The 62629-nt window shown below is 36.5% G+C and overlaps 3 protein-coding genes across 4 annotated transcripts; 2 read left to right on the top strand and 1 right to left on the bottom strand.

Annotated features, from left to right (window-relative positions):
- Window positions 1-5589: 5589 nt before the first annotated feature.
- LOC115966081 (tRNA uridine 5-carboxymethylaminomethyl modification enzyme MnmG-like) lies at window positions 5590-18382 on the bottom strand. 2 transcript variants are annotated; one of them, XM_031085414.1, is made up of 13 exons: window positions 18003-18382; window positions 17732-17895; window positions 17046-17137; window positions 15927-16040; window positions 14565-14895; window positions 13843-14022; window positions 12930-13010; window positions 11883-12101; window positions 11530-11672; window positions 9430-9596; window positions 8102-8319; window positions 7848-7940; window positions 5590-6593 (listed from the first exon to the last, which is right to left on the bottom strand). In XM_031085414.1, the coding sequence occupies exons 1-13, from the start codon at window positions 18196-18198 to the stop codon at window positions 6396-6398; spliced, it is 2196 nt and encodes a 731-aa protein (XP_030941274.1). In that variant the 5' UTR covers window positions 18199-18382; the 3' UTR covers window positions 5590-6395. The 2 variants fall into 2 exon arrangements, with proteins under 2 accessions (XP_030941274.1, XP_030941275.1); XM_031085415.1 differs by having other exon boundaries at window positions 17732-17883; window positions 18003-18381.
- An 11683-nt stretch (window positions 18383-30065) lies between these two features.
- Window positions 30066-32087, top strand: LOC115966084 (putative methyltransferase DDB_G0268948). The gene is made up of 2 exons (XM_031085417.1): window positions 30066-30232; window positions 30734-32087. Exons 1-2 carry the CDS (start codon window positions 30083-30085, stop codon window positions 31364-31366), a joined length of 783 nt encoding a protein of 260 aa, XP_030941277.1. The 5' UTR covers window positions 30066-30082; the 3' UTR covers window positions 31367-32087.
- A 15882-nt stretch (window positions 32088-47969) lies between these two features.
- LOC115966085 (putative methyltransferase DDB_G0268948) lies at window positions 47970-49210 on the top strand. Its single transcript, XM_031085418.1, has 2 exons — window positions 47970-48119; window positions 48578-49210. Exons 1-2 carry the CDS (start codon window positions 47970-47972, stop codon window positions 49208-49210), a joined length of 783 nt encoding a protein of 260 aa, XP_030941278.1.
- Window positions 49211-62629: the final 13419 nt, after the last annotated feature.

A 62629-nucleotide genomic window follows, 5' to 3' on the forward strand; every position in this document is an offset into this window, starting at 1 on the left:
GCATCATTCTCCAAACCATAGCGCCACAACTATTTGGCTAATAAGGCAGAATTAAACCTTCTCAAACACCTAATGCCTATCCCTCCAAACTTCACTGGCCTACATATCTTAGACCAATTTACTAAGTGAATCTTATGCTCGTCCCCCATACCAGTCCAAAGGAAGTCCCTTTGTAATTTCTCCATCCTCTTAGCCACCTTGCTTAGGATAGGGAAAAGAGAAAGGAAATACGTAGATAGGCTAGAGAGAGTACTCCTAATAAGGGTAACCTTACCCCCCTTAGATAAATACAACCTCTTCCAACTAGCTAGCTTTTGCTCCATCTTCTCCAAAATAGGATTCCAAATCGTCTTATCTTTAAAAGAAGCCCTAATGGAAGACCTAAATATTTCAGCGAAAGAGCCGACTTCCTACAACCCAAAATCTCCACTAGCTCATGAAGATTAGGCACATCCCTAACTTGAACCAATTCATACTTTCCTAAATTAATTTTTAGCCCTGACATCTCCTCAAATCTAGAGAGAATCCCACGCAAAGCTGTTATATGATCGCTATCAGCATCACAGAAAACAAGTGTGTCATCCGTGAACAAAAGGTGAGACACCGTCATCAAGGAACCAATCACATTCCCCACTGTGAAGCCTGAAAATTGCCCTGTTGCAGTAGCTACAACCAACATACAGCTCAAGGCCTCCATGACAATATCAAAGAGAAAAGGGGATAAAGGGTCACTTTGCCGAAGTCCTCTGGAACTCCCAAAAAAGTCAAAAGGGCTACCATTGATCAAAATGGAGAATTTAACAGTTGATATACAACACCTGATCCACCTTCTCCACTTCTCAAAAAAGCCACATTGCTGTAACAGAAACATGAGAAACTCCCAATTCACATTATCATATGCTTTCTCAATATCCAGTTTGCACAGCACCCTCGAAACCCTTGCCTTCAATCGACTGTCTAAACACTCAGAAGCAATAAGGATAGAATCTAAAATTTGTCTACCTTTCACAAAGGCATTCTAAGATTTAGAAATAAGGCCGTGTACCACCCTACGCATTCGATTGGCTAACACCTTAGCAATAATCTTGTACAACCCTCCCACCAAACTAATAGGCTGAAAGTTTTTGACATCCACAACATCAATTTTCTTAGGAATGAGAGCAAAAAAAGTAGCATTAAAGCTCTTTTCAAACATAGCATGGGCATGAAAACTATGAAACACCTTCATAATATCTTATTTCACCAAGCACCAACAAGACTAGAAAAATGCCATTGTAAAACCATCTGGACCTGGCGCTTTATCACTATTGAAATCTTGGACCACTCCAAATACTTCTTCCTCATCAAAAGGTCTGTCCAACCAAGTGGCATCTTCCTCAGAAATTCTAGAAAAAATAACCTCATCCAAAAGAGGTCTGTGGACCTCATTCTTTGTGTACAACTGCCTATAGAAATGAGTAATGCACCCCTCAATGATCCCCTTATCCGTAGCCAACTCTCCATCCACCATAAGCCTATCAATAGTATTGCATCTTCTATGCGAATTTGCAATACGATGAAAAATTTTGTGTTCCTATCTCCCTTTCTAAGAAAAAGAGCCCTAGATTTCTACCTCCAGCAAATTTCTTCCAACAAAGTTGTTTTTTCTAGCTCTCCACGAATTTGATCCTTATCCCTATTTTCCTTTGTTGAAAGAACCCTGTCATTTTCAATAACTTCCAACGCATTAAACTCCCATAAATTCTGCACCCTCAAACTTATATTGCTAAACTCCTCCACATTCCATCTTTTCAAATCCAATTTCAACAACTTCAGTTTGTTAGCCAAAGCAAAACTAGGAGATCTTTGGAAATAATAGGACTCCCACCATGAACTCACCCTTTCCAAGAATCCCTCATCCTTTAACCACATGTTCTCAAACCTAAAAGGTTTTTTTCCTCCATGTAAATTCTCACCCTCAAGAAGGATAGGAAAATGATCCGAAAGCAACCTAGATAGATGGCGTTGACAAACAGATGGAAATTTCTCCTCCCAATCTGCTGACACTAGAAACCTATCCAATCTAGATCTTGAAGCAACCTCTCTAGAATTAGATCAAGTGAAGCTCCCCCTAACCAAAGGCAAGTCAATAAGGCTTTGCTTGGAGATAAAAGCTGAAAACCGATGCATAGCTGAAGTGAAATTTGCAGAACCCGAACGTTCAGAAGGAAACCGCATTACATTAAAATCACCTCCCACACACCAAGGCACATCCCACCAACTACGAAGGCCAACTAACTCTTCCCATAAGAAACTTCTATCTCTATCACTATTGGGACCATAAACACCAGTGAAAGCCCAAACAAAATGATCCACCACATTTTTGAATTTACAAGAGACAGAGAAATGGCCCACCGCTTCCTCTACCTTATCCACTACCCTATTGTCCTACATCAATAAAACCCCACCTGAAGCACCCACAAAGCCTAAGTAAGCCAATTTACATGTTAACCTCCCCATAAACTACAAACGACACCTCTATTAATAAACTCCATCTTAGTTTCTTGCAGACAAACAAAATCTGCTTTCCACTTACAGATCAAATTTCTGACTTGAAGCCGCTTATCCAGCTCATTCAACCCTCTCACCTTTCATGAAACAATTCTCAAATTCATTGATGCACTACAACAGCTCGATCCCTACTAGCACTCCTATTCCTTTTTGACTCATTCACATCACCCCACGAACTCATTAAACTCTTTAATTCATGACGCCCTTTGTGCCTAGCCTTACCTATCTTCCTCTTAGAAGCTACATCAAGCATTCGCTTATTTGTTCGAGCTTCTAAATCTAAGAGCAAACCTGTAACTTGTTCTTCGAAACCCTCAAGCGAAGTCCCAACAGATTTCTAGAAAGCTTTAATTCTATTAGTTACCATTGTGACAACTTGGTGTTATCTACATCCCTCTTACACCCTATCTCCTCAACTTTAGTAATCTCTGTAACCACAAAATTATCCATTGCCAGAGGTGCCACTTCTAATGGTTTGCCTAAATGTTCCCAATCCAACAGCCTCTCATCAGAGTCCCAAGCCTCACCCTCTGACCCAAAATCAAAGACAACTGAGCTCCCAACACCATCACACTCAGGAGCCCAACTAATAATTTGTCCCTCGTTAAAAAGAGAAGCCAAACTTGGATTAACTACACCCTCTGAAGCAGTCCGATCCGACACGGATTCAAAAGAACAGTATGCGGAAAGCGAAATAACTAATTTCCTCCCGTCCTGAAGTTTGAGCATCCAATCCTTAGAATTATCCCATGTTTTCAAATCACCAACAAAATCACTGATTGTAGGACCAAAATCGTGTGGTGAAGTCTCACTACTCCCCTCTTCTGACCCCATTCCTACTGCGTCACTCGTCGAAATGTTAATACCCACCTTTTATGTGAAGAGAGGTGGCTAATCTGGTAGCTTACTAGAGAGCAACGGAGGAGGCCCAAAATCTGTGTCGCATGTAGTGAAAGGATGAGGCGCCGAAGACCCAGACCCAGGAAACAAACCTGAGACACTCGGCTGGTAGCTTGCAAGCGAGAAAGGAAATACTTGGCACTGTATTAGTAAGGACTGAAAAATGTGGCTCAGTTTCACCCGATGTAATGGGGCTATGTTTAGGACTGAGATTCTGAAGATTAGACTTAAGAAGTAATGCTTTGGGCTTTGGGCTTGGGCTTCCAAGCAACCTGGGGCCTAGGCCCACTTCCTTTAATCAACATAGATTTAAAAGTGTGTGTATTATTCTCTCTAGTGGGCTTAACAGTAACCGGGCCCACCTCTTTAATATCAGAAGGCAACGGAGATTCTAGCCTTTTGCCCTTAATTTTTAAAAAATTTAGCAATATGCCCCTATTTCGAAACTATATAGGGATATGCCCTAGTTTTGATACTCGATTACCTTAAAATCGAGTTTCAATGAAATACTCGATTCGTAAAAAATCGAGTTATATCGAATAAAACTTAAAAAAAAAAAAAAAAAAAAAAAAAAAAAAGCATGGAACTCGATTTTAGGGAAGTCGAGTTCCAAAATGCCGCTATAGGGCTTTAAAACGTCACTATAGGGCCCCTTGAAGCTGGTATGGGACTTAAAAAAAAATTTTGCAGGAAAACGCCGCTATAGGGCTCTAAAACGTCACTATAGGGCCTAAAAGCGCCACTATAGGGCACCCAGAACAGGGCGATTACACTTAATAAAAAAATTTTTGCATGAAAACGCTGCTATAGGGTTTAAAACGTCACTATAGGTCTTAAAAACGCCACTATAGGGCACCATGAATATGGGCCAATTATACATATAAAAAATTTGCAGGAAAACGCCGTTATAAGGCCTTAAAACGTCACTATAGGGCTTAGAAACGCCACTATATAGCTCCCTCAATATGGGGCAATCGCACTTATAAATTTTTTTTTTTGCATGGAACTCGATTTCCTAAAACTCGAGTTCCATGAAATTTTTTTTTTTTTTAAGTTTGATCGTGCATAACTCGATTTTAGGATAATCGAGTATCAAAACATGGGCACGCTCCTATATAATTTGCAAACAGGGGCATATTGCCAAATTTTTTTTTTTAAAATTAAGGGTAAAATGCCAGAATCTCCAGAAGACAACACAATCCGCTTCCCTTCAACCCCTCGTTCCACACGCAAGGTAATATCCAGGGACAGGGTTGTATTCACACCTTTATACGCAGCTCCATTGATGACCGACATGACATCCGCCACCTTGTCAGTCCCAGAATTTCCTCCCTTAGAAATCTGCGGTTTCAAATTTTGAAAACCCAAAGAAATCTCTTTTCCTTTGTCTCCAAAACCTCCAGGATTCTGTTGGAAATTCTCCATCACCCTCACCGGTTTAAAGGTGGCTCTCGCTTGCCTAATACCGATAGGTTGAATAATGGGAAGGATTGTCTTCCTCAAATGCATTCCAAAACCTTTCTAGCCACTCCCTGATTTCCCTTCCAGTATGACAATGGAACCCCATTGGCGGCCATTATCTAACTCAGAAAACAACAAAAAGGTGCCATGGGCATTGGACCCCAACTGTAGAATAAGAACTCTATCTCCCTCCCTGACCGTTCTCGCAAACTGACCATGCTTTTGCTTGGATATCAACTCTTCAACGTGAAACAGAATTCTCTTAGCACTCTCCTTACCCATACAGATAGACCGTAAGGAATTCCTACCTCTTTCATAAATACGTAATAATAAAAACGAACCCCCTTCCTCAATAGCAAACTCAAAAGTTTTAGATTCAATGAAAACAAATGTAGAACCACCCATTGTAAAACTCTGTTTTATTGAAACAAAACAGAGTACAACAGGGATATCTGAAACACTACTTCACCGCTAAGAGGTTTTACTAAAATTTTTTGATAGTTGTATCAAAGTCTAAGGGGCTAAAGAGTATGTTGGGTCAATAATAATACATAACATTAGTTGATATTTTTGATATTCAAATTATGGAAGTAGTAGTGAAACAACTATTCATAAGTGCACCACACATTTGCAACCTGACTTTACATGGAGTGGAATCAAATGAAACACGTCCAAAACTAAATGATAAAACAAATGAAAGAACATACACCAGTTTCTCATTTGCCGCAAGTACAAAGAATTTGAACCTAGAAATCTTCTTGATGAGTATTAATTATTATTAAGCAAAGTTTGTGGCCACTATGAAGAGTTTCACTTAAATCAAGACCTGTACACATACACTAATTACAAAGAACAATACTAAACAAAGAGTTCTCCCTAGAGTATAATTGACGTAGTACTCCAAACCAATAAATACAAGTTACCAAACACAAAAATATGATATAAACTCAAAAAGTCATGAAAAAAGTTAATATTTATATTAGATGGCTTGCTTTTATTGGTTTGGAATACCACGACACCTGTATTTTGGAAAAACCAAATAATTCTCCCTAAAACAATACCTATTGATCCAGTGAGACTACAAAACTATGACACAGCAGAAGCTTTAAGACAAATTCATTGTTGAAAATATAGATTAAGTGCCGAGAAAATTTTACTCAACTATTGCACTTGCGTCTGAGAGTGGCCCCAAGCTGACCTTCACATCTGTTGCTGTGGTAGTGTGATGAAGATGATCAAAATTCTTGAATTGCATGGGGGCAGGAGTGCATTTGGTGGTTAGTTTTGTAGATTCTGCTGAACAACCCGTCTTTACATAATTACCACGTAGCTTTCTGATAGGTCTCATGATTTTCAGAAGTTGAATTTGACACCCATTTGCCTAGTTCTCTAATGCTTCTTTGAATTGAGTGGGGTGTAAGTCTGCATTCAACTCAATTTGGAAACTGATACGCAGATAATAATAGTAGCCAACCCAGGACATATCAAGAGATGATTGTCTCGGTCAATGGAACTTGGGACACATGTTGATCTGTATCTGTAATGACTTCTTTCAATCTCTGGTGCCTCCGCTGTTCTTGAGCTCTCCTACGATTCACTTCAAGAATAATGAGGAGAGCAGTAATGTCAGCAGGGCTTACCCCACCCACTCTGCTTGCTTGGCCAATAGTTTGTGGCCTGACCTGGAAGTAGGAGAAACCAAAAACAATGTAACAGAAAAATTTGTTATAAAATCCTTCAAAAATAAGTGGTTTGATATCAATGCAGACCACTAGTTCAAAGAAACGCTTTTTTTTTTTGGTTGGTTATGTAGTTCAAAAAAATGCATCTTCTAATAGGCACAGAAACAATCCAATACTTCCTCAGTATTGCCAGAGGATTTCCTGAAAAGTACAATACCTAACATATTCAGTACAAAAAAATATTCAGAATCCAAACATAAATGCCTCTCTTTCTCTCTCCCCACCAACCTCCAGTAGACTTCTATTATTTTTGGAATCAGACTTACATACATGTGCATGTGTACCCACTCATCGATAATTATCTACACATCCAATATATGAATCCTCTTGTGGACACTAGAACCATGTGGGACTCACGAGTTGTGAGATATAGGATGCATGAGATAACTTCTCGTCCACTCACGCATTTGTTGAAAACTCTCTACTAGGGGTGATTTTGATGTTCGTTCTTATTATAGGGCCTTACAACCCCAAATCCAGATTCTTTTCCATGGAAACCGTTGTGGAAACCAAAAGTGCCTCCAAAGGTTAGTTTTCTTATTTGGACAATGGCTTTGGGGAAAATTTTAACCATTGATAATTTAAGGAGGTGAAAAGTGGTGGTGGTGGATTGGTGTTGTATGTGCAAGAAGAATGGGGAGACTGCTGACCACTTACTCCTATGCTGCCCAGTATCTCAAGAGTTGTGGAATATGGTGTGTTCACTATTTGGGGTTCAATGGTCGTGCCGTGTAGTGTCGCAGAACTTTTGGCACGTTGGTCAAACAAGTTCAACAAACTCAGATCTAAGGAGTTTTGGAGAATGATCCCTCATTGTCTTATGTGGGTCATTTGGAGGGTAAGGAATACACGTACTTTTGACGGGAATGAAAGATTGATTCATGAGTTGAAGCTTCTCTTTTTTTAGACTTTTTTTGATTGGGCAAATACTATGAGTGTTTTTCCTTTTATTTCATTACTTGATATGCTTGATTTTTGTACTTTCATTGTTAGTTTTTTTTCCCGTTGCTTCCAGAACACAGTCTGTGTGTTTTTTTTCCCTCTATTTTTTCTCTTCTTTTTTCAATGAATTTATTACTTATCCCAAAAAAAAAGAAAAGGTCTCTCACAATTTCTGAAAAATCATTTACCCAGCAAATCCCAAAATGCTACTAAATCCATAGAAGAAAGAAAGAAAAATTATCCTACACACACCTTGGAGAGTTTCTCACGTGCTTCGAGAGATAAAGTTGTCATTGCATAGTAATCCAAGTCCTCTGGAAGTGGTCTATGTTGTTGATGGACCATCTACAAAAAAAAAAAATTGGACAATGTGACATGATATAGTAAGTGAACTGGTGAAATTCTCAGCATTCAATGCCTAAACATGCAGAAAAAAATATCCAATAAGGAAATAAAATGCCATGAGCTAAGGTGATCCTGAACAAACCACTGTATTTATTATTCACCTGTTGGAGTTGGTTTTGCTGGCGTGTAATGAAGCCTTCATACTTGATATCAATTTCAACACATTCTTTCTCCACTCTAGATAAAAGTTCATTCCCAAGACCATGCTTATCAAGAACTCTATATGGTATGTGTGGCTTCTTGAGAAGACTCTCCAGTGTTGAAGAGTCCTTTACAGGCTGACTAGACAGGCGAGTAACATCAGCAGCCAAATCTCCTCCTGAAATTGGGTTTCCATAATAAATCCCCACAGTCAACATATGGCCTAATTTCTTTCACTCCTAAGCCTAACAAGTTACCTTGCCTAATGATGATTATGTATGTTAATGTTTTAAATAAAAGTTGAAGAATTAAAGCTCAATGGCTGAAACTTGACGCAAAGTAGAACAATGGTAAATACTCAGACATGTTTGAATGCGCAAGTCTTTTGATAAGTGCAAAAAAAGCTAGCAGCCACATTTTTAGTATTCCTATTTAAGATCGTCTTGGATCCGAAGTTCAATACCCCTAGATTCCATAGGATGTGAAGTTTATCCCTGTTGTATCAAGTAAGTTTTATTCAAGGGTGGAGTAGGTATTCCTATTTAAGATCATATTGGATCAGAAGTTCATACCCCCAGCTTCCATAGAATGCTAAGTATCTCCCTGTTGTCTGAGTAAGATTCATTCGAGGGTGGAATACACTGGCAGTTCATCATTAACAAATGAAAGCTCAAAGTTTTGGCCCCCCTGCTTTGTGTTGGTTATTTGTTTGAAGAAAAAATAGCGAGGGAAGAAAGAGAACATTAACGTAGTTGATTCTCATTTAACAATTTTGTTGGTACCAGAGCTACTTGTACAACGAATGTAACAAATATTAGAAGAAGTATTTTTATTTTGTACATGAATCTTGTAAAGGGATTCTAAGTAGTTTCCTTGCTTTAAACTATGGGTTTTGTTCCCTTCTATCTTCTGCTGGAAGACATCCAAAATTATCCACCAACCCAAAGAAAAATAAGGCTTTGTTTGGTTATAATGTTAAAAAAATAAAAAAAATAAAAAAAATCAGAGAATTAATTTATCCTTCTTTCTATATGGTTATGTAGAGAAAATGGGAACCTAAAAAGAAGAAAAGATAATTTTGTTAGCTTTTTGGTTCCTATTACCAAATTTGGAGAGAATATTGGTGGGACCAAGTGGAAAATTTAGTTGTACTTTTCCTTCTTGCTTTTATTTTCTCTTTTCTATTATGAACCAAATAATAGAAATCAAGATTTTTAAACTTTCCCTTCTTTTCCTTTATCAATGGTGCACCAAACATACTAGAAGAAGAAAGAATAAAGATTCAAACCAGAAATCTTGACAGTTTTTAATCGCTTCTTTTCCTCTGAAATGCGAGCTTGCTTATCCTGGTATAGTTTCCAGCGTCTGTCATCAATCAACCCAATTTCATGTCCCAAAGGTGTGAGACGACTATCAGCATTATCAGATCGAAGTACTAATCGGTGTTCTGAGCGGCTAAGAGGATTAAAAAAAAAAAAGTTAATATAATAAAATTTTCATGAATATAACAATGCACATACAGTCTCATGTACTAGTTGCTGTTCATAAATAAAAAATCATGTCAGGCACATGCAAGGTCAACATGTTCTGAGTAAGCATTTCTACACTATTTTTTCTGTAATGTGACATTGTTGTATATTATTTCTGAAGTCTCAAGATGCATCACAACATTCTGTTTTAGGTGACTTCTAGTCCCCTTATCCATAAGAAATGTTACAGATTCTAAAATGGCATGTGACATGACAGCACATTTTAGAGTTGTATTTGGCATTGCTCTAGGAAGTCAAGCTTTAGCTTTAGAGCTTTAATTGTAGAAATTTTGCAATAAATAGCTTTAACTGAAAAGTGTTGCATTTAGAGTGTTTGACAAACTATGATGATAAAGTGTTCTGAAGTTGTTACTCCCGTTTGGTAATAAAATTGATTAAAAAAAAAAAAAAAAACTTTCATATGTGAGAAATTACAAAAGAGCTTTGTATTTTCATACTTGAGCCCAAATAATTCAATTAATGATCAATTTTTTATAATTATTATTAGCTCTCTCTAAAAATGGGTGAGCATTGAGTGTCACTTTAAAAAATAAATATGGGCAATTATATCAATTCATCATTTCTAACAAAAACTGGAGTAGTGCCCTAAAGAGCTTTAACACTAAACCTCACAGTTTGGGCTTTAAGTTAGAAGTTTTTTTTCAGCCTTAGGGGAGCTCCTTAAAGACCTTTAGCAAAATTGCCAAACGTGTGGCATGTTTTGCTACAGAACATTAAGGATCCCTTATAAACACACTACCAGACGTGCCTCATTCTGGGCACGCAAGGACCTGCATTTACATGGTAATACTTTAACTAACTCCACACACCCCCCCCCCCCTCTTTGATAGGTGAATACACAACCATGTAAATCATTGGCCTGTAACTTGATAGTTAATACCACCTTAAAAACATAAAAAGCACCAGTTTTTCGTTTAAGTTTGATGTTGGGAACATTTCATTAGATAAATGGTCTGTTAAACAGAATCAGGACTATCGCATTCCAAATTGCTTAAAAGGTTACTGGCCTTGAGCACGCTCTACCTGTGTGATCAAGGGTCTCTCCCTCTCTTTTCTTCCAAGAATAAAATGACACTAAAAAAAAAGAAGAATAATTAAGTTTGCAATACAAAGAGAGGACAACTGAAGAATATGATAACCACCCAAGAATAAGTAGGAGAAATTAAACCATGCATAAAAAAACCACTTGCAAACGCAATCAATCACACTCCTAACAGAGATAGGGTGCTGATTTTAAGGAAAATGAGGTGTGGCTTCATTCTAAGTAATTTCAATTGTCTTTTTTTTTTTTTTTTAATAACTTTATTAATCTTACTTGGTTTTACTGATTTCTTTCTCATTTTTAATTTTTTGGTAGGACTAATGTTAAATAAATGTTAGGTTTTTTTTTTATTTTTTTTTTTTTTTTTTAATCTTAATTTTTATAAATTCACTTATTATAACAATCCAATGTGGGGATTTGAACCCTAGTTCTCCTTGTAAAGGAAATCAAGCAATGTCATTGAGCTATAAGACTCTTGGCAAATGTTAAGGGTATTTTGGAGAGTACAGAAAAGTGGATACCAAAAAATCTTATTCTAATCATATAACAGCCAACAATCTTGATGCAAATAAACAGAGAAATGTAAGAGCTTATGAGGAACACAGTTCAAGGAAATGAATATTTTTTTTCTTGTTATTTGATAATTCCAAATAACTAACCCCAATTAATAATTATTAAGTTTTCTACTCATCAGCAATTACTATCTTATAAATAGATGTCCAAAGATAAAACCAATAAATAAGCATAGAAAATAGTCATACCTATAATTTGATACAGGAAATTTTGAGCTAATTACCTTGTCAACATTCGATAAGGCTCCCGAAGATCTTTCGTAACCAGATCATCAATCAGTGTCCCTATGTAGCTGCTCTCCCTTTCAAGAACAATGAGGGGCTTACCATCTGAGTGTCTAGCAGCATTGATACCAGAAATGATGCCCTACAGAAAGGAGAAAATAAGAAAGGTGGCTTGTTAGATAATGTAAATTATCAATATGGCCACATAGCATAAAATTCTTTCTCCACCAAGGCAAAACCAATTAGAAGCTGTCTTTTCATGTGCCTAAGAGTACAGAATAATCGAAAAGTTCACCAGATAATGTTTCTTGCAATACTTCAGAAGTACAAAGGTTACTCCAAAAGATATTACCTGTGCTGCAGCCTCTTCATAGCCAGTGGTTCCATTTATCTGACCAGAGAAGAAAAGTCCATCAATTTTCTTTGTCATAAGAGACCTAGAACATTGATGAGCAGGCAAAAAATCATATTCTACAGCATAAGCAGGTCTCAGCATTGAACAGTTTTCAAGTCCTGGCAAAGTTCTTAAGAGTGGTAACTGTAGTCTCTCTGGTAAACCAGTTGAGAAACCCTGTAAAAGAAAAAAAGACCAGTTAAGGGGAAAGTGTTTTTTGGATGCTTTTGTACAATATATAAGGTAAAAAGGTTTACAAGAAATCCACTTTAAGACTCATTTAACAGATATTTGGCTAGACTAGAAGACAGTTAAGTTCAACTGTAAAAAGGCAGATAGTGCAACAAGATGGATCTGGTCAATGCCAAGAAAATTCTTTAATAATAGATTCCCGTAAACACAAAGCAGACTACCAGAATACATGATAAGAATACCTCCTTCATGCCTTTTTTTAATTATTTTTATTTTTATTTTTATTCTTTAACAGATGATATTAACTTTATTAGAAAATGAGGAAATTTATATACTTACAAGCAGCATATATAGACTTACTTTAAATAATTACAAGCTAACATTCAAATAATCAACAAAGTCTACAAAGGAAGGGATATTAACACTGCCAAAACCAGTAGACTACTCATACAATGACAGAAAAAATCAAGATTTTAGCTCAAGAATTGACAACTCAATGCCATTAAACATGTGGTTTCTTATCTTTCTCCATATTGTCCATAAAAGCAAAGTGGAGTGGCTATCCTAGTAAATCTGCTTCTGTGCCTTCCAAAGAGACTTTTCCAAGTGAAGTACACCTCAACCACTTACTGAGGTACTACCCATTGAACCCTGCAAGAGACCATAACTCTCTAGCAAACCAGGCACATTCGCACACAGTTATACACACATCACAACCACTTACTGGGGCACACCTCAACCACACACACACACACCTTTCCATCCAAACAATAGCCAATATTTAAAAAAAAAAAAGGTTATATGTTGGCGCACCTGGACATAAAGCTCTGGCACATTTCGGCCCTCTGGTTCAAGAAATATTTGATGCGACTCTTTGTCTTGAAACCTCACAATCTAACATATATTTGAAAAAAGAAAGAGCAAAGTGAATTTCATCAGCAAATATTCCATATTTACAAGAAAAATGATGGAGGAGTGATATCATATTGAATACAAGTTTTAGGTCATGAAAGGCCATAAGAGACTCCTGACATTATGAAAAACATTAGTATCTGCTTGTAGCATTTTTTAGCACCTAGGGTCTGTGCTCCCAACTGCACCAAAACAGTTGGGAGAAGGACTTCTTCTTCACTAATATTTACAACATAAATTGCAGAAACAAACAGTGAGATTTTTCATATGAAAAACTCTGGTATTTTGAAACTATATTCAAAATATTGTCATAAATGAGATGGCAAGTAAAAGTTTAACATATATTAATTTGCTTTTTATGCAGAAACTAACAAAAATTGTACAGAATTTGAGAATATATTAATCAAAAGTTGTATCAGAAAATAGTGCAATAAGTAGAACGTGTCTATCTTAACAGTTCTTGTTACTTGGTGAAGCCAAATCCAAATACAATAAAGAAATCATATTTTTATTAACTCATATAATGGGATCTGGAACCAAAAAAAAAGTAACTCTAATTAAAAACAAAGTATCGTACAAAATACCAAATGCAATAGATACATAATAGCAGTGACAATTGAAAGGGATATTTGTCAGTTGATAATCATAAGAAAATGCATAGATAAAGTGTTCTATTCCACAGCAATTGAAGCTGCCAATCATTCTTTTTCTTAAGAAGATAAGTTAGAACATGAAGTGAACAACGAAAATGGGGTATTAGAAAACAAGAATTTTTTATGCAAGAAAAAGTTATTACATAAACTATCAAGCTCACCTTATCTTCAATGGAAGGGCAGTATCTGGGTCCCTTAGCTTCAACCCATCCTCCATAAGTGGGAGTTTCATGCAAATTCTCTTTGATTAGCTGGTGAGTGCTCTTTGTCGTACGTGTTAGATAGCAGCACATTTGCTCCCTCTCAATATGGAAATCAGAATCAAAGCTAAACCAGCTGACCTGTTAATTATTAACTCACATTAAATACATAGGAATCAAGCAGATTCATCACCCACCACCATTTAAAAGAAAAGGCAAACATGTAAGATATTCGTCATCTCATATGCAACAACAAGAAGAACAACAACCAAGCCTTAGTCCTAAATTTTTCGGGTCTGCTATGGATCCTCAATAGAATAGTCAAGGTTGGCCACATTAATCATCTCATATGATAGATCTAAATTCCTAGGATCTATTAATATGCAGAATACTGCATCATGACCTTAAGCTCAGTTAGAGGTAGAATGCCTAGTAAAGGAAACATCCTTGATCCTGCCCAGGCAGTGGCAGGGTAATAAAGTTATCAGTCTATCTAATTACCTGGCACCCTTACATACATTAACTTGGTGAATGTATAGGCAAAACATCTTTAGATGTAATGTGATTGTACATCAACTATGCACTTATGATTTGTTTGCAGAAAGAAGCTTGTGGAGCATGATCTGGAAACTTGCACAAAGCATAATTTAATCTACTGAACATATGGAAGTAAAAGGAAGTACCTCTTCATCTCCATGCTGAGGTTCCAATCCAGAAAAGTCTACAGTACGACAGTCCACACGTGCTGGAGTTCCAGTCTTTAACCGATCAGTTTCAAATCCAAGGCGCTGCAAGTTCTCGGTAAGTCCCTGTGACGCTGACTCACCAGCTCTTCCAGCAGGCATAGAAGTCCTACCAACCCAAATTTTCCCACTCATAAAAGTGCCCGTTGTCAGAATAACAGAAGGAGCATAGAAGTCCATCCCAAAAAATGTGCGGACACCTTCCACGTTGTCATTCTTTCCTAATAAGATATCTGTCACCATTGCCTCTCTAATAGAAAGGTTTGGAGCGCTGGAACAGAAAGCAAATCAGAACAGTTACCAAAAGGAAGAGAACACACATCCCCACAAATATACGCAACCAAGTGCAAGAGTATGCAAATAAAATTGGGCAGGAAAATAGGTAAGTAAGTTTAGGGTTTTAAAGAAGATAATAAAGGCAAAAGAGATTCTCTAGTTATTATGGCAAACAAAAGAGATTCCTAGTGATGATAGCATCACTAGGATCATCTCACACTTCTGTCCGTTGCAGGGTAAAACAAGTTAGAGCTAGTTTTCAAAGTTTTTCCAAAAGAAAATAAAAAGAACTGGAGAATTGTTGTACACAATATTCCAGGTGAAAAGTAACATCTTGGAGCAAATTATGAGAATAGATCACAAATTGAAACTCAATGGCTCCAGATCATCAAAGCTGATTTTTTTTCCCTTTTGATTGGTAAATTACGCATGCACCGAATGGGTCTTGAACCCACAACCTCACCCTCTACCTAGTACTTGCAAGGGGAGGAAGTGCCAATTGAGCTAGAGCACATTGGCATCAAAGCTGAATGTATATTATAAATAATGAGCTTTGTTAGATGAAGAAATGCACCAAGTTCAAGGGGCGTATATCAGGTGTACAACTTACAAGTTCCAAGATTACAATGATTAATAAAATCTAATAAGTTCGAGGAAGAAAAAACATTTTGACATAGTCATCTATTCAAATAAGGATCTAAGAAACAGAGATTTCAGGTCTAAAACTATCCTTTCACACCACTTAAAGTTCCTAGCATTTTGTTCCCGCCAAAGGCACCACATCAAGCAATGAGGGATGGCCTTCCAGATTTCGCTGTTCAAAGCTGAAAATATAATAGATGTGAAATGCTTGTGTGGTTGACTAAACAATCAAGATGGACCTCAAAATCAGTCACATATGGTATCATGAAGGAGATTGTTCATGCCAAAAACTAATATTTTTAGACCATTACATATAAGCATCACCTTAGCAACAAAATAGACATTAGTAAGAATACTGCACAAAAACTAAACATGTGCACTTGCCTTTCCACTATGTTTCTCATTTGCATAGCATATTCCCTTTTATCAGTTTGAGCACGCAATGCTCTAACTGCAGGACCTCTAGAGGAATTGAGAACACGCTTTTGTAAATAGCACCTGAGTATAAAAATAAAAAGTGAAGGTTAGTACCAAATGATACAATCCAAGAATGTATTTCTCATTGATATCAAAATGGTGTAGAAAAAAATCCTAATTCCCTTGACACACATTAATGCACAAACCTCAAAGAGATAAACGGGGAATATAACTATGAAAAGAATTTCAGATATTACCAACTAATGTGGAAAAAAATCAACAATAAAAACAAGAATGGGAAGGTATCAACGCACATTTCACCAAGTAAAAATTATAGCCGGACAGATGATCTGATTAAATCCACAGCCAGATTCTGAATGAAATTTTATAAGAAGAACAAAAGATCATGGTTGTCAATATACAAGGTTGTACCTAGTGCATAAAGCTCCTAATTTTGCGGGGCTTGGAGAGGTGATTGGCAGGCAACCTTACACCTTTTTTTTTGGAGAGGCTGATTTCTAGGCTCAAACTTGCGACCTGCTGCTTTGGGTGGAGGGAACTTGCCATTGCACCAAGTTCAAAAACCTGGCTGAACTTGGAATATTTTAATCAAACATTAACCTTAGTATTGATTTATTATCACTTGTTTAAAAGGCTTGAATTTGAACTATACTTGCAACTACACAGTTATCAAAGCATACTACTTCTCTTCCTTTCTTACTCATCCATTCTTAAAACTCCATTGTCCACCTTTACATGCGTAGAATTTGGCCTCTCACAGAAAATATAGGTTTTCAAAAAGATTTCGTTCAAACTTATGTTTAATAATTTCTTTTTACATTTTTCAATCCACCTTAAGCTTAACTTCATGATGGTCTTCCCAAAGACCAAAGTTTAACACACACACACACATATATATATATTCACTAATCAATGAAGTATATATTCCTAGAAGGAATAATGAAAACAGGGTATTCATAGGTAAAATGTAACTCTATTTACACAAACAATGGCAAGCAACAATTGCACTCTCCCACGTGTCACTGGCCAAAGTACATTCAAACAAATGTAGGAAACATAAATTACCTATCAGCAAGCTTCCCAATTTCACCACCAAGTGCATCCACTTCATGCACAAGTTGTGATTTTGCAGGTCCTCCTACTGCTGGATTGCAAGGCTGCGTCAAACTTCTCAATCAAAAATTCTTTCTATAGCCTTGACATAAGACTCTTAGGATTTAAAGACATTTTTTGTGCATTTTATATGTGTGCATGCACGCATGCGTCCATGTGAGCTGTGGTAGCAATGGCTGAGTTTTAAATTAAATACGCACTCAATGAGTTTTGAACCCACATCCTTACCCTTCACCTAGAAGACTTACGTACATAAATTCATTTCATAAATTCTATCTCATGTATCTAAACTTAAACTTCTTAAAAATTAAGTCTTGAACCTTGGTGCCTAAAAGACATCTTTAAAAATTATAAATTTGTCAATTTCACTACCTAGCTACAACAACAACAACAAAGCCTTAATCCCAATTTTTTTTTTGGGTCAGCCACATGCATTCTTTTTCGACATCCTAATCTACCCGAAACCATACTCTCTGTTACTTCTTTAATTGACACATTCTTTTTTCACTCCCTAGCTACTTATCAGAAAATTTTCAAACTGAAAACAACAAATTTTGGAACCATAGGAGGCAGTGACATAATTCCTTATATTCAATACTTATATAAAACAGTACAACTAAATTGGCTGAAATGTAAACCTGCCAAGCAATTCGATCAATATTTAGTGTGAGTAGAAGAGTTTTAGCCCCTAAACGAGCAGAAGCAAGTGCAGCTTCACACCCAGCATGTCCTCCTCCAACTACAATCACATCAAACCTTTCATCAACTGCTCCAACATTACTCTTCCAATCTGCAAAACCCACTTACCACTTCTTCTCTCAGCAACAAAACAAAGCATATATCTGAAATATCCGCAATGCCACAAACATGTTTGATAAAATGCCTCAAAGAAAACAACTGTACTTATACCTCCAGAGTCCGAAGTTGCGGAGACGGAGAAGCAGCGGCGGGAGAAGTGGCAGCTGAAGAAAAGGGAGCGGTGGCGAAGCTTACGGCGGAAGGCGAGGACGAGAGGCTTCGGAGGATGAAGATGACGAAGAATTGGAGAAGAGAAAGGGAAGTGGCGAGCAAGGTGGGAAAGATGAAATGTGAGTGTCGCTGCCATTGTGAAAAAGACGAGGCTAAAACTGTGTGTACGGATTAGTTGTGAAGGTCATGGATAGATCATAGATGGCTAAGTGGAGGAACGGACCAACGGTAGCTTGGCGTAAGCACCAAAACAATATTTTATCCGTTGTAAAGACTGTATGAGACTTAGGTGGTGTTTGGTGTCTCCTTCTCAAAATGCTTTTCGGCATACAGAATAGAATACAGGGTTTTTTTTTTTTTTTTTTTTTTTTTTTTTTTTGAGAATAACTATAAAACCCAAACTATTTTATTAGTTAACCAAGGTTTTGAAACTATTTTGGTATCTAACAAATCGAGTGCAAAGAACTTGATTTTGCTATGAGAAATTGCACTTGAAACTCGAGTGTGTTTTAAAACCTTGGCTAACTAATAAAATAGTTTGAGGGATTTGATTATTTTGAAAAAAAAAATCAGAATACAGTGAGAATTCCTAAAGTTTGAGTTAATGTTAAAGTGGTCCAAAACATTTCAAAAATAACTAATTTGGTCCCTAAACCATATGCTCTTGAAAATGAAATTGTCATAGTTAACATATGGTTTAGGGACCATATGGATTATTTCTAAGTCCTAGATCTTTAGTGTCCTTTTACCCTTTTTATTCATTTATTTTTATATAGATAATTTTAAGTTATGGTGTTTATTCCATGATACTTGATTGCTCTTTTTACTATTTTTTACTATTATACCTAGAGTAACTTTAAGTAATGTTAAACTACTTGATATTTTTTATTAGATGCGAATTTTGACAAATCTATAGTTATAATACATTTCTTCTTATACCCACATGCGTGCAAAATTTATAGATAATTAGAGATCAATAACTATGTTATCTATAAAATGTTTTAATTTCAAGTATTTGCATTTTATAACCACACAAAAAAGGATGAGTTTTTGGATTATATAGTATATACATCCAATTAGCACGAAATTTGGCATGCAAGCTAAGAACATTATGAAAATGTGATCAAATGGTAGAATTTTAAATTTTAAATTCAATAAATTGTTATTAAGTAGTGTAAAATTACTTAACTCTTTTATATATATGTGTACATATATACATATCATGAGTTTGTTCACACACACATTTTTGTATTTGATCATAGCTCGTTTAATAGTCGAAGTTAAATTTCGGCTTAGACTTGGCTCATTTGCATAATAAAAGAAAATAAATAAGCATTTTCCAAAACTGAGCCCAAACTGCTAAAAAACAACTTAATTCGTTTACCATTATACTAAAATATGAAATGCATTTTTCTTTATAAAAATGTAAAATGCATTCATATAAAAGTTACCAAACAAGCCTTAATGAGTGTTATTGGATGTCCTCAGTTTCATTGGCTTATTTTGTTTTGAAATTTATTGAGTAAAAGTAGAATTATTGTTGAAGTGGTTTTTATTGCAAGGATAATTTTGGGAAGCCATTTGAAACTCAACGTTCGGCCTAAAATATAACCCAATAGCAGGGGTGTTCGCGGTGTGGTGCGGTGCGATTTTTGGTCATTTTTAGCATTGTATTTTGCGGTGCGGTTTAACTAAAACCATAACTGCACCACACCTTATTTTTGTGGTCACATGTGGGGTGCGGTTTAAAGTTTAGCCAAAACTATAACTGCACCGCACCTTATTTTTGCGGTCACATATGTGGTGCGGTGTATAAGATGCGGTTTGAATGATTTGAAATTGTTATATATTTCAAATTTTGGGTTTTTTCTACCCAGCCCAAAACTAATTTTCCCCTTTATTTTGGTCCAAGTTTTAAACTATTGAGCTAGTTTTTCTTTATTTTGGGTTGGCTTTCTTAATCAACTTTTGCTAGAGTTATCAAAATTTTTTTTTGAAAACTAGGGTTATTAAACTATTAATAATATATTTAATATTAAAAATAATTAAATATATTAATATATAGAGGGTGCGGTGCGGTGCGGTTTGTGTGGTTTTCTTAGTATAAAATCGCAAACCACACTGCACCATGTGGTGTGGTGCGGTGCGGTGCGGTGCACTATTACTTGTGGTGCGGTGCAGTTATGCTATTTTGTGGGCGGTTTTAGTGCGGTTTATGCAGTTTGGTGAACACCCCTAACTATCAGTGTATTGTCTATCAGTGTATTGTTATAGATGCACTTCAGCTCAAGGCCCAAACCATGCTTGTCAAGGATTATGTTAAGGCCTCAACATACCTCCTGAAATAATGAGTCAGCACAAGAGATGATCTACCACAAATATGTGCTTAAATATCAATCTAGCAGTAAAATATGAGAAACATCCACGTATCAGACAGACTTAGAAATGTGTTCGCTTTTGAAAAAGCATGTGTTCTTCTTCTATTATCAATTCAATATGAGAGAATAATTACATAGTAACAAATACATTATATCCTTAAATAGAAAAGCAATAAACAATGATATATATATATATATATATATATATATATATATATATATATAAAATCGAAACATTTGACTTTTTATTAACATCTTCAGAGCTTACCACATCATTATCATTTTTTTAAAACAAAATTATTTAACTTTTTTTAATTAACAATATCAACTTCAACCTAAGGAGGACTAATCTTTGACATCAACAGCCAAATTCTAAACTTAATAAGGAGTGAAACTCTATCTCTTTAACAAGTCTAACTTAAACTCAAACTCGAACGTTGATAATTTATCTTTAAATTTGCGAGGTTAATCATGAACACATAGTGCAAACTCCAATATATATATATATATATATTTTTTTTTTAAGCTGAGTAGAGGTATGAGCTCTTCTTTTATTATTTTCTTCTCCTCTACTTTGTTAAATATATATATTTTATGATTTTTCATGTATTTTTTAAAAAGTGATTTTCCTACATGAACCACCAAACCCTATACCTGTGATTGTATATGATTTTTTTTTTCATCATTTAAAGTTTAGACTCATTAAAATTTAAAACTTATTGCTTTATGGGTTTGTGTACTTTTTTCTTTTTCTTATATTTCTCTTTTGAATAGTCATATATTTTTTGAATTGTTTCAATAACTTATTCTTTAATTATATATCTTTTTTGGCATTTTGGAAGTTTTAACATCTGAATTTGTGTTAGTTTTCGCAATATTTGAACATGTTTAGTAGATTTCAATGACTATACTATGTATTATTCTTTTGAAAGTATCAATTTTTCTTTTATATTTCTCTATTGTTTAATCATATACATTTTGTTTTGTTTCAAAAATTTATAGGAAGTAAATATTATGATTCTTTAATATTTTTTGGCCTTTCAAAAGTTTTAACATCTGAATTCTTCTTTTGATGGTAACACATCTTTCTCTTATATTTCTCTGTTGTGTAGTCACACACACACACACACACATATTGTGGACATAAGGAGGTTTTGGAATCGTCACCTAGTTTTTGCAATGGTCTAGGAACCATATATATAACGTCCTTTTGAGAAAGGACCTTTTGATCTTACTACCAGAGATATGGGTTTGGAGTTTAGGTACGCTCTTGGGAAGGTGTTAGGCACCCAAAATTGCCCAACTCTAAGGTTGGTTTCCCATCATTGTGTCTTACGTCTCTTAACCTCATTAGAACATATTCAATACTTGTATTCTAACTCACACACACACTAGCATACAACATGGCATCATTCATCCCTAAACACGTACATATCTACCTTTAGATGAAAGAGAGCCAAACCCAAACGCATATAAGAAACCCTAGCATGTGAAACCCTATCATACATCTTAAAATAATGCAACAACCTAAACATGGCAACAAGACATCATGACAATTATAAAATCATATAAACCATACAATTGGACATAAAACAAACATTCAAATGACATACATCATCAAATGCATGTTCATGCCAATGCATGAGTTACTTTCACTTACCTTTTAGCAACACAACACCTATGACATTAATGCATGGACATGTGAATGAATGGCATGTCCTTAAAACTAAGAAACCTTAATCTAAACATATGATAGCAAATAAACAAACAAACATGTGAAACAGAGATTTTGGAAGCGTAAAACACAAAAAGAAACTGAACAAGACAACATGTAAAAGTAGAAGCAAAACAAACAAATAAAACTTAAGGTTTTTGGGCAGCAACTGACGCAAGCAAGAACAAGCCTGTGTACGCATAATCAAGCATGCGTGTGTAAGCAAAATTATGCGTACGCAAGTCCTTGCCCAGAAAACCTAACAACACAGAAACAGAGCAGAACTTTAAAACGAAAATTCTAACAACCTAACATGCATTTTAAGCATACAAAAACTTAAACCTAATCTAGAAAAGCATATTAAAACATATTCTAACAACTAAACAAAGCAAACAATAAGATTTAAAGGTAGAAAAAAAAAGAGAAAAGTTAGACTAGATACCTCACACAAAAGATTTCCAAGCTTGATTTTAATTGTTCTCCTTAATCATATCTATTGATAAACCAATAAGAAAATGATTAGCAACATTAAACTAAAAGGATTGGGGCTAGAAAAGGTCCCAATCAAATAAAATTGACTTGAGGGTGTTTTGTGAAAAACTCCCTTTTGATTCACTATTTTTTAGTGAATCTTAGGTTTTTCTTGTGGGATTTCTGTGTATTTTGAAAATGTACCATGTAAGACTTTATATAGTGGAAAAAATAGAGTTTTGAATGGCTCCTAGATGATGTGGAATTCATTACAAACCTCAAACCTCAGCCACTATTACAAAAAACTTGCATTTTTTATGTTTTTGAAACCCTAGCTGTGTACGCAGCAGTGTGCCTGCGTACGCATGCTTTAGCCCATGTATGTAGGTTGCTGCCCACGTACGTGGGCCGAGGGCCATTATGGTCATTTTATTTCCAAAAATAGATTTTTACTCATTTAAAAGTTATATATTCCATTTTAACACTTCTCAAGTCAATTTGATATTTGATTGGGCTCTAAACTAGCCTTAGGCCTTAGAGTTTAAGCATCATTGGGGAATGGGGGCTTGAGTTGTAAGGGATACAAAATGCGATGTCTATATATATATATATTATCTATAATTTGTAAGCTCTGAATCTTTTGATTTCTTTCAATAGTTATAGCAATGGATTATTCTTTTGGATGTAACTCATTTTTCTCTTATATTTCTCTATTGTTTAGTCATATGTATATTTTTTTTTGTTTCAATAATTTCTAAGCAACCATCTGATTTTTTGATATTTTTTGGTCTTTTAGAAGTTTTAATATATGAATTTTTGAATTTTTTGTAAGCCATTGCACGTTCAAGCAACGACTTGTTCATCGCATTGTAACACAAATTGAAGTCATACAAGAGCAAATCATGCAATGGTGTAGTTTCTTAATCAATTTAAGATTTTATAAATTTATTTTAGACTACCTCACAAATAGGTAAGTTCCCGTGTATAACACGGGTTAGTGACTAGTAATTACTGAAGAGGAAAATGCGATGTCTATATATATATATATATATATATATATATTATCTATAATTTGTAAGCTTTGAATCTTTTGATTTCTTTCAATAGTTATAGCAATGGATTATTCTTTTGGATGTAACTCATTTTTCTCTTATATTTCTCTATTGTTTAGTCATATGTATATTTTTTTTTTTTTTGTTTCAATAATTTCTAAGCAACCATCTGATTTTTTGATATTTTTTGGTCTTTTAGAAGTTTTAATATATGAATTTTTGAATTTTTTGTAAGCCATTGCACGTTCAAGCAACGACTTGTTCATCGCATTGTAACACAAATTGAAGTCATACAAGAGCAAATCATGCAATGGTGTAGTTTCTTAATCAATTTAAGATTTTATAAATTTATTTTAGACTACCTCACAAATAGGTAAGTTCCCGTGTATAACACGGGTTAGTGACTAGTAATTACTGAAGAGGAAAATGCGATGTCTATATATATATATATATATATATATATATTATCTATAATTTGTAAGCTTTGAATCTTTTGATTTCTTTCAATAGTTATAGCAATGGATTATTCTTTTGGATGTAACTCATTTTTCTCTTATATTTCTCTATTGTTTAGTCATATGTATATTTTTTTTTTTTTTGTTTCAATAATTTCTAAGCAACCATCTGATTTTTTGATATTTTTTGGTCTTTTAGAAGTTTTAATATATGAATTTTTGAATTTTTTGTAAGCCATTGCACGTTCAAGCAACGACTTGTTCATCGCATTGTAACACAAATTGAAGTCATACAAGAGCAAATCATGCAATGGTGTAGTTTCTTAATCAATTTAAGATTTTATAAATTTATTTTAGTCTACCTCACAAATAGGTAGGTTCCCGTGTATAACACGGGTTAGTGACTAGTAATTACTGAAGAGGAAAACTTAGTGTAGTTGAAGGGAGAGAAAAAGTGTCCAGTTGTATATAGCAATGTCTCAAGCAGGATCCTTCTTTGTCATGACATGGCAATAAGAGAGATGAATATGGAGTAAAATACCATAAGATTGTAATGAGAGTTGTTTTTGATTAAAAGTGCTTATTTACGGATAAGTATGTGAGAATGGTGAAGTGTTTGCTATTTTTAGCCGTATAAGGTGGCTAAGGTTTCTTTGTAGGGATGGCAATGGGGCGGGGCCGAAGGATGGGGTCTTCATCCCTGCCTCGCATGGTTTTGTCTTTCCCCATTCTCACCTCGCTCCACATGACAGGGAAAATTTTCTCACCCCATCCTCGCCCCTTGGGGCCCAGCGAAATCTTGCCCCACCATGTAAAACTCTACTTTTTGTTAATTTGCCATACAACTAGCACAATTTTTTAATGAAACCTATTTCATTAATAAAAATATACTTGAAATTACAACTAAATTTATCTCATCAAATCAAATCAATTTTTAGAAAAAATTGAATAATATATCCAAGCGTATAACAAGACAATAAAAAAAAAAAAAATCTTATAGTATAACACATAACAAAATAAAGGAAGAGAATCACTTTGGGTGGAATAAAAGAAGCTAATATTAATATGTTTGTTTAAATAGTAGGGTTTTAGGGTATGAAAATTTTACAATTATAATCCTTAGCAATGCGGGGTAGAGCGGGGCGGGGACAAGGAGGGGTGGGGTAGGGTGGGTCTAAAAAGTTTAAACTCATCCCCGCCCTGCCCCGTGGTATGGGGCTAAAATCTTTCCCCATCCCCGCCTCACCAACTTTGCGGGGCGGGAAAAACCTGCATGGGGCGAAACGGGGAGGGGCGAGTTAAGCGAGGTGGGGCAAAATTGCCATCCCTATTTCTTTGCTTTACTTTTGATTTTTGGAGAGGGGTATATGATACTATAAGTGAGATACTTGCTATAATATGGGTTGAGATTTTCTGATTGCAAGGATAATTGCTTGATAATGATAATAGATGGGTAGATAGAATGGTTGATGGATAGTTGATTTTGGGTTTATTCTTATACCTTCTTTTTATAGTGGGTGTTTAGGGGGTGATTAGGAAAAGAGGAAAAGATTAGGTCCAATAAGCAAGGATATTTAAGAATATCTTTCCTTGATTTTGGCCCAAAATGATCCTTTTAACATATCTTTGCTTCTTTGGGTATGGCAGTTGGTTACTAGTCAATCATGATTAACTAGCATTTAATGCTGGATCAAACCTTGATTTTGGGATCTAGTGAGGACTAATTAGCTTAAGCCATGTCATTAGATGTTGCTGCCTGCAAAAAGGTTGCTTGTATAAGTGTGCGCGAGTCAGATTGGGTGGGTGGAGAGAAATATTTTTAACCAAACCATCAATGGTGGATTGGGAAAATTCCAATCCATCACCAACCCACCAATCTATAAATTTGGCTGATTGGTTGAAAATCTTAACGGTTTTAAGTCATCGGGTTAAGCGGATTGGGCAATTTGACGAATGCAATTAGCTAAACGAAATTATTTCAATTAAATTGGATAATAGTTTCTTCACTTAAATAAAAAAAAAAATTACAATTTTTGTTAAAAATAATTACACATACTATATATTATTTATTAGAATGGTTGAAATTTTATCATTCTAAAAATAAAAACATCTTAGGATCTTAAGTTAGACGTGTACATACGGTAAGAATAATAATAAAATCTTAAAAAGATCGGCTAGAGTTTATTAAGGAAGAGAAATGTGAAAATGAAAAAAGAAAAAGAAAAAGAAATAGATGAGAGAAATAAAATGGATGTGTATGTGAGGTAGAATTTTGCAACATAACAAAGTTATATATAATGAAATATGGCATTAGAAAATATGTTTTCTCCTATTATTAATTATTTATTTATTATGAAAATATAATGAAATTAATAATTAAAAGAAATAACCATAGCACAAAAACCTTGGAGATCCAATTCCACAATTCCCTATCAAAAAAATAAATAACCTCCCTCTTTTGTCCTAATACCCACTGGTACGTAAAACAATAACACTATCCTAACTCACCTTCTTCACCCACATCAAAACTCTTGGCAAACCCTATCACCACTTGCCTCCTTCATATCCCTCTAATCAATGTTTTAAATTTTGTTCCATTCCAACCAAAATATTCCATTTTAGTGCTTAATCCGATGCACTAACCCCCTTGTTCTGTTTCGGTCTAAATTCCTGTTTGTTTTGGACTATTTTGGTGTTCCAGACGAATTCCAGTCTCTAAATTCTGACCTATTCCAGAATATTCCGGATTGTGTTGGATTAGGCTATATTTATATAAGTTCATTTTCCTACTTTATCTTTTTTTATTTAGTTAGGTACAAAAATTTCGTTGCTACTAACCATAAAAAAAAATAGAACATTTTAACGCCTAAAAAAGCTTGTAGAAACTAACAAAACAATAAGAAAAATAACCATTTTTGACAGTTATGTCTTTTATTTATTTTAATTCTTTTCTTTTTAGAGAATTTTAACTATTTACACTACTAAAATATACTTATCAATTATCATAAATAACAATAATATTAATATATATATATATATATATATATATATTAAAGCCATCAAACATATCAAAAGTAAAGGCAAGAATTTTCCCTCCAAAAGATTACCATTTGACCATCGAACATAATATTTATTACAATGGATTCTTAGATTTGTAGATAATAATTTTTTTAAGGACTTACCTATTACAACGGAAGAAAATTTGTTGCAAATGCCAATCCAATAAGTAAAAAAAAAGGGTATATTTCTATATTTGACGAGAAGAAAGCTGTCACTAGTTTGAATATTTCTGGCAATTTATTTTTGTTTGATGTAAATAATATTTTATTAATGATGAACATTTGAAGTCTGTCAAAAAAAATGTATTGCAGGAACACTCCCATCCAAAACAAATCATGTTTTTGACAAAAAATATAAGTATTTCCAACAAAAAATATTGTTTCAATATTTGACATACAATTTCCTATAGCTGAGGTTTGGAATTGATGAAGCTTTTTTTTTTTTTTTTTTCCTCGATAATTTTTCTTGTCCATAAAAAAAGTTTCCTCGTAAGTAGCAACCTTTGTAATAGTTTGGAAAGAAAGTTTTTTTCCATGGTGTGACAAGTAAGGAATTTCTTTGATATAAAAGGGAAAAAATATTCCTTAACGAAGGAATAGCTAGATATTGCTTGTCCATTAGAGAATAAAATTACAGGCTTAAAAATAAAAATTGTTGTGAAGAGTTTGAAGGGTTTAGTCCCAGGTGGGGGGGTTGTATTAAAGGTAGTTCTACTGTGCAAAGAAAGGAATGCAAAGACGGAACCACAGTGAGACCATGGGTGGCAATGGCCCACTAGCCCCACAATTTTTTTTTCTTAATAATATATGAAGTAGTAAGTCTTTCTAAGTATATATATATATATATATATATATATGTGTGTGTGTGTGTGTTTTTTGAGAAAGTCTTTCTCAAAGTATGTATAATAAATTATTTTATATCATACAAAATTAAAATTTAAAGTTTAGGCATCTACAAATTACATTTCATTACCTTTTAAGAATTAACAAGTCTCCTTTCAAAAAAAAAAAAAAGAATTAACAAGTCCAAAGAAATTCCAAAAATAGAAATAATCAACGAGCCTACATCTATTGCCCTCCACCTAAAATAGGTACTTTTCATTGATACATATCTAAACTCAAGTGATACTACAGTATTGAAGGTGTTAATTACCACAAAAAATATTATCAACTCATTCATGAACTACCAGTACCTCGAGATTGTCAGTAAGTGCTACTGATAATATCAGTCGGATCAACGACTTTCGCCTTTGGAAGGTGGCATATATGAGCGTCAACCAAGTGGCCCACACGAGGCAGAGAGAGGGGAGGGCTGGAGCTAGGCGAGTAATTCTTTGGTAATTTCGAATTATAAAAATTTGGTGCTTCCTCTGTTTCACATTCTTAGTGGAGCTTATTAATTAAATACATGATAAAGTCTACCATGAGTGTGAAAGGAAAAAATATAAGTCATTGTATTTAGGTGTGTATATATAAATAAAGGTTTATATATATATATATATAAAAGGCCCACAAGCTGGTCCAAACATGCATGCTCTTTGTATTTTGTATTGGACGCATCTGTTGGGAGGGTGAAAGTGAAGCAACAGATTTCATCAATAAATGTAACCCAGTAAACTCCGACTTCTTTCCTTGATTCACTAAAATTCTAGGTTCTTGTGCTTATAATAATAATAACAATAATGATGAATTAAATATACTTCACATATCTAATAATAAATGATGATCTTAGTCTTAGATAGTAAATAACAGGTTTCTCAAAAAAAAAAAAGAAAAGAAAAAAAAAGGATAGTCATTAACAGATGTGGTGCTCGAGGGGATTCTCAGATTGTCACCGTTTGTTTTGATATAAAACTTTTGAGAAAATAATTTTAAGGGTCCGATTGGAATGAACTTATTTTTACTGAAATTGAAAATTGAAAACACTGTAACAAAATAATTTTTAAATTTGTGAATAGTACTGTGAGACTCATTTTTAATATTTTTAAATATATAAACAGTGCATGCACAATTCATAAACTATTCATGAATAGTAAATTTTGTTTTTGAAAGTCAACATAAGTGGTTTAAAAAAAAAAAAAAGAAGCAAAACACCATATGCCAGACGCAGACGCGCAATCCAAACCGCACCTAAGTGTTTTCTTGTGTTTGATAGCAGAAAATAAAATATATCAAAGGAAAATTATCTTTGATCAACAGAAAGTCCAATTAAAAATATAATTTATTGTTTAGATATTGATTTTAGCTAATTTTTTCTGAAATATCGAAACAAGAGGGATGCTTTGCAAGTTGATGAGAGAGACTATAGAGACTGGTTCATCCATGGGGTCATTTGCCGAAGGACGCAAGTGCAAGTTCCAGTCTGTTGAGGTATCGCCTCTTTAGCTTAATTTGTCCGTCTCAAATCGCAATACAAACAGCGCATGCAGCTCACCGTTCGATCAGGTAGACATGTAGCGAGTTTATCTAGGGAAACAAGGTGGACTGATAGCAACCCTTCCTTTCTTTACCCCAGTTTAATGAGAAAGCTGTTATTTATTCACCAAAAAAAGTTAGAAAAGATGATATCATCAAAAAAAAAAAAGGGGTTAGAAAAGAGGAGAATAAAACTTTGTCCGCTAACTCTATATCTTAAACAAATGTAAATTCTTAATATTATATGTATGCGACAACTCTGTCTGCCTCACCTTTAACAAATTAATGTAAGTTTTGATTCAGTTTCGTTAGGAGCCTTGTTTATTTATTTTAAAGATGCTGAGTGCAAGTGCATATGTAAGTGCATGCGTCATAAGTTTTGGATTCCAATATTTACCAACTACTATAAGAAAAAATATAAGAAGCAAACTCAAAATTCATAAGGTCTACAGACGGAGCTTATTTCTAGAGAATATATGGCTGGTTTGTTTGATAAGCAAGCTGATTTTTACCTGGATGCTAGGCCAACTTATCCAACCCACTGGTACTCCATGTTGGCTGCTCTCACCCCTCACCATTCTTTAGCTTGGGATGTTGGCACCGGCAATGGTCAAGCTGCTATCGCTGTTAGTCCCTTTGTTCTCTCTCTCTCCCTCTCTCTAATACATTATAGTTTGGCCCATAATTTTTTTTTTTTTTTTTTGGAAATTGAAATTTGATCCATCTTAGCCAGTTTCGACTGAGCAATTTACATTTATTTTATTTTATTTATTTATTGTTAACGTGGGTGTTAGGGATGGAATCATTCGTAGGCAGGCCTTGTGAAAGTTTAGATTCATAAAATTTGCATTTTATTTCCAAAAATTGAAAATTAAAAATTGACCTAAAAAATCTAAAGTTAAACTTTAGGAACATTGGGGTTTAACTGAGGTCATGTTATTTGATTTCACATAAAGGATTGGTTGAGTGCTTTTTATTTTTATTCTTGTCTGTGTTTGTTTTTATTTTTTCAATTAACAACCTTAATTGGTTTTTAGTAAGAAGAATATTAGACATATTATAATATGTTGTCTTGAGTATGCATAATCACTAAGGCTATTAGAGTTGCATGACCTTGTTCTTAATAGGTTGCTGAGCATTATGAGCAGGTAATTGGAACCGATGTGAGTGAGGCACAGTTAAAACTTGCACTGCCACACCCTCATGTTCAATATCTCCATACTCCATTATCCATCACAGATGATGAATTAGTGGCCCTAATTGGAGGAGAAAATTCAGTTGATCTAGTGACTGTGGCTCAAGCTGTCCACTGGTTTGACCTCCCCAAGTTCTACTCCCTTGTGACACACCTTCTAAGAAAGCCAGGAGGTGTAATTGCTGTTTGGGGTTATAATGACATAGTAGTTAGCCCCATATTTGATCCCATAATGAAGCGCTTTCATGACACCACTCTTCCCTATTGGAACCCAAATATACAACACATATTTGATGCTTATAAGGCACTTCCATTTCCTTTTGAAAGTGTAGGTTTAGGGTGTGAGGGGAAACCACAACTACTAGATATGCCAAAAGAGTTGACATTTGAGGGATTCTTGAGAATGTTAATGTCATGGTCTGCAGTAATTACAGCCAAGGATCAAGGTATTGATTTGTTATCTGAAAGTGTAGTTAAAGAGTTTGAAAATGCTTGGGGAGGACCTAAATTGATCAGATCAGTCATTTATAAGGGTTTTATGCTTGTTGGAAAAGTTAAACTTTAGTTTTCTTTCTTAGAATTTCATTGTAAAGACAAGGTAATGTGTTGGGGAAAGAGGGGCATGTTGTCAACGGTCAACCACTATGATGACGTCAGAAAGATGACGTAAGCTGAAGACCTCAGCTAGGGCTGACGTGGATGATGACGTGTAATGATGACGTCATCGATGATGTCAGCAGGTGCACAGCGGCACGTGGAGCACGTGAGGCGCGTGAGTCAATCCTCGCTGAAACTTTGGTCGGCGCGTGGAGAGTCCGATGAGGCTGATTTTTCTCCGGTTATGTAGATCGGAGAAAGACGATTCCGATAATGGCGGCGATGAGTTGATCGGAGCAATACTGATGGCGCGTGAGGCGCGTGGACAAGCTGCAGAATCTTTGACCGGCGCGTGGAAGCGCATGAATGGTCAGCTGATGATGATTTTGGCGGCTTTGTGTAGATTGGTTGAAGATCTACCCGGTGATAGGTCTTATGTCTTAATTGGAGATCCGGTGTGGAAGATCCGACGGAAGCAGTGATCTTGGTGGCGGTGAAGATTCAACCTTTGCACCTCTAACGGCGGTGGAACAGTCAGGAGAGGGCACGGAAAAGGTTTACTGACCGATGAAGTCGAGGCAGCGGAAAATACCAACAAAGACAGGACTGCAAGACACAAGAAAATTAGAGTAATGGCTCTGATACCATGTTAGAAATACTGAATGATTGTATTGTATTTCTCAAGTAATAGAATATACATAAGTGCCTTTATATAGGAGGCAGAGTGTGCAGTACAATTAAGTGTGCTATACAAGTAAACAAGGTGGGCCTAAAGCCCACATACCCTAATACATGTTAACATTGCATAATATATATATATTGTAATGGTCAATCATAATAAATTAATAGCCTTCTCTTTATGTGCTGTTGGTATTTTCTAATTTTCTTTGATCTTGAAAATAAATTGGTGACTCCATGAAAAAAAAGAGAAAATAAATTGGTGAGAAAAATAAATTGATAATATTTTTGAAAGGAAAATAAATTGGTAATTTAAGGTAAAGCAAATAAATCTAAGAAAGAGAAGTGGAGACACTACAAAAAAAAAAACTTGACTTTTTTAGTAGCGGTTCTAAAACTATTAAAAACTGCTACTAAAAGTCAAATAGTTCTAGACTAGTGGTTTTTTGAACCACTACTATAACTTGAATAACTGCTGTTAAGTTTTCGTCATTATAAGTTATAACAATGGTTTTAGGAATTGTTGGAATAGAAAATATCTATTATAGCAATTCATAGAATTGTTGCTAGAGAATTAAAAACTATTAGTACACTCATCCCTTTTTTCTGGAATTAATTATTTATACCAACGATAATGTAACCATTGCTATAGATTCTTTAGCGGTAGTTTTGTAAACCACTACTAAAAAAATTAGAAATACTAGTATACTCTTCCATTATTTCTGGCATAAATTATTTTTAATAGCGGTTTGGGAATCGCCATTAGAGATTCTTTAGCAACACCTTCTATAGAACGCTGCTATAAAATTAAAAAATTGCTAGTTCATTTGTTCTTACACTTTGTTGTAAATTAGTTATTGCAGTAGAGAAAAGAATTGCTACTATAGGTTTCTTATAAGAACAATTATAAAAGCTGCTACTGAAGGTATAAAAATTATTGAATATTACAAAAATATATTTTTGGTTATTAATTTGTTCCCTAAAAATTAGTAATATAACATGTTTGAAATGCTATTAAAATCCACAATTTCAAAACTCAAAGTAACAAAGTAACTGCAAAAAATTAATAATATTGATCGAAATCCTAAATAAAGCCTTACAATTTGAGGTTTGAAATCTCAAATAGCCAAATAACAGTATAAACCATATTTTTTGGTACTTAAGTCATGGCATACAATAAAAACTAAGACTATAAATATTCCCTCTTTGAGGCATGCTAAAAGTCACTCCAACAATGAAACTTGGCCTCATTTTATATTCCAATGTATTGATTTAGTTTCGTGGAGTACAATAAACCATATATTTGCATTAGTAAAAACTATCTATATGGGCAAATATGAGAGAATATATATGTTGGGTTAAGATAAGATAGCTTGACCTCGGTTAATTAATTCAATTACCCAAGTTGATTAATTAGGTTAAATTGCATGCAAATTGTGGAGGCACCAACAAATCACCAAAAATACTAAATGCAGTGGAAAATAAATTTGACATGGTGATTTGTTGACAAATGAGGAAAACCTCTCACAAGGCAAAAATCCCACTGGGTGATTTTAGTTTAAAGTTCAATTAGTGTGTAAAACACTAATAAATGTTTAGACCCCTAATTTTAACAATACCAACACAAGCTTATACACAAACAATATATGTGTGGAATGATGTATATAAGCAATAACTAAATAGGTAAAACACTCTAAACCATAATTAATCACAAACACAACAACAATTAAAAGGTAAAGAGTAAGGAAAGAAAGATGCAAACACAAAGATAACACCGGCACATGTTATCGAAGAGGAAATCGAAGACCTCGGCGAAAAACCTCTCCGCCGCCCTCCAAACGGTCAAATGATCCACTAAAGAATAAAGTTGGGATACATGAATAGCAGAAGACCCTCCAAGCCTAATCTACCCAATGCACCTAAGTCCTTCAAGCTTCTTTCTCCAACAAGGTTACGCCTAACCTTGTCTTTTTGAGCTTCTCGGATCCCGCAATAAGCCCATTGCATCAACCAAGTAAATTGGTTATCTCCAAACTGCTTCCCAAGCACCAAAATTCCTCCTCACTGATATGGGTATGGTGAGATAAGGATTTGGAAAAATGTACCTTTCAAGGATATGTTAATGGAGAGGGTGAGAGTAGAGAAATTTGGAGAATCAAATGATGAAGATTGTGGATGAGTCAATCTTGTTTTTCTCTAGGGTTTCTCTCTGGAAACTCTTTACATTTCGTGGGTATAAGGGTATTTATAGTAGTATATGTAAGGAATGTGAAAATTCAGTTTTCATCTAAACAGGGCATTTTGGCAACTCAGCCTCGTGATTGGAACGAGTTGCGAGCTAATTGCCTAGCCAAACTGTACATTTTTGTACTATAGTGCTCTAGCTGTTATGACACTTCAGTTCCTTGCGTGCTTCACATGTGTGCCACTTTGGCGACTTGCCAGTCGTGAGATCCAATCGCAAGACCCCTTTAATTTGCACATATCTTGAGTTTTTTTTACATTTTCTTACATACAACCCTTACGTGATTGCCACCTAAATATAGGGTATCTATTTGCTAAAATACAAGCAAATTTAGCACGGAATAAAGCCAACACATGATTGAATGAATTCAACCTTACAAGGGTCACCACTCCCAAAAATCCACTAATTAACAATCAAGCAGTTACAAGTATAAGGAATCTTACCACTACCTTAGCCTATCCCGAAATACCAATCTATAATTGAACCCTTGCTCCAATGCCTAGTTGGACTTGATCTTGTAGTAGCCTTCTTTCTCTTGATGCACAAATCTCCAATTTCTGACTAATCCTTTTGCACGGATTCTAGTATGTAACTAACTCTAACAACTTGAATGGATGTTATTGGTTGCAAAGTTCTTCACTTCATCAACAATGAAGATTAGGAAGCACTTGGTTACAAAACTCTATAGCGTACAAATGCAGTAGCTTCTCATAGAGAAAAACAAACTCTTGGTCTCTATATCCGTGTGTGACAGCTCTTAAAATAAGCTTTATATATGTCTAGGGTTGTGAGAAAAGAAACCCTAAACAAATATATAAGCTTGGGCCGAATTTCAGATTTGGAAATCTGAAAATTGTAATTCTCGATAGATTGAGTTTCTATCGAGCCATCTATTGAGCTTCTCATTTAGTCTCGATAGTAGGATCTGTTAAGCTATCTGTCGAGACTTATGAAACAGCTTTTCTTCATTTGTTTCTTGGATTAATCTTCATGTCTTTAATATGAACACTTGATATTTTTGAACAACATATTTCTTAATGTATTAAACCCAACTTAGATCTAGGCTTGTTCGTTGATCTATCGGCACCGACTGAAACTAGTTTTATTGCACCGATTCGCCCCTCTCAGGGCCTCACCGAAGGTTTCCGACATGGTGGTCGGCGGCATCTCTTCAGTACCGATGTTGGACCGGTGCAGCCATCGGCGCCGAGAACCGAACCGACCCGAGTATTTTTAATATATACATAATTTTGTTTTAAAAAAAAAATATGGCGTGATCCAGGACTGGGAGCCAAAAAACATTAGCATGCCGCACAATTTTATATATGGAGTTACCATAGGTTTTAGTAGAGAAAAGATCTGAAGGTGAGAGTTTAAGAGACGTAAGGAAGGAAGAAGAATAAAGAAGGAAGTCTCAGTACCAAAAAAAAAAAAAAAAAAAAAAGGAAGAAGGACAAACGGCGCTAGATGGAATGAGATATAAGAAACGTAGGGTTTTAATATTTTAACTCTAAAATATCAAAATGACGTCGTTTGAACATGATATAAATCTTAATGTCAATTCCAAAATGACGTCGTTTTGGTATCAGATTAAAAAAAAAAAAAATTGAAACAATGTCATTTCAATTATAAACCCTGATATTACTCCCACCTTTCTCTCTCTCTCTCTCTTCTCATTAGTTTTTCTCGCCCAAGCTCCCAAGTCCCAACAACACTTTGCCTCTACTCTCTCTCTCCCCTCACTCCTCAAGCCTCAACCTCTGTCAATTGTTGTCACCATAGTCTACTATAAGGTTTGTTTATGTATTTTGTTTTTGATAGTTTTTTTTTTTTTTTTAATCTTTTATGGCTTGGTTTATTTATTTATTTTATATATATATTTTTTTGTGATTTGAAATGAAATACTTTATCTTAGTGAGATTGAGATTGCGAATTTGTTTGTATTTTGCTTTTTTTTTTTTTCCTTTGTGTTTGTTTGTTTGTTTTTGTTTTGTTTGTTTGTTTGTTTGTTTTTTTTTTTTTTTTTTTTTTTTTTTTTTTTTTTGTGTGGGAATATTTAGGTTATTTAATGATTATGTTGTGGCTTGGGAATGTTAACTACATTTTTTGGATCTTGAGAAAATTGAGGAATTCACCGAACTAATCGCACTAAACCAGTATCGTGCACCGCAACTTGTGCAGACCGGTTCTACACCTCCACTGGTGAGCTGCGATCAAGCACGAGAGGAAACCGCACCTTATAGGTGCAGTGCAAAAAACACTCCTATAACCGGTTGCACCGCACCCTGTACAGGCCTACTTAAATCTACCCAATTATAAGTAAAGTGCATTTTGTCAAAAGATTAGCCAATTACATAAAATATGATCCTAACAATATCAAATGGCCCTTGTAAAAAAAATGATGACAAATACATATTGTTGGGTTAAAAAATGAATTGACCTCTTGCAATTAATTAATTAATTACCCAAGTTAATTAATTAGATCAAATTTCATACAATGGCGTGGTAGCACAAAAAAATCACCAAATTATATAAATGTAGCGGAAAATAAATTTAACACAAGTGATTTGTTTACGAATGGGGAAAACCATCAAGACAAAATCCCACCGGGTGATTTTTAGGTCACCATTCCCTAGAATCCATTATTATCAATCACAAGCGGTTACAAGTATAAGGAATCTTACCAAACCCTTTGGCCTATCCCGAAATACCAACCTACAGTTGAACCCTTACCCCAATACCTAATTGGGCTTGTATTGTAGAGACAATCTTCCAGTTTAATGCACGAATCCTAGTACATGACTAACCAATGATGCATGGATCCTAGTACGTGACTAACTCCAGCAACTTGAAGAAGGTTGTTGGCTGCAAAGTTCTTCAGTTCATCAACAATGAAGATCAGGAAGCTCCTGGTTACAAAATCCTTGGCGTAAAGATGCGGTAGCTTCTTTCAAAGAGAATAATGAATTAGGGCACTTTCTGCATGCGTGAAAGCCTTTGAAATAAGCCTTATATATGTTTAGGGTTGTGAGAAAAGAAACCCTATACAAATATACAAGCATGGGCCAAAAATCAAATCTGGAATTTCTGATTTCGTAAATCTCAACAGAAACAGCTTGTGTCGAGCTTCGACTTTAAATCTCGATAGAAGTCTTTCTGTCGAGATTGTTGTCGAGCTTTGATGAACAACTCTTCTTCACTTGTTTCCTGGTCAGATCTTTATGGCTTTAACACTTGACTTGAACAACATATTTCTTGAAGTCTTAAACCCATCCTAAATCTACCAAATTACAAGTAAAGTGCATTTTGTCAAAAGATTAGCCAATTACATAAAATATGTCCCTAACAATCTCCTCATTTGGCAATCTGTGATAAAACCACAACAAAACAAATAATCATGAGAGAAGTCTTAAATCACTAAACTCAAAACCACTTGTTATATTACAGTGTAAATCTATACCTATTACAAACTCTTGAAAAATTTTGCAAGAAAAGAGTTCACGGCATGATAGACTTTCATAATCTGCCTTTCTAAAACACTTAAACAAAACTCATCAAGGCGTTATGTGTGAAACAGAAATAAGGATTGCATACATAAAGAGATATGTGTATAAAGAGAGAAAAGAAACAAAACATGTAGAGGTAGGTGAAGAAAAATATACATTATCATCACATATATGAAAATAAAGTACAATGTATGTAATAAAATGGTCACAAGACCGGTGTATAGGAGGCTAATGTAAACTAAAAGAAGGAAAAGTACACAAAGTCCTCATTGCATCCCTCAAAAAGATATACACACTCCCCCCTAACAAAAATGTCTTATACTAACTCTCCCCCTAAGTACAAGACTACTCTCAAACCAAAACTACTTCCCCTTTTTGTCACGAATGACAAAGGGCAAGTCATTAAGAGGTCATCGTCTTGTCATTGCTAAAAAAGCCAGCACCATCCTCATCATCCTCATCATCTACTGAAGGAGAGGCCGTGGGATGCTTTAGAGAGGGGGAAGGAGAAAAGCCAGTCATGTGAGCCTGTTTGCAGGCAATGCAACCAACTCAGGTGTTCATCTGACACATCTCATCTGTGAGATAGTCCAGACGACCACCAAAGTCAGCCTCCATCTGCTAAAGCTGGCCATGATGGCTTTAAGGGTCACACCACTAGTTGCGGAGGTAGAAGGAGTAGAAGAAGATGGAGCTGAAGATGGTGGAGTTGCAGGAGTCACAGGATCGAACGTCTCTACTCGAGGCCGCTTTGACTGAAGCTGAGCTTGGCTCCGCCGAATAGAACCAGTGCTGATGGCATCCATGATGGTGAAGAGAGGAGAGAGAGGAATAGGAATGGAGAAGTGTTGAAGGATCCGCGTGATAGCCAAAGGAAAGATGAGCTTATCATGAGTAGCGGTATCCTGATACACATCTATAATAGATGTGATGAAATGAGAGGGAAAGTCAATGGTAAGATCCTCCATCAAAGAGAGAAGAAAACGAGCACGAGGCTTAGTGATGGAGTTATAATAAGACAATGGTGTGAAAGTGAATGTCATCACCATGTTAAGGAATCTCGGGCCTTTTGCAAAATCCTAGCATGGAGTGTTTAGCTTACCACCCCATAAGGAAGGAGTCTCACAAAAGTGAGAGATAAGCTCATCTTTGGATATAGTACATAGACGATCATAGCTAGGGTAGTCAGAATGTGCTACCCTAGGAACACGTAGTACCTCGGATATAAGATTTGGAGTAATTACGATACGTGTACCTTTAAATGTAGTAACAAACTGATATCGATGTCGTGTATGTTGGAGTAAAACTCCTGAATAAACACAATGGAACAACACATGGGTCTCTCACATAGAGATCCCATCCCCGAGTTTGAATGACTTCGGGTAGCGTAGTGTCGGAGAAATCTGACAGAATGACTTGGCATTTCAAATGAATACCACGAGCCTGGAAGTTCTCAAAGAAGTCCGTCTTGGCCTTCTTATCACGGAACCGAATATGAGAGGGTACGGGAGAAATAGAAGAAGACGATGACTCGGAACCATGAGGACTCCAAGTCGGAATAGATTTGCATTGTTTGGGTGCCATGACATAGTCTGTCCAAGAGAGAGAGAGAGAGAGAACACAACACATGCTTAGAATAGGAAAGAAAAGAAAGAATGTATGTATGAAGAATGGATGAACATGTGACGTGCATAAATTAAAAGCATCATGGGAAAAACCCAATCCAATCCTATCAACACTCACATTAAAAATCAAGTACACACTCCTAAAATGCATGAAACATAGTTATAATGTAAGGAATATGCAGTGTATGAGCATATGATAGCAATATCATAAACCCCAACCCATAAATTTCACCAAAATCTCAAAAACCCCAAAAATTTCCCCAAAACTCAAAACCTAGGTCTAGAATGCATGAATGCATGTAGAAAGAGGGATTAAGAAGTCTTACCAAGTGATTCGAGCTTGGATTAGGTCGAGAAAGGAGTGGGTTGATGGATTTTGGTGAGAAAGAGAGGTTTGGATCGAGAGAGAGGAAGATTCTATCGAGGAGAAGTGAGAATGAAATGAATCGGATCGTGCCTCACTATATATAGAAACCGCATCTCGATGGATTGAGGATTTGTCGAGCTCTAAATATTGATAGAAATGAATTTGTCGAGGTGCTGTTGAGGATCTATCGATGGCAAAAATCACCCCGATGGATCGAACAATATTTCGAGAATCTATCGAGCAGATAGAGAGCAAAGAAATTTGGCTCGATGGATTGAAGAAGCTGTCGAGAATGTGTCGAACAGGAACCTAGAAATCTTGATGGATTGAGAAGCTGTCAATGCTATCGAGAAGGCAGAGAGCACAGGAAAATTCCTTGATGGATCAAGAATCTATCGAGGATCTATTGAGAAAAGAGAAAGAAGGCTCGATAGAAAGAGAATTTGTCAAGGATCTGTTGAGAAGCTGTTGAGCTTGAAGAAAAGGAGTTTTTCAAGGGAGGAAAAACACATAAAGATGAATGCAACAAGCAAGCTACTCAACCAAAGATTCAAGCAACATATTAAGCTCTCAAAAACATATCTCAACATATAAGCAAAGCATCCATAGATCCACAAACACATTAAATAAGTCTAACCAACTTTATATTTCAAAAACAAGTTAAAGCAGTTTAGTAAGTAGATATTAACACATGTATCCCTTGTGATGATTAAAACACATTGTACCTGCACATGTATCAAAAGTAGCAAAAGTATGCGTGTTGTGTGTGAAAACATAGCAAGAGTACAAAAGTTTCTCATATTATGAAGATTCAAGATATGAGGTGATCTAATACACTTCACACACAATCATAACCGTTTGATGGGGACTATTATATTTGAGGTATATCATATAACTCCCACATTTTCTAGAAATACGCTTACAACCATTTTTAAAAGCATTTTGATCTTTTTGCTTTTCATGTTCTTTGCATATTTTTCTTTTTGAACATACCATGCATGGGCATATATAGAGAGAAAAGAAATACTTAATTATGTAAGCCAAAAACATTACAATTTTACTATGTCGGAGCATACAGATGTTATACATGATTGGCGGACTTTAGTGGTGAGATGGTTATTTATGCCTTTCTCTTAGGATTTTCTAGTCCTTCTCATCAAAAAGAGTGATTAGAGTATAAAGAGTGAAAGATCACTTGATCGTACTCATCACAAACATGAGCTACAAAGCTCACTTGCTTAGTTGTGCACAGAGATGCTCATCTAAGGTATAAGAGATACAAAGTTAAGAAAACTTTGTTTCAATAGCCATCCAGGGTACACAAGTACCAATATACACAAACACATACTATTTTTGTATTTTTCTGATTTTTCAAATTTTTATTTTTATTTTTATGTAAAACAAAAATAAAACAAAATTGAAAACAAACAAACAAAAGCATGTAGATATACAAAGCATAAAACTAGATTGACTCAAAAACAAGAAAGCAAAACAAACAAGTAATGCAAAAACATAAAGGGAGAGAGAGAAAAAGTGACTTAATCACTTTAAGCGTTTTTCTTTCCAAACTTTGGTTTTGGAGGAAGATCCTTTCCTAGATTTGAACCTTTGTTCCGAAGGTGAGGGGGAAGAATTGAAACGTTCAAGTTCGAAAGAAATATGGGGGCTTTGAGAAAATCTCCAAGAGGACCCAAAGATGATGGAATCTGACCTTGACCACTAGATGATAACACACTATCGCTATATTGAGTGGCTAACCAATTATAGCAATTTGGATGAGTGTGTCCTAAAGCTCCACAGTGATGACAGAAATGCGGCTTCTTTGGTTGAGACTTTTTATTTTTAGCCTTATTGCTCTTGGGCTTCTAGTCTCTTTTTTCTCTATCTTAGGGGGTGCTCCTAGAATAGATTTGCCTTTGTCTAGATTGTTCTCAGTAGCTATCTCAGTTTTAGTTTCATTTTTCTCAAGATTTTCATTATTAGCAGGTGAGACAAAAACAATCTTACTAGAGGAGGCAATATGAGAAGAGTTAGAGAGTTTATACCCCAAGTTGGTTCTATCAGAAGCTGATTTCTAGAGGTTCAGCATTTCATCTAGCTTTGCACTGGAAGTCCTCTCCAACTGAGCTCGAACTTGGAACTATTTTGCTTCAAGCTTCTTAGTTCTTTCAACCAAGAAGCTGTTCTCAAACCTCAATGCTCCAATGGTTTGATTGGCTTCATCAACATTTGTGGATAGCTCCTCTCGTTCTAGCTCCAATTCACTAAGCTTCTTAGTAGACAGCCTATAGAACTTCTCATGCTTTTCAGATACTTTGTATAACTTGGCATAGGCTATATGGATGTCATCCTGTTCATCCATCTTCTCGATCTTGGATTCCACTAAGTCCTCTTCTTCATCCACTACTTCTACGATCCCTTCAGTAGGATCCATTGTGGCAGTGAAAGCACTCAAGATTCCCTCGTCATCACCGTCAACTGACTTAGTCTTAGGCTTGGTATCACTCAAGGTAATAGTAAGAGCCTTGCTTTTCCCAATCGACTTGAGATATGTTGGACATTCTTGTTTCATGTGTCCAAAACCTTGACATCCAAAACACTTTGGTTCGGAGGGAATAGTATAGTGACCACCATCCTTAGCCTCCTTCTTCCCCCTGTCTTGACTTTTGAATTGAGAAGAACTGGATTGCTTACGGTCCTTGTCAAAACCTTTCACATTGGCATTTTTCATGAACTTCTTGAACTGCCTAGTGATGTAGGACTTCATCTTGGAATTTTTATCATCTGAAGACTCATCAATCTCATTACTTTTGGCCTTCAGTGCCATATTCTTACTTTTGGTTCCTTTCCCAAGTCTGGTCAAACCCAATTCATAGGCTTGTAAGTTGCCAATCAGCTCCGTCAAAGGAATGGTGTCAATGTCCTTTGATTCTTCAATCGTTGTTATCTTGGCATGAAATCTCTCAGGGAGAGATCTAAGCACCTTTCTCATAATCTTGGGCTCAGGAATATGATCACTAAGATTGAAGGCTGAGTTCACTATGTCCTTCAGCTTGGCATAGAACTTATCGGACGTCTCATCCTCCTCCTTCTTTATCTCTTCAAAGCTAGTCATGAGCCTTTGGAGCATTGAATCCTTGACAGCCTTAGTCCCTTCATAGGTTGTCTGGAGGATGGTCCATGCTTACTTTACAGTTTCAGTTGAGGATATTTTCTTGAACTCCTCATTGGTCACCGCACTAAATAGGGCATTCAATGCTTTGCTATTAAAGTTTGCCGCTTTGATCTTGACCTTATCCCAATCAACCGACACTTCCTTTAGCTTCACCCAGCCAATTTCCACAGCTTGCTAGGCCTTCTCATTTAAAGACTGCAAGAAAACTCTCATGCGTACTTTCCAGTATACATAGTTAGTGCCATCAAATAAAGGAGATATAATAAGAGACTGTCCTCTATCCATGACAAACAGGGGTTAATGGATCACACAGCAAAGGTTAAAACCTAATTAGAGTGTGATTGCTCTCATACCACTTGTTAGGGTAAAAATGTATTAACCCCTTGCAAATTAATTAATTACCCAAGTTAATTAATTAGGTTCAATTACATGCAATGGTGTGGCAGCACAAACAAATCACCAAATTATTTAAATGCAGCGGAAAATAAATTTAACATAGGTGATTTGTTTACGAATGGGAAAACCATCGAGGCAAAACCCCATCAGGTGATTTTTAGGTTACCACTCTTAGGGATCCACTATTATCAATCACAAGCAATTATAAGTATAAGGAATCTTACCAAACCCTTTGGCCTATCTCGAAATACCAACCTACAGTTGAACCCTTACCCCAATACCGAATTGAACTTATATTGTAGTGGCAATCTTCCAGTTCAATGCACGAATCCAATACGTGACTAACTCCTGCAACTTGAAGAAGGTTGTTGTCTGCAAAGTTCTTCAGTTCATCAACAATGAAGATCAGAAAGCTCCTTGGTTACAATACCCTTGGCGTAAAGACGCAGTAGCTTCTTTTAGAGAGAATAATGAACTAGGGCACTTTCTGCATGCGCGACGGCCTTTAAACTAAGCCTTATATATGTTTAGGGTTGTGAGAAAAGAAACCCTATACAAATATATAAGCATGGGCCGAAAATCAGATCTGGAATTTCTGATTTCGTAAGTCTTGATAGAAACAGCTTGTGTTGAGTTTCTGTCGAATTTTGACTTTAAATCTCGATAGAAGTCTTTTTGTCGAGATTGCTGTCGAGTTTTAATGAACAACTCCTCTTCACTTGTTTCTTGGTCAGATCTTCATGACTTTAACACTTGACTTGAACAACATGTTTTTTGAAGTCTTAAACCCATCCTAGATCTACCAAATTACAAGTAAAGTGCATTTTGTCAAAAGATTTGTCAATTACATAAAATATGTCCCTAACACATATCTTTTCACGTGCATTATTTTTATTGTATTTCCTCTAAACCAAGAGTAAACAAGCTCAACATAATCTTGGTGAGTTACTATATATGGAGCCTTAGCCATTATTTATGCTGCAATTTTTGACTCATCAAAGTGCTTTGCTTTCAAAGGGCGCTTCCAATTCCTCCATTGATCACCCAACCTCTTTAAAGTATGACACTTGATTATTCTTCTTGCAATCTCATCTTGGAGGATGTCTAACTAAATCAAAACATTACATTGTCATATCTATATATAAATATTACCATAGATAATTACTTACATATGTTTGCAAATAAAATTAATACTTCAAAAAGAAAGAGCACACTACATAGAATACTGTTAAAAACTCTATGAATAAATGACAACTTTTAAAATGAGAGAAAATTTAATGTAGTTAAATGACTCAACTTTGGAAGATAAAAATTACTTAATTTATTAAAATTATTATATTTTACCCATTGGTTATTGTGGAGTGTATTAAATCTTTACCATTTCAAAATCATACATTATTTCATGTCTTTACTGAAGGTTTTATAGGTGCCCAACAAAAGTTTTTCGTGAACTGTGATAATATTCATAGGAAAAAGCAGGCTAATTGCTCCCAACTGAATTGTTGAGAGTAAATTAGTATGAGAGGATAATGATCATACTCCAAAAATTGTTGTTAGGTGTGCCAAATAGTTGTATTAGGCTCCCATAATTGTTCATTGTATTTTTGGGTGTCCCAAAAAGACATTTTGGGTGTCCCAAAAAGACATTTTGGTCTTTTTTTTTTTTTTTTTCAAAACATTTTAGTAATTAATCATTAAAAAAGAATAATTTTCACAAATATTTGAATAAATTAGTATATGTTCATGAAATTCAGGAATCACATGAACATATGTAAATCAAAGCTATATAAGTCTTGTTGAGGTCTAAAAAAGGGTCATAATAAAATAAGCCCAAAACAGAGGAACAAGTCAAGCCCAAAAGGAAAAATTCAGGCTAAGCCCAAAGCAATAGATACGGAAGACCCATGGGGAAATAAAAGAAAGGCCCAGAGGATCCTGAAGCCCAGAAAAGAAAGAAGCATCCAAAAAAGAGACCACGACAAAGTATAAAGAAGTAAGGATCCTCAGGAACAATCAATAGGCATGGATCCCTTCAGGCACAAAGAAAAAGGAAGATTGGGACAGATCGATAGAAAGAAGACAGAAGAAGAAAACAAGAAATAAAAGCAAATAACGCGAGCGACCTCTCATGGCACAGACAGAAAAGGCCTCGGGGAACCAGGACAGGGAAGAAGAATGATAACAAACGACTTTCAAAAATGGCAGAACAGGATTCCGCCCAAATAGGAAAGAAAGGGAAAAGAGGAAGACGCCAAAAATGGGGATGCCGAGAAGGGCATACCTCAGCACGTCCCAAAGAGGATGGCTAACCAGAAGCTTTCGAAAGAATCAGAACCAAGAGAAGGAAAGAATGAGAGAAAACGGAAAAGGGACTTACCGAGACGATGGGGACAGGACATGCTCTGTTTGCAAAAAAACAAAACAAGGGAACCAACGGTTCCCCGGGAAGCCCAGAAAACTCCATTATAAAAGGAGGGGATGGGTTGTGAAGAAGGCATTGAGAAAAAAAAGAAAGAAACACAAGAAAGAAGAAATTCTCTAGGAAAAACTATCAGAAAAATCTGTGCAGAAAGAAAAATACTAAGGGAAAAACAAATATGGCTTCCCGGTATCCTGTAAAGGCCACTATTGCACATACTCGGATTCAACGAGAATCAAACTTTGCAAGTTTTGAAGGCTGAAATAGCCATTCAAGACTGCAATTTTTGAGCTTGATTGGACCTTGTATCACGTCCTAGTGAGCTTTCTGTAATCAAACAGATAATGCATTAATGAAACACTGCTTCATAATTCCCAGGATCCCCACAGCACTATTTCTTTTTTTTTTTTATCGTCTTGCTAATCCTGTTTCTTTCCTTCTGAACTTACGTTGTTAAATTTTGGCACTCTTCGATATCCTTGTTTGTCATTTTTTCTTTATATTGTCAGGAGTATTCTCTGCATTCACTTGATTCTTAAACAGCTCGTTAGCTGCGGTGAGTCAAGGCCCGGTCCACCAAATCCTTCCTTTTCATTCAGGCCCGGGATCCTTGGGCCTGAGTGTCACGAAAAAGGTACTCTCACAAGTCTCAATTCAGTCATTACTCATTTTATTAAATAAAAAAGCTAAGTCTCAACCGATCATGAAATGCGTTAAAAAACCTAATCAAATAACTAATTAAAAATATTTTATTTTATTTATAATATATTATATATTTTTATAAATTTAATGAGCTTATTTTCTTTATATGTTATATAATATATTTATCTATTTAACATCAAATGCATATTAGTTTAAAAATCATGATATTTACCTAGGAAGTAATGGTTAAAAACCATACATGCAGTCACTCTCCAGTCTTTACTCTCTTAGATTTGGAGAAAATAGCAAACTCTCTAAGAAAACTATAAAAAATATTGGGGATTAAGAAAACTTATGACTTGAAATTCAGTCGATGAAGTTTTTGTTCATGAAAGTTTTCCTCATTCATTAACAAATCACCATGTCAATTTTAATTTTCGTTGCACTCTAGTTTAGACTAGTGATTTGTTTGTATCCTAATTTGATTTGCATGTAATTTGATCTAATTAATCAGTTCGGGTAATTGGATAATTAACTAGGGTCAATATTTATAACCCAACAATAGTAATAATGCTAATGCATTAAATATACTTCACATATCTTCTAATAATAAATGATGATCTTAAATAGTCATTAAAAGGCTTTGCAAGGTGATGAGACTTCATTGGTTCATCCATGGGGTCATTTGTTAGAGGGGAAAATTATTGAATACTCCGAGAATATCATAAATACGTACTCCTTTCTCTCACATGAATTGTGGGTCCTACCATAAATTTAATTAGTAGGACTCACAATTATGTGAGAGGTGAGAGTACGTATTTATGGTATTTTGAGAATACCCAATAATTACCCTGTTGGAAGAAACTTATGCAAGGTCTAGTCTGTTGAGGATTTGCCGCTTTGGCTTTGTCCATTGTAATAACAAAACGCTACAAATTGTTTAGCAATGAATTTATTAAGGGAAACAAGGTGAAATGATAGTAGGGCCGACTCTACAATATAGGCAAATGAGACGGTTATCTAAGGCCTCAAGTAGAAAGGCTTCTAAATTTTAACAAATAAAGTTATTTTTTTTATTTATTGTAATAGTTTTAATTAAGCGCAAATATCAGCCGATAAACAAAATAAATTTTTTTATATTAATTATTTTATTGGACTGATCTTAATTAATGAGAAACAATTATTTAGTCACCAAATTAAAAAGTTAGAAAAGAGGAGAATAAAAACTTTGTCAGCTAACTCTATATCATAAACAAATGTATATTCGGTGACTCATATATGCATGCGACACCTCTCTGTCTGTCTACCTTCGACAAATGTAAGTTTCGTGTCAAAACCATAGTCTCACTAGTCATCCATCCAGTCCAAAGTCATTGATTAATTTATTTTGAGATAAATGCAAGCGCATGCGTCAGAAATTTCGGATATATTACCAACTACTACAAAAAGAAAAAAAAAATACTAGTAAATTCGATATTCACAAGGTCTATAGGCTCCACACCAAGCTTAATTCAGAGAATGGCTGGTTTGTTTGATAAGCAAGCTGAAATTTACTTGGATGCTAGGCCGACTTATCCAAGCAAGTTGTACTCTATGGTTGCTGCTCTCACCCCTCACCGCTCTTTAGCTTGGGATGTTGGCACCGGCAATGGTCAAGCTGCTATTGCAGTTAGTCCCTTGACTCCCTTCTTTCCTCTCTCTCTCTCTCTCTCTCTCTCTCTCTCTCTCTAATACATTGTAGTTTGGTCTTTTTATTTTTTTTATGAAATTGGAGTTTGATCCACCTTAGCCAGTTTTCATTAATCAATTCAAAAAATAAAATGGTCACTTGACTAATAAGTGTTTGGCATTACAGTTTTTATTTTTAACTTGGGGATTCGAAGTTAAACTTTATGTTGTCTGGTCCTGCATAAAAAATTGTCTATGTTTTTTTAATTTTTTATATTTTTTTCAATTAATAATATATCTTAATTGGTTTTTATTAAGAAGACTAGGAAAAGTATTAGGCATATAATAATAAACTGTTTAAAGTATGTATAATATCTACCTTTTTAGTAAAAAAGAAAAATGAAAAAAAGTTTGTGTAATAACTGACTGTTAGAATTGGATGACATTCTTATTGATAGGTTGCTGAGCATTATGATCAAGTAGTTGGAACTGATGTGAGTGAGGCACAGTTGAAACTTGCAATGTCACACCCTCGTGTTCGATATCTCCATACTCTGTTATCCATCACGGATGATGAATTAGTAGCACTAATTGGAGGAGAAAATTCAGTTGATTTGGTGACTGTGGCCCAAGCTGTCCACTGGTTTGACTTCCCCAAGTTCTACTCTCTTGTGACACGCCTTCTAAGAAAGCCAGGAGGTATAATTGTTGTTTGGATCTATTCTGACATAGTAGTTAGCCCCATTTTTGATCCTGTAATGAAGCACTTTCATGACACCACTCTTCCCTATTGGAACCCAAAAATACAATACATATTTGATGCTTATAAGACACTTCCATTTCCATTTGAAAGTGTAGGTTTAGGATGTGAGGGGAAACCACAGCCACTAGATATACCAAAGGAGACATCATTTGAGGGAATCTTGAGGATGTTAAGGTCATGGTCTCCAGTAACTACAGCCAATGATCAAGGTGTTGATTTGTTATCTGAAAGTGTGGTTAAAGAGTTTGAGAGTGCTTGGGGGGGACCTACATTGGTTAGATCAGTCATTTATAAGGGTTTTATGCTTGCCGGAAAAGTTAGACTTTAGTTTTCTTTCTTTAAATTTCATGTAAAAACAGGGTAAGAGGTTGGGGGGAGATGGGTTTCTGATTGTTGTATAATATATTAAGTCTTCTCTTAACGTGCCATTGATATTCCCTACTTTTCTTTGATCTTGAAAATAAGTTGGCGATTCCATAAAAAGTAAAAAATAAAAAATAAAAATTGGTGAAAAAATAAATTGGTAATTTTTTTGAAAAGGGAGTGGGGTGGGTGGGTAAATGGATAATTCTTTCAAGTTTCTTTGGAATGTAGGTTAAGTCATATTTGGAGGCAAGGGAGGATCAAAATTAGAGAGGTTTGTTTTATTGGTATAGAAAGCAGATGAACTATTGACGGAATTTCTTGAGTTGCAACAATGAATTCCTAAGGTGATTCATCGCAAGGTCCCTACATGATGGTCTTTTCCTCTAGTTGGAATTTATAAAGCTAGCTTTGATGCTTTGATTTTTTTCGAAAGTTTCATTGGCTGGTTTAGAAGTGGTATTTCGAGTCTGACGGCATATATTATAGCAGTTCTAAGCCAAAGAATACAACATCCACATTCAGTTGAGCTTGCAGAAGCGATGGCAACAAGTCTAGCAATCACTTTCATGAAGGAACTTTGTTTTTTGCAGGTTGAGTTTGAAAGGGATTTTCAATAGGTCATCATAACTATTAACAAACAAGAGGCATCGAGAAACACCACCACAAGCCCTAAATCAGTTCCAAGACAAGGCTTGACAGAGGATGTGAAATATAACTTGTAGCCTTTGAGAATTGGATCTAAGAAATTTAGAACTATAGAAGAAAATAAAACATACCTCTAGCCATGTTGTTTAAATGATTTATATGAAAAATAATGAGTTATAAAGGAATTCTTCTAATCTATGGCCTAAATTTCATATTTCCTTTGATGGAGAACATAGGCTATTTAAAGGTTAAACTAGAGATTTTTTTTTTTTTTTTTTTTTTTAATATTTAAATAAAAAACTTAACGTTTGTGATATCTTTAACACTCCTTCCATCAAGGAGTTCAGTTGATAGTTACTTTGAAGTATTTATTCAGCAATTGAGAGTTACTTTAAACTGTTATTCACCAAATAGCATCTATTCACTAAATGATATTTTTAGGTGATTTTTACAAATAGAATCCAAAAAGTGGGTCTTTATCTATCACTCTTACTATTAAAACATCTAAATATGTAATAAAAATAATGAATTAATTGGATTAAATTATACGGAATTTCACACTAGCACAAGTGACACATTAGTAAATGTCAAACAAGTAGCCCACAAGCTGCCCAAACATGTAAGACTTGTGCTAGACCCAATCCTTGGTGGGGAGGGTGAAACACCAAATTTCACCCATAAGATCATCCGCAGCTGGAGGGCCAAATGCCAAATGTATGGTACATTTGACATTTAGTCCCAAAATGTGCTCAGCAACTGGAAGGCTAAAAGTGGGAAAGTGTAAATTTGGCACAGTAGCACTATGCCAAAAATAATATTAATATTTTATTTCAACTTTTTTCTCTCTCATCTCTCTCTTTGTCTCTCACACTTTCCTCTCTTTCTCCCTCTTCTCTATCACACTTTCGGTCCATTTTCGATGCAAGGTCCAAAAACCAGTCGTCGTGGATTTTGGTCTGTCACTACCATTGAGTCCATGCAGATTGCCAATGCTCGGAGTGACACGAGTCAATCTCTCTGTGACACGAATTGATCTCTTTGTGATGACGTCGTTGGATAGCGTGACAATGAACAACGCGGTGAATAGGAGGAAAGCGATGAACGCGAGTTTGCAAGTGCTAAAGTGAAGAGTCTGGTGTCAAAAAGCGCTGCCGAAGTGAGTTGCGATCTAGGTTTTTTTTTTTTTTTTTCTCCTGTTGTGATTGATGGCTAAAGAAAGAGGTGGGTATGGCTAAATTGGGTATGAGTTTGATATGGATGGTGGCTGAATTTTATCTCTGCTCTTTCTTTTTTTGTGAGTATGGCTGAATTGGCAGTGAAGAGAAAAAAAATCAAGACTTTTTTCAAGTTGTAGGTGTGTATTGGTGGGTGGTTGTTTTGGGTTTGGGTTGGTGGTGGGTGGATGAGAGGTGGAAAAATAGAGAGATGAAGAATAGAGATGAAGAGAGAAGAGAGAGATTTTTTATATTATTTTATTATGTAATTTATATTATTTTAATATGTAGGATGAAAAAATAAAATATGGGATGTTGGGTGTATTGTAAAATGGTATGGTATAATTGATAAAGTAGTTTTTTGGGATAGTAAAATAGGATGAGATGAAAAAATAGGTTGGAGATGCTCTAATCGGCCAGGAAAACCCCATTTCAATATGCTAAATAATAACAATAATCATCATCATCGTCATCATCATGCACTATATGATATCTAGTGGTGAGGCCACTAAAGGGCTTGGGGCCATGGCCTATAAAGCCCATAATTGGCCCCTAAAGCCCATGATTTTTTTTTTTTTTTTTTGAAACAAAACCCATGATTTTTTTAAAAGTAATATATATGAGCGTGTGCATGTGTGAAGATTATAGTGTTTGTAATTCAAGTCTCCCAAATTATCTTTTTTTATAATGATTCATATAGCTCACAATCTTGTTCCAACGATCTTAACTGTTCAACAAATTAAAATATAATAAAATAAGACTAAGATGACCTAGTTTTCTCATGATTTGATCAAAAAGTTGACTAAATTCACATAATTCTGTTGCACTATGCTTAGGAGATTAAAGCTTGAAAGATGCTATAGCAATCCTAGCAATATAATTGAACCTTAAACCATGTTTTTTTTTTTAATAGCTAAATCACTTTTTTTAGGCTAAACTAATAGAATTAGTCCAAGTATAATTGATTAACCAATTAATCATAGCACATCAAGGTTGCGTTGGCATTGGTTGAAAAAGACAGTTTTTTTATTTTATTTTATTTTTTATTATATTATTTAGTTTATTTTTGCTACTATTCAGCTTATTTTTAGTACTATTCATGGTCTCATTGCACTTTTTGATATTATTTATGGGTTTCATTGTACTATTTCAGCTAACTTTTAGCTTCATCTACAATTTTTTTTCAGTTTAAGATAAATAAATTGTTCCCAAATAGACAACAAATATGTATAAAGCAATATTTGAAACAATGTTATTGATTTCTTGGCCAAAATATTTCATAACGGTATGCAAACTGGTATGAGAATACCTCATGTTCCACCTCAGGTCTGATTTCGGCCAACTTTGGGTCATTTCGGCCATTGTGGCCAATTTCGGCCAAGATGAGGATTTTAGCTGGTACTAGATTTTGCCTATTAAAAAAAAAAAAAAAACCTAAAACCTAAACTCGCCATTTTGGGCTTAACCATTTCTCCTTTAGCTTCATCCTTGTCTCTTTGAGGCACCACACTTCTCTCTTGTTAACATTTCCTTTGTTAGAGAACGCTTACCTGTTGGGCTTGTTGGGGTCTAGCCTTGCTTGTGTGAGGAAGCATTAAGACCAAAGAAAACATTAAAAAAGAAGAAGAATTTGAGAATTTGTTGGGGAGGACCTACATTAGTTAGATCAATTATCTATAAGGGCTTTTGTGCTTGTGGGAAAATTTATTCTTTAATTTTATTTCTTAAAATGTTATTGTAAAGGATAGGGTAAAGGGTTGGGGAAAGAGGGAGTGGGGGTTGTATGTGATTGTATAAGATTTGCTGCGTAAAGTATTTTAACAATTTTTATAATCTATATATACTATAAAATCGAAACCTTTGACTTTTTGTTGACTTTTTTTTGACTCTCTGAAAGCTTGCCATATAGGATTTGAAGCTTTTATAATTTTCCATGACAGCATAGTATTTAAAAAAAAAAAAAAAGCACTCCCTTTCTCCCCCAAAACAAAAACCCGATAAAACTACTCTCTTTGACTCTTAAACAAAACATAAGTCCCATCTCCTTCTTTTCCTTCCTCTCGGCCTCTCCATTGTTTCCCATGAAAAACACAAACATGAGAAATCAAGCACAAGATTGCTATTCCAATTCATCTCCACTTTACAAAATCCAGCCCTGTAGCACTGTAAATATGTAGAACCCAAGACCCTCGCCATGACTACATAATGCCATTAAAAGGACTCGACAAAAAGGCTCCACAGAACCATTGAGATTCGAAGATTACGCAAGAGCCAAAAACGACTTGAACAATGACGAATTTGTGGCAGATTGACCCAAGAGACAACTCTCCACTTCCACCCATTTGCACCGATGGCTTTGCTTGAATCTTTTCTCTTTCTTTCTCTCTTTGGAACAATAGCCATTTAGGTTTTTCTCTCTAACTCTTTGGGTTTTCAATTTTGGTAGATATATAGATTCCAATTGCTTCTTAACTTTTCCATTCCTACAGTCCTACTCAGGGTTTTGATTTTGGATTTTAGGTTCTTGAATTTCTTGATTAGTTTATTTTCATGATTAAGTGATGGGCAATTTTGACCAATTAATATGTTTACATAGGGTTGTTGAAAGTAAACATCTATAATCATCCGCTCTGTTTTCTTTCAAACCCTATGTTTCTTCAAACCTACTTAGGTTGCCTCCTCTGTCTAGACATGATACATGTATATGAGTAATCTGTTTGTAACCAAGTAATCTGTTTGTGTCTTTTTAAGATATTTCAATGGGTAACATAATATTTTTGGTTTGGTTTGTCTCTGTGGTGGGCTTTTTTGTGTCTTGCGCAGGATTGCTCCTTCTATACTATGACCCTATGATTTTAGGGTAAGAGAGTCAAGACTGACTTAATTAAAACACACCTTAGGCCAGCTTGTGCGCAAGTTGGGCCTTTCTTGTGCCGACGCGCCCTAGCAAGAGTCTTGAGTGTGTCATGTGCTCACAGTAGGAAGTACTATTACAAAATGTTATAGCAGGAAAAACACAATACAACAGGATAACTAAAACATGTTAACTAAAGTATTTTCTTCTAACAACAATAATGCATGAACAATTCCACAAAGGAAAAGTATCACAACATGATTACAGCAAGAATAGATTAATAGCAAAAAGTCACTTCAGTCCTTAATCAACCATGGCAAAAGAAAAAGAAGATTAGTTTACTAAAGGAATGGGCTTGAGTTTTCAACAGATTCCAGTCCAAAAAAGGGAACTAATCTCCAATGTGGGTAACCTCAAAAGGGAATTTTGCTGTAGAAGTTACTCACTTTGGAAAATGGACCTAAGTGGCTTAATCTCAGATTCTTGACTTGTTAGAGAGTGGGTTATTGAGAGGGAGAGAAGTGGGTAGCTTATTGGTGCATCTTTTTACTCCTATCACTCATACTTTCCCTCCTTACTCTTGGTTTTCTCTTTTTCTTTCTTTTTCTTACTCATTTTTCTTTGTTTTCTTTCTTTTTCCCGTTGTTGTTGCTGTTTTTTACTGTGCACGTTTATGGCCTTATTATATTGCCTACCGTGATAGGATTTACCATTTTTACCCCTTAACTGCTTTTGGCCTATTATGGGTGTCCTTCCAGGACTGTCTACTAGTCTGCTGGTTGCCCAGCCACTACCACTACATTGTGTTGGCCGTGCCACACCTCATTCCTAAACAAAAGTTGTTTTGTTCTGTTTTCTTTTTTACTTCCCTTGACACTCCCATCTGGATAAGGGCTGGACTTCTCCCCTACTAACCTCTATAGCATGCACCTAGTGATTCCAACTCATGTTTACCTCTTTTGGGTGAGATGTCATCCCAGCATGACATTTTCCCCAAAAGAGCTTGAGCGGGAACCCCAAAATAGGCTCCCTCTTCTCCTCATTGCTAGACCACACCCTCTCTTACCTTTGACCTGTGGCCCACCTCCCTTATATTGGCTGGGGACAGGTAGATGGTGCCTAAGCCTTGTGTACGTGCTTCACTTCCATATGAGTCCATTGCTTTTTTAGCACTCACGCGTTTGCCATTGCCTACAAGTTTGTTTGACTTTGCTGCACGCTTTGGTACTTGTTTAACTCTTGTGGTTTGAATGAGTTCTTGGGTCTTCATTCTATGCATCTCATTTCTTCTTCGGGTTGAGCATTGCTTGGTTATGGGCTTTCTCTTCTTTAATTCGGCCCATGTCTCTTTTCATCCTTTGTTCATGGGCAGGCTGGTGCTCCTGCCATATCATTGCATTGTTCCTGCTATGATATCATTTACCTTTGTTTACCTTTATTACTTTTAGGCTTGCAAGCCGAAGCGCCTGCCATGCCAGTTTCTCATATTATTCCGTATTTTAGTCTTTACTGCCCATCATTCTTACTGGGTCAGTTCATTCAACATCTTGGGCTTCCCTAGTCCATTTCATTCTCTGGACATCCTTGGCCCATTTCATTCTTTTCTACTTTTTTTTTTTTTTGAAACTCATTCTTTTCTACTTCTTACATTCCCATAGGCTTTTGCTAAATCCTTTGGGCTTCTCTGGCCCAATTACCACATTCTTTGCTTTTGGGTTTATTGGCCTTCGAACCAATCCCATTTACTAATTCCTTTCTTTGGGCTCCTCCGGCCCCTTTTTGCTTTCTTTCCATTTCTTACGATTTCCATGGACTTACTACTTCATTCTTTGAGACTTCTTTAACTTGTTTGCTTTCTTCGGCGCCACTTTGTTATTTTGTGGGCCTGTGGACCATTATTTCTATCATTTTGGCCCAATGGTTTTTACTTTACTGCTTTCTTTTTTCCTCTTTTTTTTTTTTCATATTGTTGGGCTTCTTCTGTCATTGGCACCTTTTGTCTAAAATGGGCATTAATAGTCTCAAATTGTAATGTATAGGTTTTAATTGTAACGTATTGATTAGATAGTTGTAGATAGTTTCTGTAGTTGTCTTGGTGTTTGTATAGAGCTACTTAAGTTGTTTTTCTACAAATCAAGTGGCAAGGCCACATGATTAGATTTTCAAATATCTAAAGCATGGGTAAGAAATATCTTCTTTCTATTTATTTATTGTCCAAAGAGAAGGTAAACATAGGATTTTGTAGAAGTTTTTGTTATTTCTATAATTCTATTCGATAACAAGCCATTGATGAATTTGGGTTCTAGAGTAACCTAAGAGTTTCAGCTAGGGGCTAAAACTTATTGTCTATTGGTCCATTCAAGAAAATAATGGAGCTTTTCTACCATTTCGTTTTAGGATTATTTGGCTTACTATTTAATATAATTGAGATTTCGGTATTAGATTCCTAGGTTGGAGTTATCAGTTTAAAGTAAACATAGACAATATGGAAAATCACTTGAGGTCGAACTCTTTAAGCTAGCAACAACAAAGTACAATGTTGTTTGCTTCTATTTCTATCATAGAGTAACTAGTAACTAGTAATAGACTAATTTAGTAGCCTTCTCTTTTTGTGCCATTGATATTCTCTAAGAATATAACTTTGTGGTCGACCTCCGCCTTTTTTTTTGGTTAAAATATATTTTTAGGGGTTATGTAGACCATTTTTTTTACCCCTCTTTCGAAAGCCACTGGTTTAGCCTGCTAGTATTCTTGTTTTCTTTTTAGAAGGGCCATGGAGCTAACTCAACTTTTTGAAGAGAGAGCCAAGGAAAATTTTTGAATGTCTAAATTGTAATTTCAAAAATTACATATAAATGTTATAAAATAAATTAAAAACTTTGGCGGACAAAATGGCTCCACCACTGGGTGTTGGATGTGAGAAGAAGGGATGAAAAGTTAAAAGATATGATTTTTGTTGATTTACACAAGATTTTCCAAAATCTTCTTATGCTTAAAAATAATAATAATCATGTACCTTTTATTATTATTATTATTATTATTGTGGGGCAGGGAACTTATGATCCGGCCCACGCTCTACTAGGGCCTAGGGCCCGTGCCGAGGAGGGTATTTGCCGAGGACGAATAGGGAAAGGCCGAAATGCCGGGGGCACGGCCGAGGATGACCCTGTCCTCGGCACTCCAAGACTTCAAAGGGAAGAGCAACATCTCGTTGAAGACTGCCCCTAAAAAGCCCCCTGAAAGAGATGCGAGTAGAATGGGACCCATGTGGGGGTACGGTGCGAAACTGGTTCAAGGTGAATACGTCCCCTCTGCATTAAATGCACCCGCCAACGTCCTAACCATATTAATGAGAAAAGACGCCTGAACAGAGTGACTTCGATCATCGCAACTAACAAAAAGTAAGGGGAGGCAGCTGATGGGACGGGTACTGAAGTAGGCACCTGCCTGGTCAACAAGTGGAGGGCTAAGATCAACCAAGAAGGGCTATATAATGTGAAGGTTGATGCGCCAAAAAGAGGCTGGGGTAAAAAAGGCCAAGAACGAGAGCCTCCTCGACCGCCTCAAGGAGAAAGACTCCTCGAGCGAACACGGCCTAATTTTGTTCGAACAAAACGACTAACCCTCGTCCGATGACCAAGGCTTAACCTTTCAAACCCACGCTCTATAAGTGATATTGTTTGGACCTTTTTACGTGCGAACCTAGCATCATTTTGGGTCGTTACAAATTGGGTCCTTACAATTGGCGCCGTCTGTGGGGAGGGCTTGTGTCTTGGCACAGGCGGTGGGTTGAGACAATCGTCTACATCATTTCCAACAGCCGGTTGTAGTGTCCTAGCATAAAGTCCCACTAGGGGCTATGCCTCGTAGCGTCAGTAGCGCAGATGGTTCTAGGGGCTTGGCCGAGGAGCTAATTCCCCTAAACCACGGTCCCACGCCATAGCCAAGGGGTTAATTCCACCAACTACTTCAAAGCTAAGTTTTGGACAGAACCAAGGTATTGCATGGTCCTCGGACTCAAACCTATGGGGAAACCAACTACTTAAAAACTGAGTTTTGGACAGAACCAAGGTATTGCATGGTCTTAGGACTTAAACCTATGGGGAAACCAACTACTTAAAAACTGAGTTTTGGACAAAATCAAGGTATTGCATGGTCCTCGGACTCAAACCTATGGGGAAACCAACTACTTAAAAGCTAAGTTTTGGACATAACCAAGGTATTGCATGGTCCTCGGACTCAAACCTATGGGGAAACCAACTACTTAAAAACTGAGTTTTTGACAGAACCAAAGTATTGCATGGTCCTCGGACTCAAACCTATGGGGAAACCAACTACTTAAAAACTGAGTTTTGGACAGAACCAAGGTATTGCATGGTCCTCGGACTCAAACCTATGGGGAAACCAACTATTTAAAAACTGAGTTTTGAACAGAACTAAGGTATTGCGTGGTCCTCGGACTCAAACCTATGGGGAAACCAACTACTTAAAAACTGAGTTTTGGACAGAACCAAGGTATTGCATGGTCCTCGGACTCAAACCTATGGGGAAACCAATTACTTAAAAAACCAAGTTTTGGACAGAACCAAGGTATTGCATGGTCCTCGGACTCAAACCTATGGGGAAACCAACTACTTAAAAAAACTAAGTTTTGGACAGAACCAAGGTATTGCATGGTCCTCGGACTCAAACCTATGGGGAAGCCAACTACCTCGGGGAAATCTGGATACTAAGTGGGACCTAACAGTACACGTGACATCTCGGATGATGCTTATTATCTCCATTGAAGGAGGTTCAGACATGAGTTCAAGACTTTATAGGTGCGGGTAAGCTAACGTTCCGAAACATGATTCTAAATATATCGCATGCACAACCATTCATACATGTTAAGATAATTAGTTCAAAAATCATAAACAATTGTAAGTATCGACGAGGGCAACTAACAAGTAACCAAAAGGAAAGAGGAAGAAAAGAATTTCATATATGTGTTCAACAGGTTCAAACTACCAGCAGACTACAAAGTTTTCAAAATAAAAAAGAAACTAGTTAAACATTAAACTAAAAACAAATGTGGAGGCTGGCCTGGGGTTCTACTTCTTCAATTCTGTGTCGGCCACATCCTGGGAAGGCAGAACATGACCAGCTTCGATGCCCTGAAGGACAGTCCTTTCTAGGGAAGACTGAGCAGGGTCGGTGTTGGTACTCTTGGGGATCACACCGAGGGGAATTGTTTGCAGGGGCTGGGTAAGTATGGCTGGCTCTTCGGCATTAGGGATCTGAGCGCTGACCATCGGCTCGGCATCCTCTTTGGGTACCTCGGGATCCATACGTTCAGGTGCTTCTATCACCTCATGAAGCTCTCCCCCTTTAAGCGGCTCGCCAGGAGGGACGCCGACCTGTGCAGCTTTCGACTGAGTGACCCCTCCCTCATGTTGATCGCTCACAGCCTCGGAGCTGGTGGAGGCGGCCTCACGGATGGCTGTAGGGTAAAATATGCTCTCCGCTTTCCACAAATCAGACGAAGCATCCACCCCAGCTCGCTTTAAGGCCTCTTCCCAAACCTGGGAGCAGTATAGCTTGCATACTCCGGGAATTTGGGCTTTAAGGGAGGCTTGGGTTTCAGCTACCCCCGCGTTGTAACCCTCATCCTCAGCCGTTTCCTTGGCAACCTCAGCCTCGTTTCTGGCAAACTCAGCCTCCCGCTTGGCCCTTATGGCTTCATCCCAAGTATACTCCGCCACGCCTTTATCATTCTCTGCCAAGATCAGTCTTTTCTTTAAATCACTGATCTGCTCCTTGGCTATTTGCAACTGATCTTCGGCTTTGAGTAGACGTTTTGTCTGTTCCTCAGCCTATTTTTGAGCACCATCTAAACCCGTTGAGGCACTATCTCTTTCTCGGATAGCCTCCTTTAAGGCGTCCTTAGCCTTTGCGAGGTCGTCCTCGGAAGCTTTGAGAGTCCGTGAGGCGTTTAGGCGTTTGGAGCGTTCATTCTCGGCGGCCTTACTCTGCTTGTTAACTTCCTCCTCCATTCTATATGTGGCCTGGAGAGCCTGTCAAGTGAGGAAAATCCATTGTGAATGACAAAACAGGGAGCAAGAGTTAATAAAGTTTTAGGTTTCAAGAGCCTTACCATTCCCAAGTACCTCTTTGTACTGAGGAAAACCTCCTGCATCCTCATTTTCTTCAACTCATCCACGTCATTGGGAAGCAGCATAGTTCTCCCTAATGCGTCTGCCACATAACCCCCCTCGCCATCTCCAAGGTCCCTCATGGACGCGGTTTCCAGCAGTGGCCCCCCGTGGAGCATTGGGGCGGGAAGCCAAGCGCTTGGCAAGGATTGGGCTTCGATCCCCTTTCCCTTACTTTGGGCGGATTGGGTTTCGGTCTCCTTACCCTTGCTTTGGATCCCAATCTTCAATTGCTTCACACGCGGGGCTTCATCCCTCTCCTTGGAAGATTGGGATTTTCCCCCATCCATGGCTTCCTTACCCTTGGGACTCCTCTTTCTCTTTGAGTCAATGAGCCCCAGCCGAGGAGGCAGAGCTGGTTGGGGAGGAGCAGGAAGTTTGGGGCGGGGAGATTATGGCTGCGACTTTGTGGAGGATGACCTGGTCTAGATGGTCTGGGGCTGAGGTGGTGGAGACGGAGAGCTGGACTGCGGTGTTCCTTGCTCACCCTTCCCCGGTTGACCCTCGAGGAGGTCGAATAAGCTGGTTGGGGGTTTTCTTTTAAGTCCCATCTCGGTTTGGGAAGATGTGCCTACTGATGACAATTCCGCCTCGGACAAGGCCGGGTCACCTATATCACCAGAAGGATCCTCGGATTGATCGGCTAGGTCAAATACCCCAAATCCCTCCTCGGATTGATCTAACTCGCCTTCGTCCTCCGCTACTTGATGAGATGAGGAGAGGTCCATCAGTGGGATGCCCTCTGGGACAGATAATCTTTCGGAGATTAAAAATCCTGATTCGACTACGGTAATTTTTGGAAGCCGAGGACGGCTGGCGCTGATCACGTGCCTGGAGTCGGTGAATGACTTCTGAAGGGGAGCGTACCCTAAGATTTTGTGAGCGGCTCAGACTTGACCATCTCCGTCATTTACGAAAACTGCCGCTTGAAGAACAGTCTCCAAGTCCACCCGGTTAACTAGGTGAAAGTGCCGGTGAAAAGCGCGTGGATCTGCAAAAAAAAAAAAAGCATGCGCATGGTTAGTTACCGAACCACATCAAATTAGAATGGCGCAAAGGGTCGGCGCCCTTCCATTCCCTATACCCTACCTGGTTCTCCTTCTACTGTGGAGCACGGATCGCCATCATGCCATTCACCGGAGACGATAAGGAAATCCTTGTTTAATCCCTTGTTGGAATCAGGGAGGCATTGAATTAGTCGAACCCTCTTGTCTCTCGTCTTCATATAGTAGGATTTCCCCTTCAAATTTTGGAGATTATAGCACCAATTCACGTCATGGTGGGTCAATCTTAGCCCCATCTTTTCGTTTAAGGCATCCACACAACCCAGAATCCTAAACATGTTGCCGGTGCACTGGGTGGGGGCTAATCGGAAGTGCCTGAGGTAACCCTTCGTTACCGGCCCCATGGGGATTCTCATACCCCCCTCTACGAAGGTGAGGACAGGAATTACCACCTCGCCCGTTCCCCTCAGATAGTACCACTCCCCCATCTTACAATGCCTTAGACTTACGTTGGGAGGAATCCTGTAATCGGCGATGAACTTTTCCATCGTCTCCTCAATATCAACTAATTTCCTCAATCTCAATTTAACCATCTCTACGAGTTACTAAACAAACTCAACCAGTGACGGGAGAAGAAAGGAAACCAGAGAAAAATAAACCCAGAAAAGAAAAAGCACGAGTTAATGGAGGCAGGGAACTTACAGAAAAGAGGAAAGACACTTCGGACAGGCTTTTTGTGCTGGTGATAGACTTGAGTTGGGACGAAAGTTCAGATGAACCCAGGGTATACACGCTAGAACTCTTAAGTGCAAAACTGAAGAGAAAAATCCGTTCCAAAAATCATTTATGCTGCCTATTGAAAGTAACTGCACGAATTTTCCCGCCCATAAAGGTCAAGCAATCCCCACCGTTAGATCTCCATCATGCCGTAGAACGTGGGAAACACAGAGCCGCCCGCATTTAATGAGGCCACGCTTCACCTTCCAAAGTCTCCAGGAACGTGTCTCGGGCAGACGAAAAGTTTTGGGAACCGATAGGTGATAAGGATTGACAGGCATTGACAGATGTCTGATATCATCAAAACCCTCCTATCCGTCCGAGGAGCCGGATAGCAGGATTTTGAGGGGCTATTGTGAGGCCAGGGAACTTATGATCCGGTCCACGCTCTACTAGAGCTCAGGGCCCGTGCCGAGGAGGGTATTTACCGAGGACGAATAGGGAAAGGCCGAAGTGCCGGGGGCATAGCCGAGGATGACCTGTCCTCGGCACTCCAAGACTTCAAAGGGAAGAGCAACATCTCTTTGAAGGTTGCCCCCAAAAAGCCCCCTGAAGGAGATGCGAGTAGAATGGGACCCACGTAGGGGTACGGTGCGAAACTGGTTTAAGGTGAATATGTCCCCTCTGCATTAAATGCACCCACCAACGTCCTAACCATATTAATGAGAAAAGACGCGTGAACAGGGTGACTTCGAT

The sequence above is a fragment of the Quercus lobata genome, chromosome 10, assembly GCF_001633185.2.
Source record: "Quercus lobata isolate SW786 chromosome 10, ValleyOak3.0 Primary Assembly, whole genome shotgun sequence".
NCBI lineage: Eukaryota > Viridiplantae > Streptophyta > Magnoliopsida > Fagales > Fagaceae > Quercus > Quercus lobata.

What these genes read in the sequence shown, in the direction of transcription:
- LOC115966081 (XM_031085414.1), bottom strand. Translation starts at nt 18,198, where the DNA reads ATGGCAGCGACACTCACATTTCATCTTTCCCACCTTGCTCGCCACTTC. An exon ending in ATGAGAAACATAGTGGAAAG is followed by an intron (nt 14,896 to 15,926) that starts GCAAGTGCACAT and finishes TTTCTGTTCCAG; the next exon opens with CGCTCCAAACCTTTCTATTA. An exon ending in AAAAACTGTCAAGATTTCTG is followed by an intron (nt 8,320 to 9,429) that starts GTTTGAATCTTT and finishes ACCCAATTTCAG; the next exon opens with GAGGAGATTTGGCTGCTGAT.
- LOC115966084 (XM_031085417.1), top strand. Translation starts at nt 30,083, where the DNA reads ATGGCTGGTTTGTTTGATAAGCAAGCTGATTTTTACCTGGATGCTAGG. An exon ending in ATGGTCAAGCTGCTATCGCT is followed by an intron (nt 30,233 to 30,733) that starts GTTAGTCCCTTT and finishes TGTTCTTAATAG; the next exon opens with GTTGCTGAGCATTATGAGCA.
- LOC115966085 (XM_031085418.1), top strand. Translation starts at nt 47,970, where the DNA reads ATGGCTGGTTTGTTTGATAAGCAAGCTGAAATTTACTTGGATGCTAGG. An exon ending in ATGGTCAAGCTGCTATTGCA is followed by an intron (nt 48,120 to 48,577) that starts GTTAGTCCCTTG and finishes TCTTATTGATAG; the next exon opens with GTTGCTGAGCATTATGATCA.